General features: G+C 45.5%; 2 protein-coding genes and 1 long non-coding RNA gene across 3 annotated transcripts in view; all 3 read right to left on the bottom strand.

Moving 5' to 3' along the window:
* Positions 1-15,777: 15,777 nt before the first annotated feature.
* On the bottom strand, positions 15,778-19,296 carry LOC149441219 (uncharacterized). Its single transcript, XR_016307422.1, has 2 exons — positions 17,270-19,296; positions 15,778-17,232 (listed from the first exon to the last, which is right to left on the bottom strand). It is a non-coding gene; the product is annotated as an uncharacterized LOC149441219 (long non-coding RNA).
* A 2,324-nt stretch (positions 19,297-21,620) lies between these two features.
* LOC149441220 (uncharacterized) lies at positions 21,621-23,416 on the bottom strand. The gene has a single exon (XM_089657572.1). It carries the CDS (start codon positions 23,404-23,406, stop codon positions 22,006-22,008), a length of 1,401 nt encoding a protein of 466 aa, XP_089513698.1. The 5' UTR covers positions 23,407-23,416; the 3' UTR covers positions 21,621-22,005.
* Positions 23,417-66,420: 43,004 nt separating this feature from the next.
* The window catches only part of LOC149441221 (uncharacterized), a 6,988-nt gene continuing 1,319 nt past the window's right edge, over positions 66,421-72,089 (bottom strand). Inside the window, exons 2-4 of the mRNA XM_089657585.1 lie at positions 71,785-71,991; positions 71,535-71,676; positions 66,421-67,628 (exon numbers count right to left, since the gene is read on the bottom strand). Of these exons, the coding sequence (XP_089513711.1) occupies positions 66,853-67,628; positions 71,535-71,676; positions 71,785-71,919 (1,053 nt within the window). The 5' untranslated portion in view covers positions 71,920-71,991 and the 3' untranslated portion in view covers positions 66,421-66,852. The remainder of the gene's footprint in view (positions 67,629-71,534; positions 71,677-71,784; positions 71,992-72,089) is intronic.

Raw genomic sequence — 72,089 nt, forward strand, 5'->3', positions numbered from 1 at the left:
TAATAAAAGCTCTTTTCTTATTATCTATCGCTTTTGTAACTTTGGCCGTAAGCCACATAGGTTGGATTTGTAGCCTTTTATACTTGTTGCCCATGGGAATATATTTTGCAGTGTGGTCACATACAGTCTTTTTGAAGAACTCCCATTTCTGTGTTGTGTTCATCAATGCCAATATTTCTTCCCAGTCTAAGGTTTGGAGAGCAGCTCTCAGCCTTGAAAAATTAGCTCTCTTGAAATTGAGCATTTTAATTTTTCCCATATGTGCTCGCTGTTTACAGGTAACAATAAATGAAATCATGTTATGGTCACTGCTACCCAGATGTTCTTTTATATGGACATTCATAATAAGATCTGCATGGTTGGAGATGACCAGGTCCAGCAGAACATCATTCCTAGTTGGGGCCTCTATGAACTGGACCATAAAATTGTCCTGTAGTAGGTCTATACTTTTTTTGCTCTTTAACTGTTACTCCAGTCACTTTCCGGGTAGTTACCATCCCCCATTATTATCACTGTCCCAGCCCTTGCAGCCCTTTCCATCTGTGGGAGGAGCGGAGTCTCCACCTCCTCATTAACACTGGGAGGCCTATAACAAACTCCAATGATGACCTTTGTAGTACCGCCCCCCATGTGCAGTTCCACCCATAATACTTCAGCCTCATCACACTCTCCATCAACTAGGTCCTCTTTCACACTCGCTCTGAGATCACTTCTCACATAGAGACAGACACCACCACCTTTCCTATTTCCCCGTCTCTCCGAAAGAGAACCTAGCCAGGAATATGAATGGCCCAGTCATGTGAAGAATGAAGCCAAGATTCAGCAATACCAATTCAATCCTAGTTCTCTTCATGCACCAAACCTTCCAACTCACCTATTGTGCTGGGCACACTTCTGGCATTGGGGAACAAACACTTTCATTCACTGACACCTTGTTCATTCACCGACACCTTGTTCATTCACCGACACCTTGTTCATTCACCGACACCTTGTTCATTCACCGACACCTTGTTCATTCACCGACACCTTGTTCATTCACCGACACCTTGTTCACCCAACATTGGGTTGTTGGATTGGGGAACTTCAGAAAGTACAGAGAAGGGCAACTAAACTGATAAGAGGCATGGAGGAGATCAGCAGAACTGCATTTATTCTCTCTTAAGAAGAGGAGATTAAATGGGATATGATCTCCATGTATAATACATAAGGGGGGATATGATCTCCATGTATAATACATAAGGGGGGATATGATCTCCATGTATAATACATAAGGGGGGATATGATCTCCATGTATAATACATAAGGGGGGATATGATCTCCATGTATAATACATAAGGGGGGATATGATCACCATGTATAATACATAAGGGGGGGATATGATCTCCATGTATAATACATAAGGGGGATATGATCTCCATGTATAATACATAAGGGGGATATGATCTCCATGTAGAATACATAAGGGGGGATATGATCTCCATGTAGAATACATAAGGGGGGATATGATCTCCATGTAGAATACATAAGGGAGGATATGATCTCCATGTAGAATACATAAGGGGGATATGATCTCCATGTATAATACATAAGGGGGATATGATCTCCATGTATAATACATAAGGGGGATATGATCTCCATGTATAATACATAAGGGGGGGATTGCTGTAGGAAAGTCCTGGATTCTTTCTTGGATACACAGAATATAACTGGATATAACATTTATAGGTAAAAGTTGATCCAGTGAATATCCGATTGCCTCTCGGGGGATCAGGAAGGAATCTTTTCACAGCAGGTGCAAATTGGATTATGCTTTGCTGGGGATTTTTTTTGCTTTCCTCTGGATCAACTGTGGATGTAGGATTATAATTTTTTTTCCTATGATTTAACTGGATTGACTTTTGTATTTTTTCAGCCAGACTAACTATGTAACTATGTTATTGACTCCTCCCTCATTATCACTGTTTAAGGGCCCAAAGTTGGAGGATGTTATCACATTATTATCACCATGTAAAAGTCTGTGCTCCAATCACATCATCCGATATAAAATGTCCATCTGGGAGGAAATGGGTGCAAAATAATGAAGGCCAATGTAATGTACAACTTATCATATAGGATACAAACGTTAGGACTAAACAGTATTAGTTTTTTTTTTTAGGATTTCTTCTATATTCAGCTGTTGATCTAGCCAGTAAATCTGTTTTATAAAAACTCTGCAGCAGAATGTATCAGTTCCAGGGATGAGGCAGACCATTTACCACTGACAGGGGGCTTACAATGAGCAGCTTTTATTTATTCATGTAAAACTTTTAACCCAAAAGGAAAACCTGTTTGATGTAACTGATTATGAAGTGTGAGCTGGAGTTTGGCTTCAATAAGTTCCGTTTGGTAAACCTGCTAATACATCTAACACTCCCCTCCCCCAAAGACTGACCATGCTGCTGTCTCCAGAGTTGGGGTGCTCTAATACAGAAGGTGTGTTACTGGCCAGATCACCAGGTGAACACAGAGGGGAAAAAAGCCAAAGAAAAGGAATGCAGCCGCCACACCCAATGATTGGTAAGCTTCAATATGGGACATTTGTGGTCTAATATCCCTTTAGTTTGGTTGGTGAAATCTCATCCTATGTCCAGTGATAGCAGTGACATCTACTGGCCACAGTGAGACATCACAGGACAACCTAAACTTAGGGAGAAACCAAGTGAAGAACTATACAATCAGCCTGAGCCAAGTACAGCCCAGCCACAAACTAACACCCCCTGGGGTGATTGGGTTTTGTATTGTGGTGGAAGTACAGCCCAGCCACAAACTAAACCCACATAGTAGCCTCTAGTTAGGACAAAGGGGGCCACACTAATAAATAGTATAAATTGGTATTTAGTAAATAGAGATCACTTACAGTGGCTGTAAACCTCAGACATGGAATATGAACAAAGCATATCCCTCTACAGTGTGTACTTGTATCAGTCCAGAGCATTAAGTGCAATTTCTTTCTACTGCCTCCTTCCTCTGCAATCAGCATGAATCACATATGGCAATTATTCCTGACACCAGGAGAAAAGGGGGTGTAAAGGGAGTGTGTCCCTTCCCACCTATCATCTCTCAAAGCTCACCTCAATGAGCTCTGAAGAGAGCGACTTCAGCTCTCTGACCCCTTTTTTCTGACTTCTCAGACAAGCTGTATAAAATTCTGGACTTTGAACAAATATAGAGAAAATATTGCTACAGATAAACCGGTTCAACGTATGTAGGAGGATTTGTTGTATCTCTGTGTATCACCTGAGGCCAGTCACTTCTCTGGGTATATGGAGGGTTTACAACCACTTTAAATGTTTACTGTAGACAAGGTGCAGAGGTCCCACACCGCTGCCTCCCATCTCCTGAGACTGCACTCAGTGACTTGGGTCTGAGACACTACAGACATATCCCTCCACCCGGCACAGCCAGCAGACCACAGAGCAAGGAACCCTGGGAGAAATGTTCTGTCAGAGATCCTGTTAGCCCCATGATAAGGGGTAGAAGACCCAAATCACATGTCCCAGGTCAATCAACACCTATTGTGAACACCAACATTTTGCTGCCGGCTGATCCCCAGAACCTCCATAAATCCAGTCTAGATACATAAATTGTATCTGCAGCACAGAGAAGGAAGATTATCCGAGAGAAATCCAGGAATACAGGACGGGGAACAGCTCAGGAAAGTGACCAGGGGATTACAGGCTGGGTGTAAATAGAAAATAACATCTTATTACCTCCTCTGCTGCCACTTCCAACAATGTCTCCTCTCTGCTTCATACCACATGGAACTTCCTGTCTTTATTCCAGATGACTTCCTGTTTTTATTCCAGGTGACTTCCTGTTTGTACCTGACATCACTTCCTGTCTGTACCTGACATCACTTCCTGTCTGTGTTCCAGAACTTCCTGTCTTGGTATAAGTGAGATCGCCATCTTGTGGAGTTCAGAGGAACTGCAGCCCCAAGAAACATCTCATAATAACCATTCCTGCATTGTATCCACCTTACAGGGATACTACAGAAGTTCAAAAATAACTAAAAAAGTAAGAAAAAATAAATATGGCCCTTATGCAATAAGCGGTTTAACAAAGATATTTTATTACATATAGAGAAGTCTTAAAGACACAGAACACAAGATAACAATAAAGGTACACATAATAAAACAGATCTTTTGGGTAAAGAAGATGTAGAAATAAGCCCTAAAGTATAATAATATCTATCAATCCACTGATAATGAAGATGTTAGACATAAATGACAAGGATGTAATGGTCACAGAGGAATGGTGGTGGAGATCTCTCACAGTAAGAACACTTCCTTGAATGGTTCTATAAATAAAGAATGAATCCTGGAGGGAATAAAGCTGTAAAGCAATAAATAATATATAAACTGGGCCATCCACTTCATCCATAAAGACATTGTGATTGAAGATCTTCTAGATCACATAGAAGGAGGACTCATCCATGATTTCATACATTTGTTTGGAAGGATAGAACAATCCTCAGAAGGGAACATGTAGGATGACAGGAAAGGCTCCTGACTGGTGAGATCCTCCAAACATAATGATGACATCCATGAACTGGAGCGAGCTCGTTGGGGTGATAAAGCCAATCTGGAAACACTGTGTAGACGTTCTCCAAGAACTCAGCACACTCCAGGTGTGGAGAAAGTCTCCAGGTGGGTTTAGCCTGTCATTTATCATAGGTAGAAATGTCCACACATGGACTTCCACAAGGACCCCCGAGACTACATATATAACTTGGAGGTACCTGTAATGGAATATATAACTTAATGTAGTGTCCCCAGGTCTCCAGGTGGGTTTAGTCTGTAATTAATAATGCACAAATGCCCATATATATGGATTTCTACAGGGACCACCAAAACCATTCTGCATAGCTTGGATGTCACCAATATTACTAGGAGCCCATAAAGCAGATGACCATATAAAGATATAAAAGTCCAATCACTGCCATGGAACTTTAGATTAAAGGAACTTTGTTCCAGTCACACCATTCATTTTTTACACGTAAGGACCAAGTTGGTGTTGGTGAATAACTAGCAAAAAATAGGAGCATGGAGGAGGGGAGAGGGGGAATAGAAGAAGCAGGAAAACAAAGAGATCTTTGTCAAGGAGGGGGTATAGGAAGGGAACGGGTTGGGGAGGGAGGTTCTCCACAAATGGGGTAGAAAACAATATACTAGAATAAGAGCAGGATGGATAAACAATAGAGGAAAGTGACTATAAAATTGTTAACCTTTCCAAGGTGATTTGTTTTCTTTCTAAGAGCTTGAGGTTTTGCTCTGTTATGAAAGGTTGAGCTTTGAAGCAGTTAAAGATTTATATTTATTTACCATTAAGTTTGTCTTGAAAGCATTACATTCTAGAAACAATAGACAAGATGATCCTTTAACCACTTGCCTACCAGGCACTTATACCCCCTTCCTTACCAGGCCAATTTTCAGCTTTCAGCGCTGCCGCACTTTGATTGACAATTGCGCGGTCATGCAACATTGTACCCAAATGAAATTTTGATCATTTTTTTCTCACAAATAGAGCTTTCTTTTGGTGGTATTTAATCGCCACTGGGCACTTTACTTTTTGCGCTATAAATTAAAAAAAGTGCAAAAAATTTGAAAAAAAAAAAAAGTTTATTTGTTTCTTTTATAAAAATTTTCAAACAGGTATTTTTTCTCCTTCACTGATTTGCGTTGATGAGGCGGCACTGATGGGCACTGATAGGCGGCACTGATGGGCACTGATAGGCAGTACTAATGAGGTGGCACGGATAGGCGGCACTGATAGACAGCACTAATTAGGGGTCACGGATAGGCGGCACTGATATGCAGCACTGATAGGCGGCACTGATAGGTGACACTGATGATGGGTACTGATAGACGGCACTGACTGGCATCACTTCTGGGCACTGACTGGCGGCACTGACTGGCACAACCCCTGAGCACTGACTGGTGGCACTGACTGGCAGCACTGCTGGGCTGCACTGGTGGGCGGCACTGGTGGGCAGCACTGGTGGGTGTGCACAGGTGGGTGGCACTGGTGGGCACAGGTGGGTGGGCACAGGTGGGTGGCACTGGTGGGCACAGGTGGGTGGCACTGCTGGGCACATGTAGGTGGCACTTCTGGGCACAGGTAGGTGGCACTGCAGAGTGGCACAGGTGGGTGCACTGCTGGGCACAGGTGGGGGCACTGCTGGGCACAGGTGGGGGCACTGCTGGGCACGGGTGGGCGGGGCTAGTGGGCGCACTGCTGGGCGGAACTTGCGGGTGTCACTGCTGGGCACCGATCATCAGGGCACTGATCATCAGTGCCCTGATGATCAGTGCCGATCCCCGCTCTGACAACTGCCGGTTCTCGGCAGTACTTTCCTCACGATCTGACAGCGTGAGGAAAGTGCAGCCGAGAACCGGCACTTGCATTTCCCTGTGATCAGCGTGTCATTGGACACCGCTGATCACGTGGTAAAAGGCCGGTATGATCGGCCTTTTACCACATCTCGTGATCAGCTGTGTCCGTAGGACACAGCGATCACGGAGATCGCCAGGTGCGCGCCCCCTGGGGCGCGCAGGAGAGCGCGTTCTGGGGGGACGTCATATGACGTCCACCCAGAACTGGCCGGCCGCAGTGCAGCCGTCATTCGGCTATCTGCGGTCGGCAGGTAGTTAATGGACTGATAAAAGATTGGCCCCAGCTCTCCAGAAAGGAGTACAGAGCTTTAGGAGATGTTGTTGCCCGATGACAGGAAAGTCATGTAGAGGATATTGAAGATGATTTAGCTGACATGGCTTTAGAACTGGAGGAGGAAATTCAGAGATACAAGAATGGTGAGGAACACATGGTCCTGTCCAGAGTAGATGATGAGGGGTTTTATGTTACATCTTTTTCTTTTCCCCCTTGTTGGCAGTAGCTGGAGTTCAGTGTTCTGTGGCTGCAGTTACCAGAGAATTAAAAATGGTGAATTTTGGAAAGCTGGCATATGATAATCTTATGGGAGAAGAATGTGTTGCTTTGGAACAGCTTAAGAACTCCGTGACCAGGGGTTGACTGACAACTCATGGGGCCCCCTGGCAATAGGGGATCATGGGGCATCTGTGTCCTTGCCCACATTCAAAAAAGCCTATGAAAAAGGTACCAGGGGCATCTCATGGGGCCCCCTACTGACCCCGGGCCCTCGGGCAGTGCCCGTTTCCAAATGGTAAGTCCGCCCCTGGCCATGACATTGTGATCAAGCCTACTGACAAGGGTGGAGCCTTGTCATCATAGAGCGAGAAAAATATGTATTGAGGTGTCAAAAGATTTTTAGATATAAGGAATGGTACACTAAGATAACATCCATCAACATGGGTGTCACCCTGGACTCCCACCTCTCCTTCCTACCCCACATCCAACTGCTATCTAGATCTTGCAGGCTCCACCTCCGAAACATCTCCAAGATACGCACATTCCTCACCCCAGACACCACCAAACAACTCGTACACTCCCTCATCATCTCATGCCTGGACTACTGCAATTCCCTTCTCACTGGCCTACCCAAACGAACGCTATCCTCACTCCAGTCGATCCTAAACTCAGCGGCGAGACTCATCCACCTCACCAACCGCTCCACATCTGCCTCCCCCCTCTGCCAATCCTTTCATTGGCTCCCGATTGCCCAACGCATCAAATTCAAACTGCTAACTCTGACCTACAAAGCCATTTACAATGCCGCCCCAAACTACATAACTGACCTGATACCCAAATACTACCCTACCCGTGCCTTCTGCTCCTCACAGGACCTGCTACTCTCTAGCTCCCTGGTCTCCTCCTCCCACGCCAATTGCAGGACTTCTCCCATCCTCTGGAACTCCCTACCCCAATTCATCAGACTGTCACCTACCCTCCTCACCTTCAGGCGCACCCTGAAAACCCTCCTCTTCAGGGAAGCCTACCCCAACCTCACCTAACACCCGACCTCACCTAACAACTAACTTCCTCCACTCCTCCCACCACTCCATCCCCCACAGCCATCTCCTCCTGTACCACCTTCCCCTCCCTCCTAGATTGTAAGCTCAAAAGAGCAGGGCCCTCGAACCCCTCGTGTAGTGTATTGTTACTGTCTTGTCTCATGTTCTGTCCCCCTTGCTACTGTACAGTGCTGAGCATACCCTTTGGCGCTATATACAGTTGTGGCCAAAATTATTCAACCCCCAATGCTGTAAAGGGGTTTAGGGACTATAGTGTACATTTGGAATTGTATTCAGAATCAAATCCTACAAGGACGTTGTAACTACCCAAATGCAACTAAAATGACATCAATTGTTTATGTAATACAGTAGTAAATGGTTCTTATGTGGTTTCTTCATTGCCACAATTATTCAACCCCTTAAAGACTACCACTCTGAAGAACAGAGGTTCATACAGGTGCTTTCCATCAGGTATTGAAAACACCTGTGGATGTCACCGAGCAGCAATCAAGCATAATAAGCACCAATTAGGCAGCTTTAAAATGACTGTGATACTCAGCTCCTTCTAGACATTTACTGGTGTGGTTACAAACATGGTGAAGGCAAGAGAATGGTCCAGGAAGACAAGAGAAGAGGTGATTTCTCTTCACAGGAAGGGCAATGGCTATAAGAAGATTGCAAAGATGTTAAACATACCAAGAGACACCTTAGGAAGCATCATTCGCAAATTCAAGGCAAAGGGCACTGTTGAAACGCTACCTGGTCGTGGCAGAAAGAAGATGCTGACTTCGACTGCTGTGCGCTACCTGAAGCGTAGAGTGGAGAGAAGTCCCCGTGTGACTGCTGAGGAACTGAGAAAAGATTTGTCAGATGTGGGTACAGAAGTTTCAGCCCAGACAATAAGACGCACACTGCGTAATGAAGGCCTCCGTGCCAGAACTCCCAGGCGTACCCCCTTGCTGTCTCCAAAGAATAAGAAGAGTCGACTGCAGTATGCCAAAAGCCATGTGGACAAACCACAAAAGTTGTGGGATAGTGTTCTGTGGACTGATGAAACAAAATTAGAACTGTTTGGGCCCATGGATCAACGCTATGTTTGGAGGAGGAAGAACAAGGCCTATGATGAAAAGAACACCTTGCCTACTGTGAAGCATGGTGGAGGGTCAATCATGCTTTGGGGCTGTTTTGCTTCTGCAGGTACAGGGAAGCTTCAGCGTGTGCAAGGTACCATGAATTCTCTTCAGTACCAGGAGATATTGGATGGAAACGTGATGCAGTCCGTCACACACCTGAGGCTTGGGAGACGTTGGACCTTTCAACAGGACAATGATCCCAAGCATACCTCCAAGTCCACTAGAGCATGGTTGCAGAGGAAAGGCTGGAACATTTTGGAGTGGCCATCGCAGTCACCAGACTTAAATCCGATTGAGAACCTCTGGTGGGACTTAAAGAAAGCAGTTGCAGTGCGCAAGCCTAAGAATGTGACTGAACTGGAGGCCTTTGCCCATGAAGAATGGGCGAAGATACCCGTAGATCGCTGCAAGACACTTGTGTCAAGCTATGCTTCACGTTTAAAAGCTGTTATAACTGTAAAAGGATGCTGTACTAAGTACTAAGATTGAATGTCACTTGGGGGTTGAATAAAACTGATAATGCTGTGAGCACAGAAAAGACATTTGTGGTTATTTCATTATAACTGTTATGTTATATTTGTCTGACCTACAAGTGCCTCTTTAATGTAAATGTAAGCAAGATGACTGAATGATCAAAAGCAATGTCAAACTGGCCAAAACACTCAATTTCAGTGGGGGTTGAATAATTTTGGCCACAACTGTAAATACTGTATAATAATAATAATAACATGGAGAATGGTCAAAAGATCCTCTTTGATGTGATTGAGGAAGCTTTTGAGAAGGGTATCATTGATAAAAAGACCATGACCTTCTTTAAGGTGTTAAATCCAGATACCAGTTTTTTATAGGCTTCCAAAAGTTCATAAATTGGAGGTTGACCCTCCTTCCCGGGAGACCTATTGGGCCTGATTTACTAAGAATTGAGTCTACCAGCAGACGCTGAACATTCAGGCAGACTCCATTCAATCAATCTTGACCTGTCAGTCTTCAGAAAGGCATCTAGCAAACTCATTGAAAAGCATCTACTTTGTAGACTCTTTCCTGTTAGCAAATCCGGAATCACATCTAGCACATTTCTAGATGCAATGCCGGATATGTTCGCTAGATGACACACAACCATGGGCTTTGTACTGTTGGCGTTTTTCTGTTTGCATGTGAGAATACTTATAATTTAAAGTAAAAGTACACCTATTTTTTGGGGGGGTTGCTGTTTCTCCAAAATGATCAGACAACTAATGCATTTCCTAATGAATGTCATACATTCTGTTTTCAAATGTCAAACATTTTCACACTTATATCTCAAATAATTGGGAATGTCTAGTTGTAATTTCCCAATATAATGATATATCTTCCTTCTCTTTAATCATGTAACTATTCTATGTTAAAGTAATAGTGCAGCGCTATAAATGCATGTTATCAATCATGAACGCATGTAAAATCCAAAAAGTACAAATAAGTGCAATACTCATGTAAACTGGTAAATGGTGCTAAAAAAAAGTTAATATAGTCATTCCTGAATAATGGAATGTCCTTGGTGTGAGAGTACCAACTCAGGGAGTGCCTATGAATGGCACGTGTGATTTATCCATGACGGACAGTAGTGCAGACGGTTTATCCGTGATGGACAGTATGGCGGACACTCCTCAATGGCGGTGGCGTGGCGTCAGCAATAGGGCTCCACGCAATGCATTTTGTGTACTAACATGTCCTCAGGGGCACACCAATAGGATGTGTTGGTACACGAAATGCATTGGGTGGATCCCTATTGCTGATGACACGCCGCCGCCATTGAGGAGCGTCTGGCATCTTGGTACTCACTTTGCTATTCATTTTATTACTCCACGTGGATATTTTAAATTGTTACTCGTGACCATTATAATAAAGTACTATTAAGCACCTTTCTGGCTCCTGTGGCTGAGCTAATTCCTCCCCAGGACCATTTTGGAACCCACCTTGATGGATGGAGCTGGATGACTAACCCATAGCTGCCAGCATACCGCTGCACCCCCAGATGTGTGATGTGTATAAACCATGAGCATTAATACTTTTGTTCTGGTGAGTGTAGACCCATCCAAAGGGTGGTTTATCTTTCACAAGTTCATGCACTACTGTCCGTCACGGATAAACCACACGTGCCATTCATAGGCACTCTCTGAGTTGGTACTCTCACACCAAGGACATTCCATTATTCAGGAATGATTACATGAACTTTTTTTAGCACCATTTACCATTTTACATCATTATTGCACTTTTTTGCACTTTGTTGACTTTACATGCGTTTATGATTGATAACATGCATTTATAGTGCTGCACTATTACTTTAACATATTTCTATTTTGCGACTGTTGCCAATACCCTGAGTGCTAGATGCTACCTTCATATCTATACCTAGATTTATATTTATCTTGTGTAATACCATTTTAGTAGTCTATATAATTTGACCAGCGCTCGCTTTATCATTATTTGTAAACAATGTAACTATTCTACATTGCAGCTTAAACTCTGTCTCCTACAGTGGCTAAGTGGTTAGAGCTCAGAACTTACAGCACTTGGGTCATGGGTTCTAATCCCAGTCATGGCTGCATCCCACTTTGCATGCTTTCCCTGTATGGATGTGTTTCTGCCAACACTCCAAAGACATGCTGTTAGGTTCATTGGGCCTAGTATATGGCTGAGTTTCTGCCCTTAGATTATAAGCTCCTTGACATTTATGAATGTTAAAAAAATGGAGATCAATTTTCTGGGTTGTATCAGTGCCAGTAATATTGATCAATCAATTAAGATTTTGGCTAATGACTAAAAAGTGGAAAAGGGGTGAATCTTCCCTGCGTCCTGTTCTTCTGACAAGTTTGAAATGTGCAAGTTTCATGCTGTGTATATTTCATTGTAACTTGTTTTCTCTTCTTTTAAACCTGTCTCCTTATACAACTTGTCCCCCCCTTCCCATCATCATCTGTCCCATATGCAAATCTATGTATCCCCGCCCCACTCTTTTTATTTAACTGTTTATTTACTGATCAAGTTAATGTGTCTCATTTCCTATCAGCTACAGCTCAGATCTCACATTATAAGATTTCTGATTGTATCTCACCACTAGTTTGATTGAATTCACAATTCTTGGTCAGTCCCGTTCCCTGACCTATAATAACCTTTAGGGCCAGTTCACACTACATGTGTTTCAGTTGCTTTTTCGGCATCACAAACGCACAGAAGGAAGGTTATATGGTTGTCAATGTGATAGTTCACATCAGCGCTTGCATTTGAAGTGCATTGCAGGTGCTGTCAAAAAAGTTGACCACACTGCATTGTTTCTGCATAGAACTGTACTGGAACACGTTGAACGCCCTTGAATGAACTAAAATGCACATGTCCCTAATTAAATTGAATAAAAAGAAAGTAGAAAAACTAACTGGAAGGGATACAAAAATGCAATGCAACGTGTCCAAAATGCATCCACATCTAGACTGTTTCTATAGTGTGAACTGGCCCTTAGAACTTGTTCACACCATTGGTGGTGCAGAAACGCATGCAAGAGCACACATTTTCCAGCACAGCAAAGAAATGCAATGCCCTCTGCAGATGTGCACAGGTGCCATGATGAAAATGTAATTGCACATAAACACGTCTATTAAAAACAGACCCATTCACAGCCACAAAAACGCATGGCACCACACTACTGTGCGGTTAGGTGCAACACTTTTTTACAATAATATGCCTGCAGTATTTTTGCATGTTCCCACACATTAGGCAGCCCATTGAAATTAATGAGCTGAGGAAAAAAAAGTAAAAAATGCCCAATTCACACAGGTCCTCTGGCCTGTACAGCATGAATGAGGGGGTTGTTCATGTGGCTGGAGCCACCTGTTACACTATGGGGACACAGCAGCTGTATGAACACAGGTTGTCATCTGACAGGTGTGAAGGCGTGGGAAAGTCTCCCTGAATGCTCACTGTGTTCAGGGCTGTACACCTGCACCCATAACTTGTCAAATTATGACCTGCAGCATTTCCATTGTGTAACATAGGTTGCCTGCAAACGGCGACAGCCACAACAACCAACCACTGATTTCCACTCTACAGGCCACAGCACCCACGTGAATGAGCCCCAAGACCTCCATTACACACACAGCTTTATTTATGAACTCAGTACAGTTTTATCATTTAGATTTTACAGGAATATGGTTGGGATTGTGTCCATTAATAATGTTTTTAGTGTATTTTTACCATAAATATAATTTGGATATTTTCTATGGTGGTGGGGGCTGTCAGGTATGCTGTACGGGGTCCCGTGATATCTAACAGTGGCCCTGGGTGTATGCTTGTGTCTGTGCCACCTGTATAGTTAGGAAGAACAATAACTTCTGTTGCAATTGTACATACAGAGATAGACGTGGTCATCCATCTTGCTAAAGATCCTCCATCTTGTATCATTCTCTCTCCCTCCAATCCCCCTCCCTCAGGAATGTGGTCTGTGTGTATGCTGAGCTCACAAGGCATCAAGCCCAGCTGGATAACTTCATGGTTATTAACCCCAATTAGCCTGGGCCCAGTATGTCTTTGAGACTCTTATTTGGAGGTGATCGGAAAGCTATAAACCAGTCCTTCACTGGACATGAAAGACATTCCGAGATAACAGTAAAAGATACATCCTATTTAAAAGCACGTTTCCCTACAATTTCATATCTTAAGATAGGAAATACTTACAATGAAACCAAGCATATATTCAGAGAGGTCACTTTAATACAAGTCACCTGATACCTTACACCCCTAGTTAAAGTCTACAGGAGAGCAGAAAGTCATATAGTTCTAGCTGAAATAGTAAGATATGGCATATTTGATGTCTGGACGTTCAGGATATCATTCTGCATATTAATCTACTAGTGTCTAGGTTGCTATATGTACCTAGAGAAGGTTATTGACCATGGTATAACTTGGGAGGGATTTTGGTTCTAACTTGGGTCTCCGCCTAGACCCCCCTCCCCAAATGAGGCCATTGGCCCTTGGCTTCAGAGACACCCCCTGCTTGGGGACTAGAAAATAGGCTGTCAGGCCTGAGAGAAGTAAGATGAAGAATTCTCCCTTTTTAACATCAGGAACCAACTTAGTAGAACGGTACCATTTTGTTCTGACACTTGATCTGCTTAAACCAAGGCTGACGGCAAGTATTCTACCTCCCTAAACTTCTTTCTGTTATCTCTCTGTTGTGTTATTGCTCTCTGTATTTATATATATATATACTGGCTACATCATTTTATGTAAATATTTTTATTGCACCATTTTGACCTTTTTATTAATAAATCCAATTTTCTGAAAAGTGTTGAACTGTTTCTAAAGCTCTTTAATGCAAACTAAGAATCCCTGTCTCTGAAGAGTGCTACTGTGTGTTTTAAACTTCTGCATACATTTGCCTGCGGTGACAGTGTGTATACAGACGCTTATTCCAACATCACAGTGTTATTGCTAATATTGGTGATTTTCTTCCTACTCTGTACAAAAGGTGGTGGTGGCAGTGTGAAGGGTTAATTGTGTAATTAACTTGACCCAGTAACAATCACTCTGAGGCTTCAGTACATAGATTGTGGTCCATTGGCTGGAAATCTTTGTGCAGGATGCAGCTGAGCATGGCATTGTTTTGCACGTAACAGTGCGGTTTTAGATTGGCTAGTCCTTTGGTCATGAGCTGGGGAGAAAGACTGGGGGTCTGACGCCACGACCGTCACAACCTCTTCTATGGATTACCTTGAACCTCTGCTATGTACCTCAATGTGTCTAGGAATTGGACATGTTTTCAACTGAAAATACAACAATTATTAGTAATGTTTCCCCAGCAAATGAGGATCAGCTCCTCGGTGGAGAACAGCGATCTCGCCATGTCCAGATGTGGTCTGGAATTCCACAAAAGAACAATTCACAAAGCTAAAAAATAGACTTGCAAATTACCACTAAACTCTCCTAACTACACTCCCATCCACTAACACTCCCCACTACCACTTCCGGGCGTGTGCAAACATCCTTCTGCTAACGTCGTGACGTATTTCCGGTATGACAGCTGCTCTAGTGCCCCCTCCAACAGCCGTCTTGGCGTTTATTTATGCACCATAGCAATTTTCCATGCGGCTCCATTGTGTATATGACATTCGCAAATGTATATTTGCAGCTCTACTGTGTATATGACATTGGAGAATGTTGTATTTGCAGCTCTACTGTGTATAGGACATTGGTGACTGTATGCTTGCAGCTATACTGTGTATATGACATTGGTGAATGTATGCTTGCAGCTATACTGTGTATATGACATTGGTGAATGTATGCTTGCAGCTCTACTGTGTATAGGACATTGGTGAATGTATGCTTGCAGCTCTACTGTGTAAATGACATTGGCGAATATATATTTGCTGGTAAAGGCCCAAAGTCAACATAAATTGGGGACCCAATTTATTACTGTTAAGAGGATTGTAGAAAAAGAATAGCTAGCTGCACATTGAACACGACCTATTCATTGGTACATAACATGGTCTTGTGTTGCAATAGGGGGCTTTTGGTTGGTTAGTTTGGACATACTTGCATATGTGCACTCTAACAAGCTAGATTTGGACATATTATATCACTCACAAAATATAAGTGTTAGGGGTGCTAGTACATTGAACTTGAATATGAAAAAACTCCCCCAAAAATAAACATAGTCCAAATGTTTATTGATCAAATACATATTCCACATTTATTTGGACAGCAACAACAAGCAGGAACATTCAATTTCTTGGTGGGACAAAAAAAAGCAGGATTGATGTTGCTAAAATAGAACGGTCCTGCTCATAAGAGCTTACAATCTAAAAGATTATACTTCTAATGAACTGTGCTTTCACAGGTTACAGCAGGAAACAAATGGTTAATATGAATCACGTAGAAGGCTTATCTATCCCCAAAACAGGCTGAAGATCAAAATATCAATATAAAAACACATATGTGCCGAAATAAAACACCTCCCACCTCCCCAAATCCCCCACACATACATTTCTCACCATGTTTGTCTGAAAACTGCATTTCAGTCTAAATAAAGCAAACTATAGCCAAGTGCAGATTTGGAAGAGCAGAGTAGTTGACATGTGTTAGGATTACAATGCAAAGATAATAAACACAATCATTGTACAATAACACACAAACACACCTTAGAAGGAAAAAAATGCAAAACATTTACAGCCCACATCAAAACACAGCGTGAGTGTGGCCTGGGGCAATTCACCGCAATATCTCTTCCTCCCCAAACCACCACAGAGAAGGACTTGCAGAAAATAACGTGGCCTGTACAAGTCAAACTTTTGCCACTACTGCATCTTTTTATATAACATAGGCCACACCCACCACTGTCATTCATTGGGTCAGAGAAAGTGTTTGCACCTGATGAATCCTCTTCTCACCTGCGGTAACCCTTGGTATACAGGCCCCACAAATCAGAGTCAGAAAGAAAGCCACAGTGACGTGTACCTGTGCAGCATACAACAGAACATTGAACAGGGATGTGAAAGGGAATCCTATTGGCAATATTTCTTGGCCCTATGGGCACAATTCACTCCAGATTATCGCATGAGTTAAGGCAGTCACATGACCACATCTCGCATGCAATACTGAAAAAGACCTTACACCGCGGTCACATCAAAGCCAATTTAGAAATTGTGCGACGTACGGTGAAGATGCCGATTTCCTTGCGATTTGCAAGACATCTGACACAGATATCTATGCAAATCGTCACAAAAGTAGTACATGTACTACTATAGAAATCAGTGTCGGAAACGCATCCATGTGACTGCTCTAATAGTAGACAATAGGGTGCAACTTGGCATACGATTTGCAAGTCGATTTGTCATGCAAATCACATGCCAAGTCACACTCAATGTGACCGCTATTAGAGCGTTCATATTGGTGTGGTTCAAACTTGGCTGGAGCCGCAACAATTTCTAAAGTAATGAATACACTACTTTTTATGCGCCTATCAGTGCCGCCTAACAGTGCCAGTCAGTGCCGCCTAACAGTGCCATATATCAGTGCTACTTTTCAGTACCCATCAGTGATGCCTGTCAATGCCCATCAGTGCCACCTACCAGTGCCTCCTCATCAGTGTCCATCAGTGCCACCTACCAGTGCCTCCTCATCAGTGCCCATCAGTGCCACCTATCAGTGTCCATCAGTGCAGCCTATCAGTGCCCATCAGTGCAGTCTCATTAGTTCACATCAGTGAAGGAGAAAATTCACTTATTTACAAAATTCTATAACAAAAACAAAGAAAAAACTTTTTTTTCCCCAAATTTTCAGTGTTTTTTGGTTTAAGAAAAATAAAAAACCCGAGGTGATTAAATACCACCAAAATAAAGCTCTGTCACAAAAAAAAGATAAAAATTTCATATGGGTACAGTGTTGCATGACCGCGCAATTGTCAAAGTGTGACAGTGCTGAAAGCTGAAAAATTGGCCTGGACAAGAAGGGGGCATATGTGCCTTGTAGGCTTGTGGTTAAAGGACTTGTCAAAGACCCTGTACTGTGGTTTTTTACACTACACTTTTTTTTTGTGAATTAGTAGCGGGACCATGTAGTGCATACTCATTCACGTAGGGGGATGCCGGGATCTGGGGGCTTCCAGATTCTAATAAGCCCCCCACCCGCAGACCCCCACAACTACCGGCCAGGGTTGTGGGGAAGAGGCCCTTGTCCCCATCAACATGGGGACAAGTGCTCTGGGGGGGAGCCCCCCTGCCCCAAAGCACCCCCCCATGTTGAGGGCATGTGGCCTGGTATGGTTCAGGAGGGTGGGGCACTCGCTCATCCCCCCTTTCCCGACCTGCCGGGCTGCATGCTCGGATAAGGGCCTGGTATGGATTTTGGGGGGACCCCACACCATTTTTTTTTTACCCCTTAATATTCATACAGACCCGAAGGGCTTGGTATGGATGGGAGGGGGGACCCTATGCTGTTTTTCTTTTTTTTTTGCAGACGTTTATTTTTAGATTCAGCTGTCAAAATAAAAATTATCTAGACCTTCTAAATAAGTAAAACAATTACAGAAATAATTATAAAGGATAAGAAACAAAAATAGAATCACTAGAACTAAGGAAATCTAATTAGAATACATGAAGATATGCCGAGTGCTGTTTGTCACACACAGGAGACGTGACCGAGTGCCGGTTGTCAGAGGACTCCACACACAGGAGACGTGACTGAGTGCCGGTTGTCAGAGGACTCCACACACAGGAGATGTGACCGAGTGCCGGCTGTCAGAGGACTCCACACACAGGAGACGCCACCGAGTGACGGCTGTCAGAGGAATCCACACACAGGAGACGTGACCGAGTGCCGGCTGTCAGAGGACTCCACACACAGGAGACGTGACCAAGTGCCGGCTGTCAGAGGACTCCACACACAGGAGACACGACCGAGTGTCGGCTGTCAGAGGAATCCACACACAGGAGACGCCACCGAGTGCCAGCTGTCAGAGGACTCCACACACAGGAGACGTGACCGAGTGCCGGCTGTCAGAGGACTCCACACACAGGAGACGCGACCGAGTGCCGGCTGTCAGAGGACTCCACACTGAGATTTACTATTGAACAGGGTCTAAAAAGAAAGCGCCCACAGAGGACGTCTAAAATGTGTTCTGCACATGTGCATTTTTATCAGCCATAGATGTTGGAAAAGCGTCTAGTTCTTCACTGTCACGACTTTCTTTGAAAAACTATTTTTTATACATTTTAACATTTTTTGGAAATGTTAGATATTGTTTAAAGTGAAGTCCTGATATTTGGGAAAGCAAATTTCTAAGTGAACATGTCTCTGCAGTGATTTTTCATGGTGTTAGACGTGCTTCTTAGCAAGTCTGCTTTTTGGGTCTGATTGCTGGTTAGTAAATTTGATTTGGCGTCTACTCGTTGATGCTTCTCTTTAGTAAATGTCTTTGCAGTCTAAAAGTAGACGATCGCTATTAAAAGGTAGATGTTAGCACACGGAAATGTGCCTAGGCACAATAGTAAATCAGGGTCTTGATGTCTCATTAAAGAGAACCCGTCACCACAAAATGCGATCATATGGGGGCTATTGGTTCCTTATATGTTGGCATTACAGTGAAAAAATGAAAGGTGCACCTAAACACCTAAAACCCCGCCCCCTAATCATTGAGTTCCCACATACAGTTGCAAGAAAAAGTATGTGAACCCCTTGGGATTACGTGGAGTTTTGCATGAATTGGGCATAAAATGTGCTCTGAACGTCATCTAAGTCACAACAATAGAAGAACACAGTCTGCTGAACATAATACTACACAAACATTAGATGTTGCCATGGTTTAATTGCACATAACATGTAAACATTCACAGTGCAGGGAGGAAAAAGTATGTGAGGCCCTAGCTTAATGACTTCTCCTAGAGCTAATTGGAGCCAGGAGTGAGCCAACCTTGACTCCAATCAGTGTGATGATACTGGATGTGTTGCTGACAGCTGTCCTGCCTTTAAAAAACACACACCTGTTTTGGGTTTACTGGTTTCAAGAAGCACTGTCTGATGTGAACCATGCCTCGCAGAAAAGAGCTCTCAGAAGACCTACCATCAAGAATTGTTGACTTGCATGAAATTGGAAAGGGTTACAAAAGTATCTCCAAAAGCCTTGATGTTCATGTGTCCATGGTAAGACAGACTGTCTACAAATGGAGAAAGTTTAGCACTGTTGCTACTCTCCCTAGGCATGGTCGTCCTGTAAAAATGACTGCAAGAGCACAGCGCAGAATGCTGCATGAGGTAAAGAAGAATCCCAGAGTGTCAGCTAAAGACCTACAGAAATCTCTAGCACATGCTAACATTTTTGTTGACACATCTACAATAAGGAAAGAAGAATGGAGTACATGGGAGGACACCACGGAGGAAGCCATTGCTGTCCAAAAAGAATATTGCAGCACGTTTGAAGTTTGCAAAAGAGCACCTGGATGTTCCACAGCACTACTGGCAGAATATACTGTGGACAGATGAAACCAAGATTGAGTTGTTTGGGAACAACACACAACACTATGTGTGGAGAAAAAAAGGCCCAGCACACCAACATCAAAACCTCATCCCCACTGTAAAACATGGCGGAGGGAGCATCATGGTTTGGGGCTGCTTTGCTGCCTCAGGGCCTGGACGGATTGTTGTCATTGATGGGAAAATGAATTCCAGAGTTTATCAAGACATTTTTCAGGAAAACGTACGACCATCTGTCCGCCAACTGAAGCTCCGCAGAGGATGGGTGATGCAACAGGACAATGACCCAAAGCATACAAGTAATTCAACAAAACAATGGCTGCAACAGCACAGAATACGCCTTCTGGAGTGGCCCAGTCAGAGTCCTGACCTCAACCCCATTGAAATGCTGTGGCATGACCTTAAGAGAGCGATTCACACCAGACATCCCAAGAATATTGCTACACTGAAACAGTTTTGTGAAGAGGAGTGGTCCAAAATTACTCCAGATCGTTGTGCAGGTCCGATCTGCAACTACAGGAAACGTTTGGTTGAGGTTATTGCTGCCAAAGGAGGGTCAACCAGTTATTAAGTCCAAAGGTTCACATACTTTTTCCTCCCTGCACTGTGAATGTTTACGTGTTATGTGCAATTAAACCATGGCAACATCTAATGTTTGTGTAGTATTATGTTCAGCAGACTGTGTTCTTCTATTGTTGTGACTTAGATGACGTTCAGAGCACATTTTATGCCCAATTCATGCAAAACTCCACGTAATCCCAAAGGGTTCACATACTTTTTCTTGCAACTGTACATACTAACCAATATTCCACCTGTGCCTACATACAAGATCATGGATTGCCCCACACATTACATCACGCCATGCATGCCGGAGTGAGAGCAATCATTCTCCATCCATGATTCAGGGTCACCTCTACACTGAGGACCTGGAAAGGCTTTTATAGCGCCCCCTAGGGACCATTTCTGAGGACAAAGTTTGTCATGGTTTCATCATCACACCATTGTAGGGCTGGGCGTGTTGGGTATATAGTTACTCAGCACAACCTCCTTTGTTTCCTGTTTTTGGGTAAAATATTACATTTGTTCACTAGATGACACTAATTCCAATAAAACGTTGTGCCATCTAATGGCGGAATGCACATTTTCAGCTGTAAATGAATGGTTGGTTTATTATTGCTGCTTGGATGACCTTCTATCCTTCAGTGTGTTCTGTACTCACAAGTGATGAGGATGACCTCAGTGATGGAGATGAATCCATGCCTGATGAAGGGAACTAAGGGCTCCACTTATAGAACATTCATTGGACGGAAGAGACAAGTGTCCATCCAGACATTACAAATTCTGGACCTATGTGATTTAACACAGTGATTTCCTTTGTCAGCCCCATCTAGTGGTCATAATGCAGTATTTTCCTGAAATACCTCCATCAGTAAAAGTCGCAGAATATGAAATGATGGTCCCTATTTGGAGCCAATGATCACATGAAATAAAATGTGGCCAAAATATATCACAGCCGGGTGAATGCCGATCATATTTATTAAACTTTTATTTAATAGATCTATAAGTGTTTGTGAAATCTCCCACCACAAAATGTACTCAGCCAATCACAGGGCAGGACTCCATTTTTATTCCTCTCCTGCTATCAATGGCCGACCCAGTCCCACACTTCATCCATGTCTTTGGGGACCTCTGGTCTCCTTATGAACTGTTTCTTCCATGATGAAGATCAGCCATGGAGTATATCTGAGGTGTATATCAGGGGGTGCTTCTTCCCCACATGAGAGCTGGGATGTCCAGCAACATTCATCTAGAAGACATTTCCCGCACTCAAGGCACTAATACACCTCCAGCGTTGTGTGGGACCCCTGATGTACAGGAAGACAGGACTTCAGTGAGGAATAATTCCATCACTCAGTACAGGAAAGTGGCTTCTTCACTGTGTGAGATCTCTGATGTCTGGAATGACTGGACTTGTCTGAAAAACATTTCCCACATTCGGGACAGGTATAAAGCTTCTCCTCCATGTGAGATCTCTGATGTTTGTAAAGATGGGCCTTCTGTGAAAAACATTTCCCACACTCAGGACAAGAATATGGCCTCTCCCCCGTGTGAGATCGCTGATGTCTGGAAAGGTTTGACTTGTCTGAAAAACATTTCCCACACTCAGGACAGGAATACGGCTTCTCCCCCATGTGAGATCTTTGATGTGTGTAAAGAATGGACTTCTGTGAAAAACATTTCCCACACTCAGGACAAGAATATGGCCTCTCCCCCGTGTGAGATCGCTGATGTGTTTCAAGCTTTGATTTTTGTACAAAACATTTCCCACACTCAGGACAGGAAAAAGGCTTCTCCCCCATGTGATATCTCTGATGTTTATGAAGACTGGACTTGTCTGAAAAACAGTTCTTGCACTCAGGACAAGAATAAGGCTTCTCCCCCGTGTGACATCTCTGATGGCTGGAAATATGGGACTTCTGTGAAAAACATTTTCCGCACTCAGGACAGGAATACGGCTTCTCCCCTGTGTGAGATCTCTGATGTTTGTGAAGATCGGACTTCTCTGAAAAATATTTCCCGCACTCAGGACAGGAATACGGCTTCTCCCCCGTGTGAGTTCTCTGATGTCTGTAAAAATTGGACTTCAGTGAAAAACATTTCCCACACTCAAGACAGGAATACGGCTTCTCCCCTGTGTGACATCTCTGATGTTTGTGAAGACTGGACTTCTGTGAAAAACAGTTCCCACACCCAGGACATGAATACGGCTTCTCCCCTGTGTGACATCTCTGATGTATGTAAAGATCGAACTTCTGTGAAAAACATTTCCCGCACTCAGGACATGAATATGACTTCTCCCCTGTGTGAGATCTTTGATGTATGTAAAGAGTGGACTTGACTGAAAAGCATTTCCCGCACTCAGAACAGGAATATGGCATCTCCCCCGTGTGAGTTCTTTTATGCACATTCAGTTTGGATTTACAATGGTAACATTTCCCGCACTCAGGACAGGAATACGGCTTTTCTCCCGTGTGAGATCTTTGATGCCTATTAAGATAGGATTTATACTGGAAACCCTTCCCACACTCAGTACAGGAGAAGCTCTTCCCTGTTGGAAGACCGGCCCGGTCCCGCACAGTGTCAGGTTCCTCAGGATACGAGGAATCCGATGGTCCATCTACACTGGGTGGTGCCGGATGGACATTGGAGGGAGCCGGGTTTTCTCCTGGACTATACTGTGTCATGTCCTCATCTTCTACTTTCCAGTCTGGAGACAAAGTGAGACAATCCTTGGAGGTTTTCCTCATCTCCCGGCCATGGACTAAAATACAAAGACAAAGAGGATTACTAGACAGGAGCTGATTGGTTCCCCCAAATCAGGACTCCGCCCACATCAGGCAGCTTGGTCTCTGAGGAGCTTACAATTCCACCCTCAAGGGAACTAGGAAATGGCTCCTCTGATCTCCTACCAGGTCATTTCTTTATTCATGGACCTTAGTCAGAGCGTGAGGAAACAACCAGAACTGTCTTTTATAGGAGGGACAGTGATGAGGGGATTATAGGACGAGGGTCCCCACCCCCTCTATCACTCATCACCATCTTCTCAACACAAGAAGTACTGCACTTCCTTATTTAGTCCATGATTTAGTCATGAAGAACAGCGGGGCTGAGCCCCACCAGAGGTCAGAGAGTGAGGATGGGGGGAGAACAACCAAGATGAAGACTGGACTGATCCTGAAGACCACCATCATTGGGGTATTGACTCCTCCCTCATTATCACTTTCTGTTTAAGGGTCCAAAGTTGGAGGATGTGATCACATTATTATCACCATGTAAAAGTCTGTGCTCCAATCACATCATCCGATATAAAATGTCCAGCTGGGAGGAAATGTAGGGAACAAAAGAGAATCCATATTATGTGTATATATAGCAGTGGGGGGAGGGGGGAGAGCAGAAGAGAGGACTATGGAATGTACAACATAGAGTATATAGTGCAGGGGTCAGGAGTATGTAATGTACAACATAGAGTATATAGTGCAGGGGTCAGGAGTATGTAATGTACAACATAGAGTATATAGTGCAGGGGTCAGGAGTATGTAATGTACAACATAGAGTATATAGTGCAGGGGTCAGGAGTATGTAATGTACAACATAGAGTATATAGTGCAGGGGTCAGGAGTATGTAATGTACAATATAAATTATACAGTGTAAGGGTCAGGACTCATATTATTGGTATTCAGTAATCAGTGGAAGCTTAAATGTTTACTGTAGACAAGTTGCAGAGATCCCACACCGCTGCCTCCCATCTCCTGAGACTGCACTCAGTGACTTGCGTCTGAGACTATACAGACATATCCCTCCACCCGGCACAGCCAGCAGACCACAGAGCAAGGAACCCTGGGAGAAATGTTCTGTCAGAGATCTTACTAGACCCAGACATGGGACAGAAGACCCAAGACACACCCCAGGTGCCTAGGTCACATAATGTCTATGGTGAAAATGAACATTTTGCTGCCAGTTGAACCCCAGAACCTCCATAAATCCAGTCTAGAGACATAAATTGTGTCTGCAGCACAGAGAAGGAAGATTATCCGAGAGAAATCCAGGAATACAGGACGGGGAACACAGCTCAGGAAAGTGACCAGGGGATTACAGGCTGATATCACCCAGTCCCCGCCCTACTCTGGACCAATCAGTGAGCAGTATGGGTGGAGGAATGGATTTAGTGTTCATGACCCACCTGTGCTGATCTCTGTAGGAGTGTCCTCCTCTATAAATGTCCCCGTTATTCCATCCTCCTCCATAGACTGCTGATCATCCCTCACATACGCCTCTTCTTCTTCTGCTTTCACCTCAAATTCTATATCGATTGGATCTCCACTCTAAATCAAGGAAATGAGAGAATATCATCTGTAAAATGTAAGGTCAGATAAACAATCCACACATTGTCTCTATGAATCCATGTTCTAGATTCTCCATCCACCAACCTTGTAACAGTGAGGGATGGTGTGACCTTCCTGTGTGGAATCCCGGGAATACAGAGGACGGGGACATCTCTCTGGTGGGTTCCTGGTATCAGGTGGCTCCATCATATCCTTGTGTCCTTCTGAAAACTCCTCCATCACTCCATACTCCTCATCCTCCTCTTTATACTCTTCTTTAACATCAATATTATCATCCCCGAGGATTCCACTCTGAAAGATATAATAAAACATTCATTGTAACAAACATGCTGTGTATAAATCACAACTACCAATAATTGTCATCATCTACCTGATGATGGTGAGGGATGGTGTGACCTTCCTGTGTGGAATCCCGGGAATACAGAGGACGGGGACATCTCTCTGGTGGGTTCTATGTGTTTATCAGATGATGGGGGATCTAGGTGGATCCTCCGTACTGCTCTCTCCTTTACAATAAAGTCTCCTCTTACCCGGTGATGTGAGGGGCGGCTGATTGTCCATCATGACGTCCTTGTAGAGGTCCTTGTGTCCTTCTAAATACTCCCACTCCTCCATGGAGAAATAGACAGTGACACCCTGACACCTTATAGGAACCTGACACACACAATGATACAGTCACCATCCAGACACATCCCTTGTCTGTTACTGGAGAATGTCCCAGAATTCCCGGCACCGCTCACCTCTCCTGTCAGCAGCTCAGTGATCTCTCTGGTGACTTCTAGAATCTTCTTCTTCTTTCTCTCTTCTATCAGGGAGGGAGGTGGAGGCAATGTGATGTCATATGATCTCCAGACTTCACAGGAGGAAAACTCTACATCTGAACACAAAGAGTCACATCAAATGATATTCCCAGAATCCTCCTCACCTCTCCATTCAGGTCTCCATTTTATTAAAGCCCCACTTCAGGCTGAGGTATAATTTCCCCCCACAGGACCCCCACACTACGCAGGGTATAGGCTTGTTGCAGCATTCTGATGTCATTACATACAACGCAGGACCAACAGTCCCACTTTACATGTGAAGATACCAAGGGACCCCACATCCTAAGAGCATCAGAAAAAAGTCAGATGGAGGGACATTGGGAGGAGGAGTTCTGAGGTCAGTGTGATGTCATAGGATTCTCTGACTCTGGATGGAGGGACATTGGGAGGAGGAGTTCTGAGGTCAGTGTGATGTCATAGGATTCTCTGACTCTGGATGGAGGGACATTGGGAGGAGGAGCTGTGAGGTCAGTGTGATGTCATAGGATTCTCTGACTCTGGATGGAGGGACAATGGGAGGAGGAGCTGTGAGGTCATTGTGATGTCATAGGACATATAGACTCTGGATGGAGGGACATTTGGATGGGGAGATTTGAGGGGTCCTCTATATGAGGCTCCCCTATAAACCAAATCCTTGTTCCTGGGTGCGTCCTACCTCTCCTAAACTGAAGAGTGAACTTTGACCTTTACCATCCAGAAATCTGTCCGGAATCTGTGGAAGTAAGCTGTCATGTGATCAGGTGACGTGCGGAGGAACGGAGTGTAAATAGCAGACAGTCTCCAGAGTCAATTGTCTCCAGAGCCCCTAATGGTGGGGATGGATTTGGCGGCGTGCTGGTGCCAAGTTTCATCCCCCCAGGGTCACTGCAGGTGTGGAGAAAAGCTGTGTAAGAGGATATGGAGGAGAGATGAGGAGGAGATCCAGGAATCAGGAGAAAGGTCAGGGCAAGCAACAGACGAGCGCATCCAAGAGACCAAGCCGGGGTCACTACACAGAAAATCAATCCAAGGAAACAACAGGCAGGACGAGGAATAGCAAGAAGGAGCTGAGAGACAAATGAGAATATTGCTCAGCCAATGGGAGATGATCTCAGCATGACTTCCATCATGAAGGAGATGAGGGGGAGGGGAGGAAGTCACTGAAGGTGACCATAGATCCATGGAAATTCAGCTGGTTCAGCAGGGATCGCTCACATTTCCATCCATGTGTGGCCACTGCCGTATAAAAGCCACTCCCCCAGCGGCTGCAGCCAATAGCTTCAGTGCTGATCTGTGTATTCTGAGAGCGGAGGAGTCCCCCCATTGTCAGAATACAAGAGTGCAGCGGGGAGGATTCCCCATCCACCTCCAATGTGTGGATGGGGGAATCACTTCAGTTTTTATGGTCATCCCACTGGCTGAACGATAAAACTGAACCATGTAGGCCAGCTTTGGGGGCAAATATATTATCATCAACTCCTCCCCCTGAAGGAGTTCATCTACGTATTACCTCCTCTGCTGCCAGATCCAGGAATGTCTTCTCTTTACTTCCTCATTCATAGAACTTCCTGTCTGTACCTGACATCACTTCCTGTCTGTACCTGACCTCAGTTCCTGTGTTTACCTGACATCACTTCCTGTCTGTCTTCCATATAGACTTCCTGTCTGGGTAGAGATGAGATCCCCACCTTGTGGAGCTCAGAGGAACTGCAGCCCAGGGAATCCTCTGGTAGTGTGACCCCGGAGTAGCGGCAAGATGAGTTCCCCCAGGAAGATGTGTGTTGCTGATGTATCTGCACATGTTACGGTTTTTGGCAGCAGCAGATGATCGCCGATCACCATCCATAGCACAGAACTGCCACATCTAAGAAATGTATTATTATTAATTATTATGATTATTATAATTTTGAATTAACTAGTTAACAAATGTAAGAAATTGCCACGAAGGGGTTAATCCAAGAAGGTCGGATGCAGCAGTTTAGTAATCGATTGATCGTGACTGAAACTGTGACATGTGCAGATGTGTCAGGGACATACATCTTCATGGGGGAACTCATCTTATGTGTATGTATGAATGTGAGTTAGGTACCTTAGATTGTACACCCCTTGAGGGTTAGGGAGTGATGTGAATGTACAATATATATATAAAGTGCTGTGCAAATTGACAGCGATATATAAGTACCTGAAATAAATAAATAAATCTTGCCGCTACACCGGCCTTGTGCTGGGTGTGTATGGACTGTTGATCCTTATAGAGGGGTCACCTCCACTCCCACCAAGGGGAACAGAAATATATGACTCCTCGGGGGAGGGATTTTGGCCCCTTTGATTTTGCAGTAACATTGATTGCAGATTTAGTCCTGTAGAACATCTGGTATATGGATACAAAGCCCCCCAGCTGGGAGTAAAGGGTGGAAATGGCTGGTGACCCCCAGATTTGGGCAATGATGTCATCACTATAAATGGATAAAACCTGCGCTATGTGTAACAACTCCAAACCTACAAAAACCTTCTAGCGGACTGCTGCTGTAACAAAGGGAAGGATTCCCTGTCATCTAGAAGAGCATTATGTGTCACAGCGCTGTCCTATTGTGTGTGCACAGAAATCATCACAAATACACTACAAATATGTGGAGACATTCAGAGATAAAGAGCTCGGGGCTCCAAATCCTATTCTCTGCACATCCACTGCTTCCACTTTACACCCACTTCATTGGTCTTATGGGGTTTATCAATAAATGAAGGAAACTGAACCGTGTGCAAATCCATCCACAACATAAAGTGCTTTGTGCTCAAGATGCTGCTCCCTGCACATCCACTGCTTCCACTTTACACCCACTTCATTCATCTCATCAGATTTGCTGCTATAGGAAATCATTTAAAATGATCATAAAAACAATTCTGCAGCTAATTGGCCACTAGGATTACTTTTACATGAAAGCCGCCCACCAGCTAATAAACCAGCACTAGAATGATGCCTGTAGCTGCAAGCATCCTCCCGGTATAACCACTCCAAGTCCAGCGACGTTCCAGTACATTGCTGGTCCATGTTGGACATATATGTACCAGCAGAGAACACGGACATACGATGAATCGGGTCTGCGGACCAATATGACTGCAATTCATTCTTTTCTGTAATGTCCATGTTGGGGGTTCGGCCCAAAAAAGTTTTAATTTCATAAACGGTGATAGAGTTCCATGTGAATTGTGTGACAAGAGCTGAATTTGGGGGGCGCCATGTATTGTGGTGTATAAATTGCCTTGGCCCACAATTGGTACAAATCTTCTGTGAAGAACAGTGGAGGGGCTGAACACTAGTGCTGGCAGTGACCGGGCCGATCCGGCTAACACTGAGTATTGGGGACACTATACAAAGCCGGCACTAGTATAGTTCTGTTCATGATCAATATATTGATCCGTACAAACACTATACTAGTAATGGCGGTGATCAGCGACCTATAGCGTGAGTGCGACAGTGTGCGGCCAATCTAACGCCAGCTGACCCTGGCTGGGAGGGGCTTACTGACCCTGACACTATGTGATGTCACTAGTGGCAGGAATACAGAGATCAGTGAAACATTCTATATACTGACACTGTACTAATGGCACTGGCTGGGTGACGGGGCCATCAAAGGGTTAAATGTGCGAATCTAACGTGTGTGTACAATGTAGTGGTGCTTTTACTCGGTGCCGTGTTCTCTCTTCTCTCCCTGGACCGGGGGGTGCAGTGGGGGGGAGCAGGCACATTGACACCCCAAAACAGGAAGCAATGCAGATTACTCCACTTTGCCAAGAGCTGCTGCTCGCCCACAAAATGCAGGTAAGTGGTTGGCAAGTAGTTAAAAAACAAAAACCTTAAAAAAATTTTAAAACAAAATTCTCAATATGGTATTTAACTTTTTTTTAAAAATACTTTTATCAGAATAGTAGGATGTTACCATAGTAACCATTGTACTACTGTGGGGGGAGGGGGGTGATCAGGGATTTTTTTTTCACATTTTTCTTTGCTGTAGAAATAATGGTGATTTCTCCTGCAATGCAAAGCTTGCTGTCAGAACCGAACTCATTCATCAACTGTCATCAGTGAGTTATGTTTTTGACAGCTCAAGATAATGATCTGTGATTGGTTGGAGCTGGTCACATGGTACAGGGTGCTGTGATTGGCCCCATGTATCATTTGACAGCTGTGGGCCAATCACAGCTCACTAGGAGGAGAAGCAGAGCTGTTATGAATGAGATTGATTCGTAATAACTGCTTACATTGGGATCACCTAGAGATCACATGATCACCGGGTCACAATCACTGGGATCTTCATTCCGCTGTATCTGCCAGACACAGCAGTCGGGGGAGGGGAGCGCTGTGTGCCGGCTCGGGTGTGCAGTGTTCCTCCTGTGTTAGTACAGCCAGAGTGACGTACAAGTACATTGCTTTGCCTGTAGCTGCCGCCTGGCCACAGTACATTGCGGGTGGGAAGCGGGTAATCTAGGACTAAGGATTCCAAGCTCACTCCTTGGGCCATGATATCATCCAGGCAAGAAATGTAAGTTCTGTGTTCCAATTATGAGGTGACAACAGCATAGAGTGCTTTCAGGATAATGGACAAAGGTAGACAAGTATTGCATGCTGTTGTTGTGTGAAGCAAGTCTGTCTCCTTTTTTATTACAGATAATACATTTTGTTTGGCTTTTTCTACATTGTTCCCCGATCCTGACATTCGTGGCCTCCTGGGCTGGATGTGCCGCTGGATCCAGGCCCTGGAGCAAGCCCTGGAGGTGGAACCAGACGAGGACCAGCCCAGCCTTGGAGCCTATTTCAGGCAGCAATTTTAGTTCAGTTACAATTTTTTATGATGTTTTATAGTTTTCTATTGATTGTTGGTAATTAGAGATGAGCGAATCGAAGTATCCGAAGTGGAATTCGAGTCGAATATCGGAAAAATTTCGATTCGTGCCGAATCCGAAAAATAGCCTAATTCGGACGCGCGAATCGAAATTTTTCAGAAAATGGCGGCTGACATGTGCGGCGACGGAGCGGGGATGCCTGGGAAGGCGCGCAGACAAGGCGCGCTGACCCATAATGCATTCCTCAACGACATGTGATCGCATCAGCCAATCAGCAGCCAGCCAGCCAGCACTGTGTAATGGTCGAGCTATAAATAGCGGCCATTTTGGAATTCTTCATTTGCCTGCAGTCATTGAACAGAGGCAGACCGCTCTGTACTAGGGACAGGGACAGAGTTAGGGCCACAGAAACGATACTTGGGGACAGAGAAAAGTTACTTAGGGACAGAGAACCATTACTCAGGGACACAGACTTGTTAATGAGGGCCACAGAATCGTTATTTAGGGACAAAGAAACGCTAGTTAGGGCCACAGAATTCATACTCAGGGACAGACAGAATTGTTACTCAGTGCCAGAGAATTGTTACTTAGGGCCACAGAAACGTTATTAGGGCCACAGAATTTTTACTCAGGGACAGACAGAATTGTTACTGAGTGCCAGAGAATTGTTACTCAGGGACAGACAGAATTGTTACTGAGTGCCAGAGAATTGTTACTTAGGGCCACAGAAACTTTACTTAGGGCCACAGAATTTTTACTCAGGGACAGACAGAATTGTTACTGAGTGCCAGAGAATTGTTACTCAGGGACAGACAGAATTGTTACTGAGTGCCAGAGAATTGTTACTTAGGGCCACAGAAACTTTACTTAGGGCCACAGAATTGTTACTCGCACAGACACAGAATTGTTACTCGCACAGACACAGAATTGTTACTGAGGGCCACAGAACTGTTACTTAGGGCCACAGAATTGTTACTCGCACAGACACAGAATTGTTACTCAGGGCCACAGAACTGTTACTGAGGGCCACAGAACTGTTACTTAGGGCCACAGAACTGTTACTCGCACAGACACAGAATTGTTACTCGCACAGACACAGAACTGTTACTGAGGGCCACAGAACTGTTACTTAGGGCCACAGAATTGTTACTCGCACAGACACAGAATTGTTACTCGCACAGACACAGAATTGTTACTCGCACAGACACAGAATTGTTACTGAGGGCCACAAAACTGTTACTTAGGGCCACAGAATTGTTACTCGCACAGACACAGAATTGTTACACAGGGACACAGAACTGTTACTGAGGGCCACAGAACCGTTACTTAGGGCCACAGAATTGTTACTCGCACAGACACAGAATTGTTACTCGCACAGACACAGAATTGTTACTCAGGGACACAGAACTGTTACTGAGGGCCACAGAACTGTTACTTAGGGCCACAGAATTGTTACTCGCACAGACACAGAATTGTTACTCGCACAGACACAGAATTGTTACTCAGGGACACAGAACTGTTACTGAGGGCCACAGAACTGTTACTTAGGGCCACAGAATTGTTACTCGCACAGACACAGAATTGTTACTCGCACAGACACAGAATTGTTACTGAGGGCCACAGAACTGTTACTTGGGGCCACAGAAACGTTAATCAGGGACACAGAATTGTTACTGAGGGCCACAGAACTGTTACTTAGGGCCACAGAATTGTTACTCGCACAGACACAGAATTGTTACTCGCACAGACACAGAATTGTTACTGAGGGCCACAGAACTGTTACTTGGGGCCACAGAAACGTTAATCAGGGCCACAGAATTGTTACTGAGGGCCACAGAACTGTTACTTAGGGCCACAGAATTGTTACTCGCACAGACACAGAATTGTTACTCAGGGACACATAATCGTTTAATTAAAGAGTATGTCAGACAACATGCAGAGGAGTGGCAGAGGAGGCAATGTTTTAGGAGCGAGCAGACGTGGCAGCAGAGGAAGGGGTCGAGGCAGCACTATTCGCAGCCAGAGGCTAGTGCTCCCGGTGTCATCCAGTACAGTGAGGAAGAGCTAACAGAGGGCGGTCAGGAACGGGGGGAGACATCCGCCTCTTCAGCAGCCAGGCGAAGAAGTAGTGGCGAGGAGAGTGGCTCGGTAGCCGGTCTAGAGACAGGTCTGTCTCCTGACCCACACGCAGCCGAGGGGGCTAGTAGTGAGGCGGAGACCCTAATTGATGATGATGAGGCTGATCGCACTTGGCAGCCTCGTCGTCATCAGGCTATTGCTTCCGCATCATCAGGAGAAGAGGGTGGCAGCTTGGCAGCGAGCAAAACAGTCGGTGGGTTGTCTCCATCGCCACACTCTGCCATGTGCCACTTTCAGGTCTCCTCACACTGCTGGTGTGTTGAATTTTTTGACATAGGGTGCTGGCAGATTACGGGCCTCCCATAGCTGCTGCCAGGCCCCTAATCTGCCATGGGCCCCTATACCGCCTCCTCATGCTGCTGCCAGGTCCACAGTCTCTCATGGGTCCCTGTACGGCCTCCCATTGCTGCTGTCTCCATCGCCACACTCTGTCATGTGCCACTTTCAGGTCTCCTCACACACTGCTGGTGTGTTGAATTTTTTGACATAGGGTGCTGGCAGATTACGGGCCTCCCATAGCTGCTGCCAGGCCCCTAATCTGCCATGGGCCCCTATATACCGCCTCCTCATGCTGCTGCCAGGTCCAGAGTCTCTCATGGGTCCCTGTACGGCTTCCCATTGCTGCTGTCTCCATCGCCACACTCTGCCATGTGCCACTTTCAGGTCTCCTCACACACTGCTGGTGTGTTGAATTTTTTGACATAGGGTGCTGGCAGATTACGGGCCTCCTATAGCTGCTGCCAGGCCCCTAATCTGCCATAGGCCCCTATATACCGCCTCCTCATGCTGCTGCCAGGTCCAGAGTCTCTCATGGGTCCCTGTACGGCCTCCCATTGCTGCTGTCTCCATCGCCACACTCTGCCATGTGCCACTTTCAGGTCTCCTCACACACTGCTGGTGTGTTCAATTTTTTGACATAGGGTGCTGGCAGATTACGGGCCTCCCATAGCTGCTGCCAGGCCCCTAATCTGCCATGGGCCCCTATACCGCCTCCTCATGCTGCTGCCAGGTCCACAGTCTCTCATGCCATGTGCCACTTTCAGGTCTCCTCACACTGCTGGTGTGTTGAATTTTTTGATATAGGGTGCTGGCAGATTACGGGCCTCCTATAGCTGCTGCCAGGCCCCTAATCTGCCATGGGCCCCTATACCGCCTCCTCATGCTGCTGCCAGGTCCAGAGTCTCTCATGGGTCCCTGTACGGCCTCCCATTGCTGCTGTCTCCATCGCCACACTCTGTCATGTGCCACTTTCAGGTCTCCTCACACACTGCTGGTGTGTTGAATTTTTTGACATAGGGTGCTGGCAGATTACGGGCCTCCCATTGCTGCTGCCAGGCACGTAATCTGCCATGGGCCCCCGTACCGACTCCTCATGCTGTGACGTTGCAACAAGGTGGAATTCAACCCTACATATGTTAGACCGCCTTTACGAACAGCAAAAGGCCATCACAGATTTCCTGATGTTAAGAGCGGATAAAGGTACTCCCTGTGTAACTTAGATGTCAGCCATTGGCAGCTCATGCGTGACACCTGCGCTTGCTCAGGCCCTTTGAGGAGGCCACGCTATTCGTGAGTCGGCAGGACTATGGGATGAACGACGTCATTCCTCTGTTGCACGTCCTGGAACAAATGCTGTTAATAATGGCTGGTCAGGGTGCGGTAGACGTGGCGCACAGATCTCAACGCCACATGACCCCTGTGGGGGCAGGACAGGAAGAAGAGGAGGAGGTAGAGGAGGACATTGGTGCTCAGGAATTATTGAGTGAAATGGGTGGTTTTTCCACTCAGCGGACAGGAGTGGAGGAGCAGGAGCATCTGGTAGAGGAGGAGGAAGAGGAGACAGAGGACCCAGATGCACCGTGGCAGCATGCTGTGGAGATGGAGGCAGGGAGTCCCTCGCATTCCTTGGCACAAATGGCCCATAGCATGCTAGGTTGCTTGCGTAGCGACAGCCGAATAATAACCATCAGACAGAGGGATGACTTTTGGCTGTCCACCTTGTTGGACCCTCGCTACCGTTCAAAAATGGTGGCCTTTTTCACACCTGCTGAGAGGGAGGCCAAAATAACGTACTATAAAAACCACCTATGTAGTCAGTTGGTCTCTGCCTTTGTGCGCCAACGTCCATCCTCAGACACTGTGGGCCCTGTGCGCTCGCGTTCCGCTGCCATGGCAGCAAAGGAGGGGTGGGGTGGTAGGAGCAGTGGCAGCTCCACCAGCAGCGGCTGCCTCAGTCTGCAGTCGATGATGAGTAGCTTTCTTCACCAGCGCAGTGAGGAAACTACTAACCAGCCGCAGCAGCAGCAGCAGCAGCATCAGGTGGACCTGGAGCAGGACCTCAAACAACAGGCTTGGGCCTACTTGGACAGCACCCTGCCAACCGAGGTAGACAATCCCCTTGACTACTGGGCAACGAAACTTGACCTTTGGCCCCAACTAGCTGAATTTGCCCTTGAAAGGCTGTCATGCCCGGCCAGTAGCGTGGCATCGGAGCGCGTGTTTAGTGCGGCAGGAGGTATTGTAACTCCGCGGAGGACACGACTGTCCACCCAAAGTGTGGAGAGACTCACGTTTGTGAAAATGAATCAGGCGTGGATTAGTCTGGATTTCAAACCACCAGTTCCTGACACAACTGACTAAATCCGCCATGAATCATATCCCAAACATGTGCCACTTTCAGGTCTCCTCACACTGCTGGTGTGTTGAATTTTTTGACATAGGGTGCTGGCAGATTACGGTCCTCCCATAGCTGCTGCCAGGCCCCTAATCTGCCATGGGCCCCTATACCGCCTCCTCATGCTGCTGCCAGGTCCAGAGTCTCTCATGGGTCCCTGTACGGCCTCCCATTGCTGCTGTCTCCATCGCCACACTCTGCCATGTGCCACTTTCAGGTCTCCTCACACACTGCTGGTGTGTTGAATTTTTTGACATAGGGTGCTGGCAGATTACGGGCCTCCCATAGATGCTGCCAGGCCCCTAATCTGCCATGGGCCCCTATATACCGCCTCCTCATGCTGCTGCCAGGTCCAGAGTCTCTCATGGGTCCCTGTACGGCCTCCCATTGCTGCTGTCTCCATCGCCACACTCTGCCATGTGCCACTTTCAGGTCTCCTCACACTGCTGGTGTGTTGAATTTTTTGACATAGGGTGCTGGCAGATTACGGGCCTCCCATAGCTGCTGCCAGGCCCCTAATCTGCCATGGGTCCCTATATACCGCCTCCTCATGCTGCTGCCAGGTCCAGAGTCTCTCATGGGTCCCTGTACGGCCTCCCATTGCTGCTGTCTCCATCGCCACACTCTGCCATGTGCCACTTTCAGGTCTCCTCACACACTGCTGTTGTGTTGAATTTTTTGACATAGGGTGCTGGCAGATTACGGGCCTCCCATAGCTGCTGCCAGGCCCCTAATCTGCCATGGGCCCCTATATACCGCCTCCTCATGCTGCTGCCAGGTCCAGAGTCTCTCATGGGTCCCTGTACGGCCTCCCATTGCTGCTGTCTCCATCGCCACACTCTGCCATGTGCCACTTTCAGGTCTCCTCACACACTGCTGGTGTGTTGAATTTTTTGACATAGGGTGCTGGCAGATTACGGGCCTCCCATAGCTGCTGCCAGGCCCCTAATCTGCCATGGGCCCCTATATACCGCCTCCTCATGCTGCTGCCAGGTCCAGAGTCTCTCATGGGTCCCTGTACGGCCTCCCATTGCTGCTGTCTCCATCGCCACACTCTGCCATGTGCCACTTTCAGGTCTCCTCACACTGCTGGTGTATTGAATTTTTTGACATAGGGTGCTGGCAGATTACGGGCCTCCCATTGCTGCTGCCAGGCACGTAATCTGCCATGGGCCCCCGTACCGACTCCTCATGCTGTGACGTTGCAACAAGGTGTAATTCAACCCTACATATGTTAGACCGCCTTTACGAACAGCTAAAGGCCATCACAGATTTCCTGATGTTAAAAGCGGATAAAGGTACTCCCTGTGTAACTTAGATGTCAGCCATTGTCAGCTCATGCGTGACACCTGCGCTTGCTCAGGCCCTTTGAGGAGGCCACGCTATTCGTGAGTCGGCAGGACTATGGGATGAACGAGGTCAAATCGGCCATGGGCCCCCGTACCGCCTGTTCACGCTGATGCTGGTCCCACAGTGTGACCTGGGTCCCTGTACGGCCTCCCATTGCTCCCACTCTGCCATGTGCCACTTTGAGGTCTCCTTACACTCCTGCGGTTTTCCATTTTGTCATAGGTTGCTGGCAGATTAGCGGCCTTCCATAGGTGCCGCCAGGCCCCATATCGGCCATGGGCCCCCGTACCGCCTGGTCACGCTGCTGCTGGGCCCACAGTGTGACCTGGGTCCCTGTACCGCCTCCCATTGCTCCCACTCTGCCATGTGCCACTTTCAGGTCTCCTCACACTCCTGCTGGGTTCCATTTTGTCATAGGTTGCTGTATGGCCTCCCATTGCTGCTGCCTCCACCGCCACACTGTGGCTCCAAACACTGGTTTTGGCCCCGTGACTGGCCAAATGAGTGAAGTGTGCGGTGATTCTTAGATCGACGGCACTCATCTGCATGTCATACTGACAGACAGTATTATTTCTCTTCCCCAGCAGACTCCAAGGGCATTGAAATTAAAGGTACAGTGTTCTGCACTAATATTAAGTCTCTCTGAAGCCTAGAAACACCCTTTTTTAAGTTAAATTCACAGCGAATTTATTCGACTCGAATCGAATATTGTCCACGAATTCGCCGAATCAGTCGAATCGAATTTTTCATTTCTTCGCTCATCTCTATTGGTAATAAATGTTCTATTTCTCTTGGACAGTGCCCTGTGTTGTGGCCTTCTTCAGCCTTTGCAGGTCGGCAATCTTCTTCATTGCAGTTGGAGCTGATCTGCATGTCCCTAAAGCATTGCAGGACTCTGCTAGCTCCAGCTGCACTGGACAATCTTGCTTACCTGGAATTTCTGGTAATGTCCAAACGAAGTGTTTTCTGGCAAGTCCAGCTTTAGGACTGTAGCAGATAGGATTGCATGTTTCCGAGAGGTAAACCAGCTCCTTCAATCCTAAGCTGGGATACATAAAGATTGAAGTTGTCTGCTTGCTGTCTGCAGCTACTCCCAATCTTGGTTTGCTTCCTCTTGTGAAATGCTGCAACACTTTACACAGAACACTCCATTCACGTTACATTGTTCACGTTTGGAGTAGCTCTTCATTCCATCCAGGGACTTCTACATAGCTTGGTGGAGTGGAGTTGTGCAGACTGCCAAAAGGGGGGTGCAGCCAAGTAGACCATGTGGGGGGGATCCTGTGGCCCAACTCTGTCAAGATGTCTCCCATCACCTCATCTCTAGTTGGGATTGGCATTACACAGAAGTCACATGACTTGAAAGCTGCTCTTGGAAGGACTATCAGTTATGGATGAGACCAGTTACATGCAATGTCCCCCAGAAAAGAAGGGGTCCTAATGGGCAAATTGTCTATCTGCTCCACACATACCACTTGGATCCAACTTGTTCCTCATTCACATGTCAGTGTTTTGTCAACAAGAGGTGGGGAGGGAATGAAGTGAGGAACAAGTGTCCACTGGGCACATAAATTCCATAGGCACACACGTCTAGAATCAGGCAGCTAAAGATCCTATGCTCCCCAACCAATCTCGGGGAAAGATGTTACACGGGGTGTAAAGCAAACTTAGTCTGGGTCCAGTTAGTCCAGCATAATGATAGTCCAAACAACAGAAGGCCTTCTTCTTATTCTCCCAACTTTTCTGTGTCTCCAGCATTCCTTGGCAGGCTTACTGTGTGTAAGTTGTGTCCTGGTGTCACGCCTGGTGTCCTGGATATTACACACTTCTTGTATAGTGTGTGTCAATGAAGTAGCACAGGGAACATATTTGGACAGCAGTGTCAGTCTCTGGGGAGGTGAGTGTTCCATGCAGGAGTCTTGGCCAAAATCAGCACCCCAAAAAGACAAAAGCTAGCCGACACTTAGAAAACAAGCTGCAATATTGTGTGTTCCCATATTGGGGAACGTTAGCCTTGCCCACAGAGTCCACTGATAATTCTAAGCTCCCTTGGGGCAGACAAATGGTTAGCAGATAATGGCCAACCGCTACATGTGCCAGAGAACTTGTGTGATGGGGAACAGCTAAAACTATTTGCAGGACAGACCACCAGGTGAAAACAGCAGAAAGGCCAAAGAGTCTAACCACCAATGCCTCTGGAAGGGTCACCTTTTAGTTTTCTTTCTGAAGTGCTGCTTTTTTAGTGTTCGCTATTTGGAATTATTGGCAGCCATACTCAGAAAAGCACCTGTGTTGGATTCCCGACATGACCAAGCCACCATTATTACCCCAAATGCATTTCTGACAATTTGAAAGACACGTTCTGCTACTTTCCAAATAATGTTTATTACAAAAAATACATACAAAATTAATGGGGAGGAGGAGGCTGCTGCTGCAGAGGGGGTGGGTGTGAGGGTTGGGGGGTACAGTGTGTGGGGGGGCTGGGAAAGAGTGGTGGGGATAGAGGACTGGTGGAGGGGTTGAACGGGGGGGTGAAGGAAAGGTGGGAATGGAAGGCAGGGAGGATGCGGGAAGGGGCTAGGAAAGAGTGATTTGGAGGGAGTGCTGGGGAAGGGGTTTGGGAGGGATTATGTGGGGAGGGGCATTTGAGGGCTGAGGAGAGTGGGCAGGACGTGGAAGGTAAGGGTGGAAATGGGATTGAGAGGAGGGGAAAAAAGAGGAGGGGGTGTGAAAGTGGGGGTGTGGTCAAGGGGCAAAGTGGAGTGTGAGGAAGGTGCAGAAGAGGGATCCATGGGGAAGGAGGCATACTGGTCTTCAGGTGGGGTTTCTTGAGGGGGCTGCTCCAGAGTGGGTAGTTCCAGAATCGGCACCTCCAAGGCTTGTTCCCCTGCTGCTTTCCTGGCAATTTCAGCAGGGGAAATCTGTGGCAACCTTGGCATTGACCCCAAACTACTGCACAGGGGTTGGGATCCTCTGGCCGAAGGTGCATTTTGTTCAGCCCCTGCTTGACATAAGGCCCGGATATCATGACTAAGGTCCTGCAACACTGTAGTCTGCTACCTGACCGCGGTGACAAGTCCAAGCAGGGCTTCATGTTGGAGCCCCAGTAACCTTTCTATATTATTGGATGCATTAGAAAGCCTCCTTTGCTCCCATAATCACTTATGATTATTATTTGATGGCTTTTTCACCTTAGCTTGTTATTTATAATTTTTATTACCTAAAGGGGTTTGTACCTTTCCATCTCCTGCAGGACAGCGTGTTACCTCCCTTTACCCTCATCTCAGCCGGGACAGCGTATTACCTCCTTTCACCCTCATCTCAGCCGGGACGGCGTATTACCTCCCTTTACATCTCAGCCGGGACAGTGTATTACCTTCCTTTACATCTCGGCCAGGACAGCGTATTACCTTCCTTTACCCTCATCTCAGCCGGGACAGCGTATTACCTCCCTTTGCCCTCATCTCAGCCAGGACAGAGTATTACCTCCCTTTGCCCTCATCTCAGCCGGGACAGTGTATTACCTTCCTTTACCCTCATCTCAGCCGGGACAGCGTATTACCTTCCTTTACCCTCATCTCAGCCGGGACAGCGTATTACCTTCCTTTACCCTCATCTCAGCCGGGACAGCGTATTACCTCCCTTTACCTTCATCTCAGCCGGGACAGCGTATTACCTCCCTTTACCCTCATCTCAGCCAGGACAGTGTATTACCTCCCTTTACCCTCATCTCAGCCGGGACAGCGTATTACCTTCCTTTACCCTCATCTCAGCCAGGACAGCGTATTACCTCCCTTTACCCTCATCTCAGCCGGGACGGCGTATTACCTCCCTTTACCCTCATCTCAGCCGGGACGGCGTATTACCTTCCTTTACCATCATCTCACCCGGGACAGCGTATTACCTTCTTTTACCCTCATCTCAGCCGGGACGGCGTATTACCTCCCTTTACCCTCATCTCAGCCGGGACAGCGTATTACCTCCCTTTGCCCTCATCTCAGCCGGGACAGCGTATTACCTCCCTTTGCCCTCATCTCAGCCGGGACAGCGTATTACCTTCCTTTACCCTCATCTCAGCCAGGACAGTGTATTACCTCCCTTTACCCTCATCTCAGCCGGGACAGCGTATTACCTTCCTTTACCCTCATCTCAGCCAGGACAGCGTATTACCTCCCTTTACCCTCATCTCAGCCGGGACGGCGTATTACCTCCCTTTACCCTCATCTCAGCCGGGACGGCGTATTACCTTCCTTTACCATCATCTCACCCGGGACAGCGTATTACCTTCCTTTACCCTCATCTCAGCCGGGACAGCGTATTACCTCCCTTTACCCTCATCTCAGCCGGGACAGCGTATTACCTTCCTTTACCCTCATCTCAGCCGGGACAGCGTATTACCTCCCTTTACCCTCATCTCAGCCGGGACAGCGTATTACCTTCCTTTACCCTCATCTCAGCCGGGACGGCGTATTACCTCCCTTTACCCTCATCTCAGCCGGGACAGCGTATTACCTTCTTTTACCCTCATCTCAGCCGGGACGGCGTATTACCTCCCTTTACCCTCATCTCAGCCGGGACGGCGTATTACCTCCCTTTACCCTCATCTCAGCCGGGACAGCGTATTACCTTCTTTTACCCTCATCTCAGCCGGGACAGCGTATTACCTTCCTTTACCCTCATCTCAGCCAGGACAGTGTATTACCTTCCTTTACCCTCATCTCAGCCGGGACAGCGTATTACCTCCCTTTGCCCTCATCTCAGCCGGGACAGCGTATTACCTCCCTTTACCCTCATCTCAGCCGGGACAGCGTATTACCTTCCTTTGTCCTCATCTCAGCCGGGACAGCGTATTACCTCCCTTTGCCCTCATCTCAGCCGGGACAGCGTATTACCTTCCTTTGTCCTCATCTCAGCCGGGACAGCGTATTACCTTCCTTTGTCCTCATCTCAGCCGGGACAGCGTATTACCTCCCTTTACCCTCATCTCAGCCGGGACAGTGTATTACCTCCCTTTGCCCTCAGGCTCAGTAACTGGGGGAATAGGTTTTTATCACGTTGGGTATTTGTTTGTCTATCAGGTTACCTGTAGTTGACAGCCGCAATTTGGCAACAGGATTTCTCTTTGTGGCTCCTGAGGACCGAATAGAAGGATCCCGCAGCTTCCATGTCTACGTTTATTCCCTGAATTTGTCGGCTTGTTGCTCCAGTTTCCAGTATGAAAGGACAGGTTCCCCTTTATAAGGGATGACACTACCTACCTTCAGTGTATCATGTTGGTGAAGCCTCTACCTGGTCTTCGGTGCACTCTTTATGATGTTACCAGGTGGATGTTGGAGTCACTAAGGACTCTTCCCTTTGGACACATTGGTTTTTGCAGGCTGCTGCATGAGGTTCTTTCCTATTTCTGGTTGTTTTTGGGACCTGTTGGCTTGTTGTCCTCCCCTCATGTTCTAGGTGGGACATCCCTGTTAGTAAGGAATGTAAAAGATGTTCTGTGTCCTGTGATGTGTGACAAAGAAAATGATCATTTTTGGTTTACCTGTAAAATCCATTTCTTGGAGTCCCTCAGGAATCCCAGAGATCCGTCCCCTCCTGTTATGGGCTATGGCTTGCTACAAACCTTTCCTATGTCGGAGATATGCTCTACAAGGGGATGTCCTGTCTATTGTTGGCCAATGTCCGATCACCTGTAGGTGGGCATAACAGTGTTAGGAAGGATTTATAAAGATGCTTCGTGTCCTGTGATGTATTCCAAGAAATGGATTTTACAGATCATTGATGCCATTTGTTACTAAGAGACAGGAATTGTTCATTGCTGAAGGAGCCCCTAGAAACCTTTGGAGGACCCCTGGCTGAGAAAGGCTGGGCTAGGCAGTCATATATTTCTGTCCCCCTTGGTGGGAGTGGAGGTGACCCCTCTATAAGGATCCACAGTCCGGACACACCCAGCACAAGGCCGGGGTCACACTACCAGATGCTTCTTGGGGCTGCAGTTCCTCTGAGCTCCACAAGGTGGGGATCTCACTTCTACCCAGACAGGAAGTCTCTATGGAAGACAGACAGGAAGTGATGTCAGGTACAGACAGGAAGTGATGTCAGGTACAGGCAGGAAGTAGAGAGGAGACGTTGCTGGAAGTGGCAGCAGAGGAGGTAATAAGATATTATGTTCTATTTACACCCAGTAACCCCCGTCATGTCCGTCCTCTTCCTCCATAGTCACATCCGTCCTCTTCCTCCATAGTCACATCCGTCCTCTTCCTCCATAGTCAAGTCCGTCCTCTTCCTCCATAGTCATGTCCGTCCTCTTTCTCCATAGTCACGTCTGTCATCTTCCTTCATAGTCATGTCCGTCCTCTTCCTCCATAGTCACTGTGACATCTTTTATCTCCAGCAGATGATGATACACACATATATAGTGTGGGAACCCAGATTAACCCCTTCAGGGGCAGAACATTCCCCCACTTCCGGGGCCGGAACATTCTCCTCATTGTGGAGAGGTGTCACCTTCTCACCTAATCAGTCTATACTAATGGATTTTATTACTTTAGTTAGTGGCGGGGGATGGGGGGATATTTAGGGGGATTGGAATATCTATGTCTTTGTTTCATAAGATTCAAATAGGAAGAAAGAGAGAAAAATGTAATTTGCAGTAAATGTGATGAAAGCATATTTCTCCATAATGATCCCAGTCTCAGATATTCATCCTACAATGTGATCAGTAAAGTCTCCGGAGTACACGGAGATCTGAGAAATATGATGTGTCCTGGGAAAGCCCAAAGACAAAGTTCATCTTTGATGTTTGGAGAGGTGGGACACACCCAGGAGAGATGTACAGAAACCTCACAGAGCGCCCCCACAGCTCCTCCTCCCAATGTCCTTCTAACAAGAGTCAGAGTATCCAATGACATCACACTGACCTCACAGCTCCTCCTCCCAATGTCCCTCCATCCAGAGTCAGAGAATCCTATGACATCACACTGACCTCACAGCTCCCCCCCCCCAATGTCCCTTCAACCAGAGTCAGAGTATCCTATGACATCACACTGATCTCACAGCTCCTCCTCCCAATGTCCTTTCATCCAGATTCAGAGAATGCTATGACATCACACTGACCTCACAGCTCCTCCTCCCAATGTCCCTCTATCCAGATTCAGAGAATGCTATGACATCACACTGACCTCACAGCTCCTCCTCCCAATGTCCCTCTATCCAGCTTTTTTTTATCCAGTACTCTTAGGATGTGGGCGGACCCTTTACATCCTCACAACTAAAGCAGAACTGTTGATCCTTCATTTTATGTAATGATGTCAGAATTCCTTATACCTCAGCCCGAAGTGGGGCTTTAATAAAATGGAGACCTGAATGGAGAGGTGAGGAGGATTCTGGGAATATCATTTGATGTGACTCTTTGTGTTCAGATGTAGAGTTTTCCTCCTGTGAAGTCTGGAGATCATATGACATCACATTGCCTCCACCTCCCTCCCTGATAGAAGAGAGAAAGAAGAAGAAGATTCTAGAAGTCACCAGAGAGATCACTGAGCTGCTGACAGGAGAGGTGAGCGGTGCCGGGAATTCTGGGACATTCTCCAGTAACAGACAAGGGATGTGTCTGGATGGTGACTGTATCATTGTGTGTGTCAGGTTCCTATAAGGTGTCAGGGTGTCACTGTCTATTTCTCCATGGAGGAGTGGGAGTATTTAGAAGGACACAAGGATCTCTACAAGGACGTCATGATGGACAATCAGCCGCCCCTCACATCACCGGGTAAGAGGAGACTTTATTGTAAAGGAGAGAGCAGTACGGAGGATCCACCTAGATCCCCCATCATCTGATAAACACATAGAAACAATGGATTCAGTCAGTGTGTGTGTTTCCTACAGATGGATCCAGTCATGGGAACCCACCAGAGAGATGTCCCCGTCCTCTGTATTCCCGGGATTCCACACAGGAAGGTCACACCATCCCTCACCATCATCAGGTAGATGATGACAATTATTGGTAGTTGTGATTTATACACAGCATGTTTGTTACAATGAATGTTTTATTATATCTTTCAGAGTGGAATCCTCGGGGATGAAAATATTGATGTTAAAGAAGAGTATAAAGAGGAGGATGAGGAGTATGGAGTGATGGAGGAGTTTTCAGAAGGACACAAAGATATGATGGAGCCACCTAATACCAGGAACCCACCAGAGAGATGTCCCCGTTCTCTGTATTCCCGGGATTCCACACAGGAAGATCACACCATCCCTCACCATTACAAGGTTGGTGGGATGGAGAATCTAGAACATGGACCCATGAAGACAATGTGTGGATTTTTTAATGTGAGCTTATAAAATACAGATGACATTCTTTCTTGTTTCCTTGATTTAGAGTGGAGATCCAATCGATATAGAATTTGAGGTGAAAGCAGAAGAAGAAGAGGCGTATGTGAGGGATGATCAGCAGTCTATGGAGGAGGATGGAATAACGGGGACATTTATAGAGGAGGACACTCCTACAGAGATCAGCACAGGTGGGTCATGAACACTAAATCCATTCCTCCACCCATACTGCTCACTGATTGGTCCAGAGTAGGGCGGGGACTGGGTGATATCAGCCTGTAATCCCCTGGTCACTTTCCTGAGCTGTGTTCCCCGTCCTGTATTCCTGGATTTCTCTCGGATAATCTTCCTTCTCTGTGCTGCAGACACAATTTATGTATCTAGACTGGATTTATGGAGGTTCTGGGGTTCAGCTGGCAGCAAAAATGTTGATGTTCACCATAGGTGTTGGATGACCTGGGACATGTGTATTGGGTCTTCTGCCACGTATCAGATCTAGTAAAATCTCAAACAAAGCAACTCTCCCAGGGTTCCTTGCTCTGTTATCTGCTGGCTGTGCCGGGTGGAGGGATATGTCTGTATAGTCTCAGACCCAAGTCACTGAGTGCAGTCTCAGGAGATGGGAGGCAGCGGTGTGGGATCTCTGCAACTTGTCTACAGTAAACATTTAATCTTCCACTGATTACTGAATACCAATATTATGAGTCCTGACCCTTATACTGTATAATTTATATTGTACATTCCATACTCCTGACCCCTGCACTATATACTCTATGTTGTACATTACATACTCCTGACCCATGCACTATATACTCCATGTTGTACATTACATACTCCTGACCCCTGCACTATATACTCTATGTTGTACATTACATACTCCTGACCCCTGTACTATATACTCTATGTTGTACATTACATACTCCTGACCCCTGTACTATATACTCTATGTTGTACATTACATACTCCTGACCCTGCACTATATACTCTATGTTGTACATTACATACTCCTGACCCCTGTACTATATACTCTATGTTGTACATTACATACTCCTGACCCTGCACTATATACTCTATGTTGTACATTACATACTCCTGACCCCTGTACTATATACTCTATATGTTGTACATTACATACTCCTGACCCCTGCACTATATACTCTATGTTGTACATTACATACTCCTGACCCCTGCACTATATACTCTATGTTGTACATTACATACTCCTGACCCTGCACTATATACTCTATGTTGTACATTACATACTCCTGACCCCTGTACTATATACTCTATGTTGTACATTACATACTCCTGACCCCTGCACTATATACTCTATGTTGTACATTACATACTCCTGACCCTGCACTATATACTCTATGCTGTACGTTACATCCTCCTGACCCCTGCACTATATACTCTATGTTGTACATTACATACTCCTGACCCCTGCACTATATACTCTATGTTGTACATTACATACTCCTGACCCCTGCACTATATACTCTATGTTGTACATTACATCCTCCTGACCCCTGCACTATATACTTTATGTTGTACATTACATAGTCCTGATTTCTGCACCCCCCCTCCCCCCACTGCTATATATACACATAATATGGATTCTCTTTTGTTACACCCATTTCCTCCCAGCTGGACATTTCATATCGGGTGATGTGATTGGAGCACAGACTTTTACATGGTGATAATAATGTGATAACATCCTCCAACTTTGGACCCTTAAACAGAAAGTGATAATGAGGGAGGAGTCAATACCCCAATGATGGTGGTCTTCAGGATCAGTCCAGTCTTCATCTTGGTTGTTCTCCCCCCATCCTCACTCTCTGACCTCTGGTGGGGCTCAGCCCCGCTGTTCTTCATGACTAAATCATGGACTAAATAAGGAAGTGCATTACTTCTTGTGTTGGGAAGATGGCGATGAGTGATAGAGGGGGTGGGGACCCTCGTCCTATAATCCCCTCATCACTGTCCCTCCTATAAAAGACAGTTTTGGTTGTTTCCTCACTCTCTGACTAAGGTCTATGAATAAAGAAATGACCTGGTAGGAGATCAGAGGAGCCATTTCCTAGTTCCCTTGAGGGTGGAATTGTAAGCTCCTCAGAGACCAAGCTGCCTGATGTGGGCGGAGTCCTGGTTTGGGGGAACCAATCAGCTCCTGTCTAGTAATCCTCTTTTTCTTTGTATTTTAGTCCATGGCCGGGAGATGAGGAAAACCTCCGAGGATTGTCTCACTTTGTCTCCAGACTGGAAAGTAGAAGATGAGGACATCACACAGTATAGTCCAGGAGAAAACCCGGCTCCCTCCAATGTCCATCTGGCACCACCCAGTGTAGATAGACCATCGGATTCCTTGTATCCTGAGGAACCTCAGACTGTGCGGGACCGGGCCGGCCTTCCAACAGGGAAGAGCTTCTCCTGTGCTGAGTGTGGGAAATGGTATGCAGTCAAGTCCAGTCTTTACGCACATCAGAGATTGCACAGGGGGGAGAAGCCGTATTCCTGTCCTGAGTGCGGGAAATGTTTTTCAGTCAAGTCCATTCTTTACAAACATCAGAAATCTCACACGGGGGAGAAGCCATATTCCTGTACTGAGTGCGGGAAATGTTTCAGTTCTAAAAACAGTCTTAATAGGCATAAAAGAACTCACACGGGGGAGAAGCCGTATTCCTGTCTTGAGTGTGGGAAATGTTTTTCAGACAAGTCCAGTCTGCACACACATCAGAGATCTCACACGGGGGAGAAGCCATATTCCTGTCCTGAGTGCGGGAAATGTTTTTCAGACAGGTCTATTCTTTACACACATAAGAAATCTCACACGGGGGAGAAGTCGTATTCTTGTCCTGAGTGCAGGAAATGTTTCAGTTCTAAAAACAATCTTAATAGGCATAAAAGAACTCATACGGGGGAGAAACCATATTCTTGTCCTGAGTGCGGGAAATGTTTTTCAGTCAAGTCCACACTTTACACACATCAAAGATCTCACATGGGGGAGAAGTCACATTCCTGTCCTGAGTGCGGGAAATGTTTTTTAGACAAGTCCTATCTTTACACACATCAGAGAACTCACACGGGAGAGAAGCTGTATTTCTGTCCTGAGTGCGGGAAATGTTTTTCAGGAAAGTTCAGTCTTCACAGACATCAGAGATCTCACACGGGGGAGAAGCCATATTCCTGTTCTGTGTGCGGGAAATGTTTTTCCCAGAAGTCTGATCTTTACACACATCAGAGATCTCACACAGGGGAGAAGCCGTTTTCCTGTCCTGAGTGCGGGAAATGTTTTTCCCAGAAGTCCCATCTTTCCAGACATCAGAGAACTCACACGGGGCAGAATCCACTTTCCTGTCCTGAGTGAGGGAAATGTTCCCCACTGATGTCCTGTCTTCCTGTACATCAGGGGTCCCACACAATCCTGGAGGTGTATTAGTGCCTTGAGTGCAGGAAATGTCTTCTAGATGAATGTTGCTGGACATCCCAGCTCTCATGTGAGGAAGAAGCACCCCCTGATATACACCTCAGATATACTCCATGGCTGATCTTCATCATGGAAGAAACAGTTCATAAGGAGATCAGAGGTCCCCAAAGACATAGATGAAGTGTGGGACCGGGTTGGCCATTGATATCAGGAGAAGAATAAAAATGGAGTCCTGCCCTGTGATTGGCTGAGTACATTTTGTGGTGTGAGATTTCACAAACACTTGGAGGTCTGTTTTAAGAAAAAGATAGTTGAATAAATGTGACCAACGGTCGCCCAGCCATGATGACTATTGTCCTTACTTTTTCATACATCAATTTTTTAGCTCCATCTAGTGGTCATAATGTGGTATTGCATTAGTTTTTGCTGATTGAGAAATTTCAGAAAAAATCCCCATTATGGTCACTAGATGGAGCCGGCGATCATAGGAAATCACTGCGTTACTTAACATAGGGCCGGATGTTGTCACAGCTGGAGGAATGATTGTCTCATTGGTCCAATGAATGTTCTATAAATAGAGCCTTGGTTTCCTTAGTCAGACACAGCTCCATACTAATTCCTGAGACAGGGGTGGACTGACAACTCATGGGGCCCCTGGGCAATAGGGGATCATGGGGCCCCTGTGTCCTTGCCCAAATTCAAAAAAGCCTATGAAAAAGGTACCAGGGGCATCTCATGGGGCCCCCTACTGACCCCGGGCCCTCGGGCAGTGCCCGAGTTTCCAAATGGTCAGTCCGCCCCTGACCTGAGGTCATACTCCGGCACTCTGAGGTCACACTCCGCCACTCTGAGGTCATACTCCGCCACTCTGAGGTCACACTCCGCCACTCTGAGGTCATACTTCGGCACTCTGAGGTCACACTCCCGCACTGTGAGACCCATAAAACTTTATTTTGGTGGTATTTATTCACTGCTGGAATTTTATTTTTTTGATATATAAATGAAAATGTCCAAAAAAATGTTTTCTAAAATTTTGCAATTAAATAATCTTTCTTCAAAAATCTTGGCCAGAATGTATTCAGATATCTTTTTAGTAAAAAAAAAAACAAATTTATAACCAAAAATTATAATTTTTCAAATTTTTTTTACATTTTTATGTTTTTTCATATTATTAATGTTTTTTATACTGATAAAGGCTGTAAAAGCAAGAATTTCTCCTTCTCTGGCTGCATTCCTGCAGCCATTGAGAAATACTGTGAGAGCTTTGATTGGTCACAGCTTGTCACATGGTACAAGTCTGTTGGGAATAGCCCTGTACCATGTGACCTCGGTGATCATTCACAGATTTCACTAGTAGTAAACAATGATATCAGGAAGTGACATTCTCCTTACTACTATTCATGTGATCACTTGTCTTCTGTTCACTGGTCTTCCCAGTGAATGGCTGTGCAGGGAGGGGGATGTCAGGACAAGTCTGATGATTGGAGGAGAGCAGACTGAGCTCCCAGCACAGCTAGAGAACTGACCACGCTGAGTTTTAATAGGAAATCAGAGGGACTGGCAGGATCACCGGGGATCTCACACAAAGGAGGCAATACAGAGAGAAGAGGAGACGTCTTCATACCAGGACATGGGACAGCCGGCACAGATCAGGAATAGGACATGTTGGAGGAACATATTCTTTGAAGGAGAAGTTCAGGCAAAGCTCTTTTGTCTGTACTTCTGTGGATCAGAGGAGTGCAGTTCATTCTGATCTCCTGTGACCCGTTTTCAGGTGAAGCCCGCTGTCAGCTGATGTCACTGAGCTGGTCCAGTCTGGGGGAAGATCCCGACATCAGAGTCTGGACCAGCCGCACCCTCCCCCTTGTAGAACAATTAATTCAGCTATAACAGACGTCTGTATTCTTTCATATCTCTGTCTCCCCTACATGACAAGGAAAGTCACTCAGCTAGTGAAAGTTTAACTTTGTGTGTGTGAAAGGCTTTGAAAAACAGGTGTTCAAGATGAACCATGAAATGTCCATGTCTAAGAGGCAGCAGGTCATATGAACCATGGTATGTCCATGTCTAAGAGGCAGCAGGTCATATGAACCATGGTATGTCCATGTCTAAGAGGCAGCAGGTCATATGAACCATGGCATGTCCATGTCTAAGAGGCAGCAGGTCATATGAACCATGGCATGTCCATGTCTAAGAGGCAGCAGGTCATATGAACCATGGCATGTCCATGTCTAAGAGGCAGCAGGTCATATGAACCATGGCATGTCCATGTCTAAGAGGCAGCAGGTCATATGAACCATGGCATGTCCATGTCTAAGAGGCAGCAGGTCATATGAACCATGGCATGTCCATGTCTAAGAGGCAGCAGGTCATATGAACCATGGCATGTCCATGTCTAAGAGGCAGCAGGTCATATGAACCATGGCATGTCCATGTCTAAGAGGCAGCAGGTCATATGAACTATGGCATGTCCATGTCTAAGAGGCAGCAGGTCATATGAACCATGGTATGTCCATGTCTAAGAGGCAGCAGGTCATATGAACCATGGTATGTCCATGTCTAAGAGGCAGCAGGTCATATGAACCATGGCATGTCCATGTCTAAGAGGCAGCAGGTCATATGAACCATGGCATGTCCATGTCTAAGAGGCAGCAGGTCATATGAACCATGGCATGTCCATGTCTAAGAGGCAGCAGGTCATATGAACCATGGTATGTCCATGTCTAAGAGGCAGCAGGTCATATGAACCATGGCATGTCCATGTCTAAGAGGCAGCAGGTCATATGAACCATGGCATGTCCATGTCTAAGAGGCAGCAGGTCATATGAACCATGGCATGTCCATGTCTAAGAGGCAGCAGGTCATATGAACCATGGTATGTCCATGTCTAAGAGGCAGCAGGTCATATGAACCATGGCATGTCCATGTCTAAGAGGCAGCAGGTCATATGAACCATGGCATGTCCATGTCTAAGAGGCAGCAGGTCATATGAACCATGGCATGTCCATGTCTAAGAGGCAGCAGGTCATATGAACCATGGCATGTCCATGTCTAAGAGGCAGCAGGTCATATGAACCATGGTATGTCCATGTCTAAGAGGCAGCAGGTCATAAGCTGCTCTTAGGAATAGATACCGGAATGTAATAAGATATTGGAATGCAGTAGAAGCAAAGAGAGAATATGTCTTTATAAAGAAAATCATGTCTGATCCATAATATAGATAGATAATTATTTCATATAGTTCATTAATCAGTTAACAATCGTGTGTGATACGTATAGTGGGTGATTATTGTCTTTATGTTGAAAGTTGTAAAAGAGTAAGTTATATGTAGCTCATGCATGTGTAGCTCATGTATGTGTAGCTCATGTATGTGTAGCTCATGTAGGTGTAGCTCATGTAGGTGTAGCTCATGTAGGTGTAGCTCATGTAGGTGTAGCTCATGTTTGTGTAGCTCATGTATGTGTAGCTCATGTATGTGTAGGTTTAGCTCATGTAGGTGTAGCTCATGTAGGTGTAGCTCATGTAGGTGTAGCTCATGTATGTGTAGCTCATGTAGGTGTAGCTCATGTATGTGTAGCTCATGTAGGTGTAGCCCATGTATGTGTAGCTCATGTAGGTGTAGCTCATGCATGTGTAGGTCATGCATGTGTAGGTCATGCATGTGTAGGTCATGCATGTGTAGCTCACATAACAGTCCATTGTAACAGTATCATGTATTCTGTCATCTAAGAGGTTTGAAGATAACGTCACAGTAAGAGTTACAAGTAAAGAAGATTTACAAAAAAGGCTTTTACTTATTTAGCTCACACTGAATTAGGAAGTAACTGTTTAGTGGGTTGGCTCTTTTTAAACATATATAAGAAGTGCCTTGGACAGAGAGGCCGTGATTTACTAAGAATTGAGTCTACCAGCAGACGCTGAACATTCAGGCAGACTCAATTCAAACACTCTAGACCTGTCAGTCTTCTGAAAGGCGTCTCGCAATCTCATTGAAAAGCATCTACTTTGTAGACTCTTTCCTGTTAGTAAATGTGGAATCGTGTCTGGCACATTTTTAGGTGCAAATATGTTTGTTAGGTGGCGCACAACCGCAGGCTTTGTCCCGTTCGCGTTTTTGTTTTTGCATATGAGAATACTTATAATTTAACGTAAAAGTACACCTATATACGGTATATATATATATTTTTTTTTTTGCTGTTTCTCCAAAATGATGAGACAACTAATGCATTTACTAATGAATGTCATACAATCTATTTTCAAACGTCAAACATTTTCACACTTATATCTCAAATAATTGGGAATGTCTAGTTCTAATTTCCCAATATAATGGTATATCTTCCTTCTCTTTAATCATGTAACTGTTCTATGTTAAAGTAATAGTGCAGCGCTATAAATGCATGTTATCAATCATAAACGCATGTAAAATCCAAAACATGCAAATAAGTACCACACGTGCCATTCATAGGCACTCTCTGAGTTGGTACTCTCACACCAAGGACATTCCATTATTCAGGAATGATTAGATGAACGTTTTTAGCACCATTTACCAGTTTACATCATTATTGCATTTTTTTGATTTTCCATGCGTTGATGATTGATAACATGCATTTATAGCAATACACCATTACTTTAACATATTTCTATTCTGGGACTGTTGCCAATACCCTGAGTGCTAGCTGCTACCTTCATATCTATACCTAGATTTATATTTATCCTGTGTAATACCATTTTAGTAGTCTACAGGTGAAACTCACTGCAAGATGCTTGAAGTCCAGTGTGAAGTTTCCACAGTCTGTGTTGATTTGGGGAGCCATGTCATCTGCTGGTGTTGGTCCACTGTGCTTCATTAAGTCCAGGGTCAACGCAGCCGTCTACCAGGAGATTTTGGAGCACTTCATGCTTCCTTCCGCAGACGAGCTTTATGGGGATGCTGACTTCATTTTCCAGCAGGACTTGGCTCCGCCCACACTGCCAAAAGCACCAAAACCTGGTTCAATGACCGTGGGATTACTGTGCTTGATTGGCCAGCAAACTTGCCTGACCTGAACCCCATAGAGAATCTATGGGGCATTGCCAAGAGAAAGATGAGAGACATGAGACCGAACAATGCAGAAGAGCTGAAGGCCGCTATTGAAGCATCCTGGTCTTCCATAACACCTCAGCAGTGCCACAGGCTGATAGCTTCCATGCCACGCCGCATTGAGGCAGTAATTGCTGCAAAAGGGGCCCAAACCAAGTACTGAGTACATATGCATGCTTCTACTTTTCAGAGGTCCGATATTGTTCTATGTACAATCCGTGTTTTATTGATTGCATGGAATATTCTCATTTTCTGAGATTGTGGATTTAGGGTTTTCATGAGCTGTAAGCCATAATCATCACAATGATGACAAATCACGGCTTGAACTATCTTGCTTTGCATGGAATGAGTCTCATATATTAGTTTCACCTTTTAAGTTGCTGCACTGAAATAAATCAACCTTTGCACCTTATTCTAATTTTTTAAGTTTCACCTGTAGATAATGTTACCAGCGCTCGCTTTATCATTATTTTTAAACAATGTAACTATTCTACATTGCAGCTCAAACTGTCTCCTCCAGTGGCTGAGTGGTTAGAACTCAGAACTTACAGCACTTGGGTCATGGGTTCTAATCCCAGTCATGGCTGCATCCCAGTTTGCATGCTTTCTCTGCACGGGTGTGTTTCTGCCAACACTCCAAAGACATGCTGTTAGGTTAATTGGGCCTAGTATATGTCAGAGTTTCTGGTCTTATGCAGGCCATAGATGGGTCAAAAACCAGCTGTTTTTTTAAAACAAAAAACGAAAAATCGATCGTTCAATAGGCCAACATTAGCACCAATGGTAAAAAAATTGGCCGATCTTCGTCCCGTCTACGGCCGGCATTTTTACTTCTGTCTCTTGCAGAGAGCTCCGCTATTATATTTTACATGAAAAGTCTTGCAATTGCAACAATGTATCCATTTGTATCCATTTCGGATAAAGATGTTTTTATTCGGATACAAATAGATACATTGTTTCAACAGCAAGACTTTTCATATAAAATACAATAGCGGACTAGAATTCTTCTTCTTCTTTTTCTTCCTCTTGCAGGTCACGGCTCATGCGCATATTTTTTTTATCAGTAAAACGATTGGCCGATTTGCCCATCATTGCCGGGAAAATCGGCCGATCGTCAAAATCGTCTGTATCCTGTTCTTCTGACAAGTTTGAAACTTTCAATTTTCCTTCTGTTTATATTTCATTACAACTTTATCTTCTCTAAGGCTGAGTTCACACTGGCTTTGTCAGCAGGCATCAGACAGGTGTTTGGGAAGCATTTTTTACGCTTCTCAAACGCCTATGAAAATTCTGCACATGGCAGCACACAGCGCTGTTCACACTGAAGCATTAGCATTGCATCGCGGCAAAACTGGCGCCTCATGTCGAGTCACGAGGAGTTGAAGCCTCGCATTCAAGTCTATGGTGCCGCTCCTCAAATGCCTGGCAGACGTTTGTGGTGCGGTTGCAAGGCATTTTCGGAGCATTAATACCATTTAACTTCATTACAGTCATTTGTGGCGCAGTTTTAACGCTTGGTAAATGCTTATCACATGCCTCAAAACCGCACATAGGGCATTTGGGGAGCATTTGAGGGGCGTAAAAAACGCTTCCCAAACACCTGTCCAATGCTATAGGGGCGTATGGCAAGAGTTAGAAATAAAGTCACGTGTGAACAAGCCCTTAAACCTCTCTCCTTATACAACTTGTCCCCTCCCCCCCATCATCACCTGCCCCCCTCCCCCACCATCACCTGTTCCATCTGCCAGTGTATGTATCACCGCCCCACTCTTTTTATTTAACTATTTATTTCCTGATCTTGTTAATGTGTCTCATTTCCTATCACCTCCAGCTCAGATCTCACATTATTATACGATTCCTGATTGTATATCACCACTAGTCTGATTGAATTCACAATTCCTGGTCAGTCCCGTTCCCTGACCTATAATAACCTTTAGGACCAGTTCACACTACATGTGTTTCAGTTGCTTTTTCTGCATCCAAAACGCACAAAAAGAAGGCGATATGGTTGTCAATGTCATAGTTCACATCAGCGCTTGCAGTGCCAGTGCGTTGCAGGTGCTGCCAAAAAAGTCAAGCAGGCTGCATTGTTTATGCATAGAACTGTACTGGAACGCGATAAAACGCCATGGAACGCACTAAAACACACATGTCCCTAATTAAATTTTAGAAAAAGAGAGGGGAAAAAAATTAACTGGAATGCATAAAAAAATGCACTGGAACACGTCAAAAATACATCCAAAAGGCAGTGGAACACACCAAAAACGCATCCAAAATGCTCTGGAACACGCTAAACATGCATCAAAAAAGTGCATGCAAACATGCATCTGGAACACATCTAAACTGTTTCTATAGTGTGAACTGGCCCTTAGGACTTGTTCACACCATTGGTGGTGCAGAAACGCATGCAAGAACACACATTGTCCAGCACAGCAAAGAAATGCAATGCCCTCTGCAAATGTGCGCAGGTACCATGATGAAAAAATAATTGCACCTCCACACGTCTAGTAAACTCAGATGCACTCACAGCCACCAAAACGCATGGCACCACACTACTGTGCGGTTAGGTGCAACACACTTTTACAATAACATGCCTGCAGTATTCCTGCATGTTCCCACACGTTAGGCAGCCCATTGAAATTAATGAGCTGAGGAAAAAAAAGTAAAAAATGCCCCATTCACACAGGTCCTCTGGCCTGTACAGCATGAATGAGGGGGTTGTTCATGTGGCTGGAGCCACCTGTTACACTATGGGGACACAGCAGCTGTATGAACACAGGTTGTCATCTGACAGGTGTGAAGGCGTGGGGAAGTGGCCCTGAATGCTCACTGTGTTCAGGGCTGTACACCTGCACCCATAACTTGTCAAATTATGACCTGCAGCATTTCCATAGTGTAACATAGGTTACCTGCAAACGGCGACAGCCACAAAAACCAACCACTGATTCCCACTCTACAGGCCACAGCACCCATGTGAATGAGCCCCAAGACCTCCATTACACACACAGCTTTATTTATGAACTCAGTACAGTTTTATCATTTAGATTTCACAGGAATATGGTTGGGATTATGTCCATTAATAATGTTTTTAGTGTATTTTTACCATATATATAATTTGAATATTTTCTCTGGCGGTGGGGGGCTGTCAGGTATGCTGTACGGGGCCCCATGATATCTAACAGTGGCCCTGGGTGTATGCTTGTGTCTGTGCCACCTGTATAGTTAGGAAGAACCTTGAACCTCTGCTATGTACCTCAATGGATCTAGGAATTGGACATGTTTTCAACTGAAAATACAACAATTATTAGTAATGTTTCCCCAGCAAATGAGGATCAGCTCCTCGGTGGAGAACAGCGATCTCGCCATGTCCAGATGTGGTCTGGAATTCCACAAAAGAACAATTCACAAAACTAAAAAATAGACTTGTAAATGACCACTAAACTCTCCTAACTACACTCCCATCCACTCACACTCCCCACTTCCACTTCCGGGTGTGTGCAAATGTCCTGCCGCCAACGTCATGATGTATTTCCGGTATGACAGCTGCTCTAGCGCCTCCTCCAACAGCCGTCTTGGCATTTATTTGTGCACCATAGCAATTTTACATGCGGCTCCATTGTGTATATGACATTCACAAATATATGTTTGCAGTTCTATTGTGGATTTGGCATTGGTGAATGTATGTTTGCAGCTATACTGTGTATATGACATTGGTGAATGTATGCTTGCAGCTATACTGTGTATATGACATTGGTGAATGTATGCTTGCAACTCTACTGTGTATATGACATTGGTGAATGTATGCTTGCAGCTATGCTGTGTATATGACATTGGTGAATGTATGCTTGCAGCTATACTGTGTATATGACATTGGTGAATATATATTTGGCAGTAAAGGCCCAAAGTCAACATAAATTGGGGGCCCAATTTATTACTGTTATGAGGATTGTAAAAAAAGAATAGCTAGCTGCACATTGAACATGACCTATTCATTGGGACATAACATGGTCTTGTGGTGCAATAGGGGGCTTTTGGTTTTTTAGTTTGGACATACTTGCACATGTGCGCTCTAACAAGGAAGATTTGGGCATATTATATAGCTAGCAAAAATAAGTGTTAGGGGTGCTAGTACATTTATTTATTTCAGATACTTATATAGCGCTGTCAATTTACGCAGCACTTTACATATAGATTGTAACAGAACCGGTACCCGACCGCACTTGGGTATATTCCGTTATCCTGCAGCTTCCCCTGTCCGAACACCATCCACGGACCACACCCTTGAAACCCCTCAGGAAACAGACAATACCCAGCTCTTCATAATACAGGAAACCAACAACTTTTATTGTACACAAACAACATGTTTTATACAGAGGGCGGGGAAAGACAACCAGGGACAGGAAACACATCATCAGCCCACCCTATCAGTGGGAAGGGCTACAGTATAGGCAGGAAACACCTCATCACCCCTCCCCATCCAACCAGACACAGAACAATGGGATGCAGCCATGCAGCAAAGGATATTGACCAACCCCCACACCAATACACAAACAGTACATCCCATAATAGTTGGCTGGACAGGAAGACACAGCACCATGGGGGGTAGCACATGGCAAACAGACAATGGACAGCCATGTGGCCTAGACAAAGGAACACACACTATACACAAGACTCAGACATTCACATACACACCCTGTACCCCTAACAGGCACAGGGTGGGTTAAACATAATGAGGGGGACATGAGCTGACCAAGCGGTCCCCCCACCCCCAAAAGTCACTCCCGTCACATATCTCCCCTTTCGGCAGGAGTAGATCCCAGACGGATGTACTCTGAAGTTACTCTGCACCTCCAGTCTCTCAATGCCAGCACCGGCACAGTACCCCATGCAAATTGTCCCACACCAAGCGTTACTCACCCAGCCAACCTCTGCCTCTCCCGTAGAACATACCCGCTGCTGGGGAGAAGTACGGACTGGTCCTTCTCCCGGAAATCCTCTCAGCCGCTGGAGAGAAGACAGGGTGGCTGGGCCGCCTTCATCCTTCTGTGGGGGATCTGGGCCGACTGCCCAGCATCCCTGGGGTATCCAGGTGGTGGCTGTAGTTGCTAGGCAGAGGCCAGCGGCGCTCTGCCCTGTTGCCAGCACTTCTGCTGGGGACCCCACATCTGCTCCGGCTAACCGTGGGGGAGGGAGGCTGGCTTCCTCCCCTCCCAGACTGTGGATCTGCTGCTGGGATGGAATTCCTCTGTCACTGTCCCCCTGGTGCACAGATCCTGGCTTGGGAGGGAAAACAGTTTCCTCCACTCTGGCTGACTGTGGGGGAGAGAGGACAACAACCTCCTCTCCCTTCTCACCCTGGGCCTCTGAAACTACCACAGGTGTGGGGCAGAGGTCCTGGACCCTCTGTCCGGTTGTCAGCGCTTCAGCTGGCGGCTCCCCGGCTGGTTCCTCTTCAGTAAAAAAGTCAATCAAATCCCCAGCCTCTGGAACTGGGGTTTGGGGATCGGGGCTCACCATCTCCTGTCCGTGGAACTCAGGAGACATTACCAGTGCTGGGCAGAGTTCAGTACTGTTTGGCCCTGTTGCCAGGTCTACTGCTGGTTCCTCCTCAGCTGAGAGGTCTATCAGATCCCCAGTCTCTGGAATTTCCACTGCTGATTCTTGGGCATGCTGCCGAACATGTCCTAGCAGCTGCCTGTATGCCCTTTCTAGATCCAGTTCTTTCTTCAGCAGGTATTCCAGATCTGGTTTAAGTTCTGAGACCCCTGTGAGACCGAACATAGCCTCTCTGCCTTCTCGTAACTCCTTCAGAGTAGGTTCTCCTCTATCGCCAAACACAAAAAGGTCTATAAGGCTCTCCCACAGCAATCCAGGCCCACCAAAGTCAAGTCCCTCAGGTGAGCTCTCTGTTGACACCCCTAAATATTCCTGCTCTGCGTACCACCGCAGAGCCCGATATCGATTGTCCAGTTCTATCTCCTGCTGGACCAATCTGTCCAACTCAGCCAACAAATGCTCCTGAGGTTGCTTTCCCAGGAATGGCATCTGTAACTTCCGATGGTCCCTGACCCGTTCCCCTGGGGTTGGATAGCATTTGCCTTTGTCCATACCAGCAGCCTGGACCGCTCCTCTCCAAAGCACCTCCCAAATCCGCTGCCTGAGCTCCAGGTACTGATCCGTAGACACAGTCCTGGGGTATGTTGCAAGGATGATCTGCAGCAGCCCTGGGAACTCTGATGCCAGGTCCATATCTCCACTGGGGTGACTGACGTCTCCTTTCCTGATCTTGAATCCTGGTGGTGGTTTGGATGTGTTTACAGCTGGAAGCACAATCCCACCGCTTGCCACCAATGTAACGGAACCGGTACCGACCGCACTTGGGTATATTCCGTTATCCTGCAGCTTCCCCTGTCCGAACACCATCCACGGACCACACCCTTGAAACCCCTCAGGAAACAGACAATACCCAGCTCTTCATAATACAGGAAGCCAACAACTTTTATTGTACACAAACAACATGTTTTATACAAAGGGCGGGGAAAGACAACCAGGGACAGGAAACACATCATCAGCCCACCCTATCAGTGGGAAGGGCTACAGTATAGGCAGGAAACACCTCATCACCCCTCCCCATCCAACCAGACACAGAACAATGGGATGCAGCCATGCGGCAAAGGATATTGACCAACCCCCACACCAATACACAAACAGTACATCCCATAATAGTTGGCTGGACAGGAAGACACAGCACCATGGGGGGTAGCACATGGCAAAAAGACAATGGACAGCCATGTGGCCTAGACAAAGGAACACACACTATACACAAGACTCAGACATTCACATACACACCCTGTACCCTTAACAGGCACAGGGTGGGTTAAACATAGGGGGACATGAGCTGACCAAGCGGTCCCCCCACCCCCAAAAGTCACTCCCGTCACATAGATGTGGTAAATTCACATCAGTCCCTAACCCTCAAGGGGCGTACTAAGAGCCCTAACTTACATTCATACATATACTAGGGCCAATTTTGACAGGATCCAATTAACCTACCAGCATGTCTTTAGAGTGTGGGAGGAAACCAGAGTACCTGGAGGAAACACAGGCACAGGGAGAACATGCAAACTCCAGGCAGGAGGTGCCATGGCTGGGATTCAAACCAACAACCCTTGTACTGCCAGGTGGAAATGCTAACCATTTAGCCACTGTGCTACATTCAACTAGAACATGAAATAATCCCCCCAAAAAAATACATAGTCCAAATGTTTTTTGATCAAATACACATTTCACATTTATTTGGACAGCAACAAGTAGCTACATTGAATATCTTGGTGAAAATTAAAAAAAAAAAAAAAAGCAGGATTGATGTTGCTAAAAGAGAACGGTCCTGCTCATAAGAGCTTACAATCTAAAAGATTATACTTCTAATGAACTGTGCTTTCACAGGTTACAGCAGGAAACAGTTAATATGAATCACTTGGGCTTATTCACAAAACAAGCTGCAGATCAAAATATCAACATAAAAAATACATACGTGCCAAAATAAAACACCTCCCACCTCCCCAAATCCCCCACACATACATTTCTCATCAGGTTTGTCTGAAAACTGCATTTCAGTCTAAATAAAGGAAACTTGGAAGAGCAGAGCAATGGACATGTGTTAGGATTACAATGCAAAGATAATAAACACACAATCATTGTACAATAACACACAAACACACCTTAGAAGGAAGAACATGCAAAACATTTACAGCCCACATCAAAACACAGCGTGAGTGTGGCCTGGGGCAATTCACCACAATATCTCTTCTTCCTCAAACCACCACAGACAAGGACTTGCAGAAATAATGTGCCTGTACAAGGCAAAAATCACCCACTACTGCATCTCCTTATATAAGGTAGGCCACACCCACCACTGTCATTCATTGGGTCAGAGAAAGTGTTTGCACCTGATGAATCCTCTTCCCACCTGCGGTAACCCTTGGTATACAGGCCCCACAAATCAGAGTCAGAAAGAAAGCCACAGTGACGTGTACCTGTGCAGCATACAACAGAACATTGAACAGGGATGTGAAAGGGAACCCTATTGGCAATATTTCTTGGCCCTATGGGCACAATTCACTGCAGATTATCGCATGAGTTAAGGCAGTCACATGACCACATCTCGCATGCAATACTGAAAATGTCAATTCACTTTTGCTAGTATGCGGCATTTCCCATAAATCGGAAAAACACTCAGGAAATCAAACATAAAAAGGCCTTACACCCCGGTCACATCAAAGCTAATTTAGAAATTATATGACGTACAGTGAAGATGCCGATTTCCTTGCGACATCTGACACAGATATCTATGAAAATCATCACAAAAGTAGTACATGTACTACTATAAAAATCAGTCAGAAATGCACCCATGTGACTGCTCTAATAGCAGACAATAGGGTGCGACTTGGCATACGACTCACATGCCACGACACACTCAATGTGACCGCTATTAGAGCATTCATATTGGTGTGGTTCAAACTTGGTAGGAGCCACAACAATTTCTAAAGTAATGAGTATGCCGTATCGCATCCTCCCGCACATGCGCAGTTTTTGCGCTTGCAGAGCCATGCAGCGGTGCGATCTGTCACCGGCCGTGTACCTTGGACACGGCTGATGACAGATCTGAGTACCGGCCCCTGTTGCCGGTACCATATGATCTGCTGTGACCAATCACAACAGGTCACATGACAGTTGTATACAATGGATGGCTTCATTCATGCCATCCATTGTATACTAGTGTCCAGCTGTGAATGGTCACAGCAATCACATGTACATGTCATGTGATTAGCTGTGGCCAAATCACAGCTAAGCACAAAAAAACCCCTGAATGAATCGATGTCATTCAGGTAAATGCTTGCTTATAGCAAAGTAATTCTTTGCTATAAGCAAATTGTGTAAAAAGAGAAAAAAAAATACTGATCACTTCCCCAAAGTAGTACAATGTTACTATTGTAACATTGTACTACTTTGGACATAGTGAAATATGAAAATAAAATCTTAAAAAAAGAAAACAATTTAATAAAAAATTTCAAATAATAAAAAAATGTAAAAAAATTTAAAAAAATATATATTTTTTTCATACTGTCACCAGTGTCCCTGATCACCGCCATGCCAGTTATATGATGACGCTGTACTGCACTGGTGACAGTATGAAAAAAAAATTGTGAAAATAATTTTTTGCATTTTTTCATTTTCCAAAAAATTATGACAAAAAAAATACAACTTCAAAAACTCGCCATTCCTCTTATGAAGTATGTCGGACTGTCTACTCTGCAAAAAGGGGTCATTTGGGGGATATCTGTACCGTCCTGACATTTGGGGGATATCTGTACTGTCCTGACATTTGGGGGATATCTGTACCATCCCGACATTTGGGGGATATCTGTACCGTCCTGACATTTGGGGGATATCTGTACTGTCCTGACATTTAGGGGATATCTGTACCGTCCTGACATTTGGGGGATATCTGTACTGTCCTGACATTTGGGGGATATCTGTACCGTCCTGACATTTAGGGGATATCTGTACCGTCCTGACATTTGGGGGATATCTGTACTGTCCTGATATTTGGGGGATATCTGTACCGTCCTGACATTTGGGGGATATCTGTACTATTCTGACATTCTTGGACCTCAAGAAATTAGATTGGCCGTCAGTAGTTCAGGATTGATCAATATTCAGATCTATACCATAGTTTGTGAACTCTATAACTTTCCTACAAACTAAATAATACATCCTAATTTGGGTTATTTTCACCAAAGACATGTAGCAGAATACATCTCGGCCTAAATTTATGAAGAACAATTATTTATTTGCAAACTTTTATAACGGAAACAAAGAAAAACATGTTTTTTTTTCAAAATTTTTGGTCTTTTTTTGTTAATTTAGCAAAAAATAAAAACCCCAGTGGTGATTAAATACCCCCAAAAGAAAGCTGTAGTTGTGTGTAGAAAATGATAAAATTTTAGTTTGGGTACAGTGTTGTATGACCGCACAATTGTCATTCGAAGTGTGAGAGTGCTGAAATGTGAAAAATGGCCTGGGCAGGAAGGAGGAAAATTGCCCGGTATTGAAATGGTTAATATTGATATTAAGCTTCTCACCAAAATCCTTTCTACCCGCTTGAATCCGATGATTGGCTCACTAATTCATAATGACCAGATGAATTTCATCCCATCCCGGCAAGCAGTTGATAATATACGTCGTGTGACCCCTCTCCCACATTGCCCATACTCGCAAAATTCCCACATTTCCTCTCCTTAGATATTAGAAAAGCTTTTGACACTGTTTCCTGGTCCTTTCTTGACTTTATTTTGCGTCGTTGGGGATTTGGTCCTCACTTCCTGACTTGGATTTCTTCCTTATATAGTATTCCCTCTGCCCAAATCCGTTACTTGGGACACAAATCAACATCCTTCCCGATTGCTTGGGATATTCGACAGGGATGCCCACTCCTGCCGATACTCTTCATCCTTGTAATTGAACCTTTAGCCCTTTTTGATTAGAGCAGATCCAGATATACGAGGCCTAGAGGTAGGTGGGGTTCAACACAAACTCTGTCTCTTTGCTGACGACATTTCCCTTTTTATGACCTCTCTGCTTACCTCCGCCCCACCCCTACTTTGGCTTCTTCATGATTTTGGTCTTATCTCGGGTCTTCAAATCAATTCCCAAAAATCTACAATTCTGAATATCTCCCTTTCTCCCCAGGAGGCCCTACATCTACAGTAAGTTCTCCCCTTTTCTTGGTCCCAGCATGCTATCCCTTATCTAGGTATTAAATTGACAGCCTCCTTATCTGACTTATACTCCGCTAACTTTTTTCCAATGCTTTCTCACCTTATTGGTCTTATACGCATTTGGTCTTCTCTTCCTCTGGCGTGGATGGGAAGAATCACAGTGGTCAAGATGTCCATTTTACCTAAGATCCTCTATCTCTTCAGAGTTCTCCCCATTCCCGTCCCAGCTCACTATCTTCGCACGTTGCAACGTCGGGCCCATGCTTATACCTGGGGTTCTGTCCGTCCTCATGTTTCTCGTACTACCATCCATATGCCCAAGTTAAAAGGTGGTTTGGGTCTACCAGATTTCACAAAATATTATCAAGCAGCCCAACTAGCGCAGCTTCCTAAATATCATGCTTCCTACAAGATCCCTTTATGGGTCGCCTTAGAATCAGTTGACATTGATCCCCTCTCATTAGCCAACCTTCTATGGCTTCATCCCTCAGATCGTCACGCGATCCGGAACCCAATCGCCTCACACTTTATTGCCCTTTGGGATAGGCTCAAAACTCATTACCCTCTCCAATCGCCCCACAATCCCCTTCTTTCCTATCTCCACAACCCAGCCTTCCCCCCTGCCTGGTCTTCCCCGAAATCTTTCTTCCATTGGTCCTCCGCAAATCTCCTTAGAGATCACCATTTTTTTGCCCAATACAGGTATCAAATCCTTCTCATCCCTCCAGGAATCTTACTCCCTACCCGCATCTGAAGTTTTTCGCTACCTCCAACTTAAGCACTTCTATTCCCCCCTTTCCTCTACCCCTGGCTCCATTAGAACCATGACTGTTATTGTAAGCACTTGTAAGAAAGACCCACATAGGCGGGGCATCATCTCCACTCTTTACAACTTACTCACAACTCCTGAATCCTTCTCAGGCTCTTTATATGTCGCCAAGTGGGAAAGGGACCTAGGCTCCAAGTTGACCCCTGATGATTGGGACCGTATCTGGCAAGAGACCAAATCTTCCTCACAGAATGTGGTAGCAGTGTAAACTAATTATGGGGTTCTATCCTGACGGTATTTAGTCCCGGCTAGGATAGCAAAATATACCCCTGGTTACTCCCCAGAGTGCTTCCTAGGCTGTGCGATGACTGGTACATTTTTTCACATTTGGTGGTCCTGTCCAGTTGTCCATACTTTCTAGGATGGTATCTTTCACGTTTTATACTCTCTTTCAAAAGCCATTGTCACCTACTCCGAACTCCACTCTATTCAATCTGCGACCTTCTTCGATCTCTAAACTCCAATTTAAGCTTTTTCTACAGATCACAACCACAGCCAAGCAAATTATAGCAAAATCTTGGAAATCCCCGTCACATTGGCAGTCAGAACAAGGTGACACAGGCCATGATACACACCAAAGTGGAAGCTGCCGTCACAGACACCGTTCCTAAATTCCTGTTAATTTGATCCCCCCTGGATTGATCACTTTCTTCCTCCGGGGTTTGATGAATGTTTGCTTCTTCCCTAATACTTTTCTCTCCTAGAAAGTTACCCGGCACCTTGGTTTGGTCCCATGTCCCCTTTTTCTTTCTTGGAAGTCACACACTCTGCTTCTTCCCTCCCCCCTCTTTTGCTCCCTTTTCCCCCCTTTTTTCTTTTCCTTACCTTTTCTTGAGGTTTTTTTACCTACATTTGCAATGTTTGAATTACCCCGATGGGCCTTAGTCCATAAATGCTATTTGTGATCTGTATTGTGAAGGACTTTAGCACTCTGCTGGCTTTTCTATACCCTTAAATCCTAATAAAGTGCTTGAACAAAAAAAAAAGTTCAAGTCTAGACCTACTAGCCAGGCAAAAACCTTACTCTGCATCAGTTGTCCCACCAAACCTTGCCCAAATCCACCTCCAACCACACCCCAGGCCCATCCCCCAACCTTGCCCCCCAGCCCTGCCCCCAAACACATGCCTTATGAAATTACATTTTTCTTTAGAATAAAGAGTCCAAAATATAAAAAACAGGAATTATAACATAGCTTTATTATGTCAATTTAAACATCACAGCAATAGCTTAATAGAGTCCAGAGAACAAGTGGTTAACATAAACCAATGTAAACATAACATGAAAATAAGTGTCCCCATCAGAGTCCTCCTTTACATCAGGTGTCCCCATCAGAGTCTCCCTTTACATAAGGTTTTCCAATCACAGCCTCCCTTTATATAAGGTGTCCCCATCAGAGTCCTCCTTTATATAAGGTGTCCCCATCAGAGTTACCCTTTACAAAAGGTGTCCCCATCAGAGTCCCCCTTTACATAAGGTGTTCCAATCACAGCCCCCCTTTACATCAGGTGTCCCCATAAGTGTAACCTCACCCTTCCCCCTATACTCACAGATCTTTTTGTAATTGCAGCTTCTTCTTTTCCTCCTTCAGTCATGTGATAAGTCACATGACAAGGGGAGAGAGGAAAGACACTCTGCCTTCACTCCTTATTGCTGGCTGCTCCCCTGTGTGAGATCTCTGATGTCTGTAAAGATGGGACTTATCTGAAAAACATTTCCCACACTCAGGACAGGAATACGGCTTCTCCCCCGTGTGAGATCTTTGATGTGTGTAAAGATGGGACTTCTGTGAAAAACATTTCCCACACACAGGACAGGAAAATGGTTTCTCCCCCGTGTGACATCTTCGATGTGTGTAAAGATTGGAATTATTAGAAAAAGATTTCCCACACTCAAGACAGGAATATGGCCTCTCCCCCGTGTGACATCTCTGATGTGTGTAAAGATTGTACTTGTCTGAAAAACATTTTCCGCACTCAGGACAGGAATATGGCTTCTCCCCCGTGTGAGACCTCTGATGTATGGAAAGATGAGACTTGCATGAAAAACATTTCCCGCACTCAGGACAGGAAAACAGCTTCTCCCCCGTGTGAGATCTTTTATGCACATTAAGATGGGATTTATAACGGAAACATTTCCCACAATCAGTACAGGAGAACCTCTTCCCTGTTGGAAGGCCGGCCCTGTCCCGCACAGTATGAGGTTCCTCAGGATACGAGGAATCTGATGGTCCATCTACACTGGGTGGTGCCGGATGGACATTGGAAGGAGCCGGGTTTTCTCCTGGACTATACTGTGTGATGTCCTCATCTTCTACTTTCCAGTCTGGAGACAAAGTGAGACAATCCTCGGAGGTTTTCCTCATCTCCCAGCCATGGACTAAAATACAAAGACAAAGAGGATTACTAGACAGGAGCTGATTGGTTCCCCCAAACCAGGACTCCACCCACAACAGTCAGCTTGGTCTCTGAGGAGCTTACAATTTCACCCTCAATGGAACTAGGAAATGGCTCCTTTGATCTCCTACCAGGTCATGTCGTTATTCATGGCGGTGGCAGTGGACAAGGTATACTTCGACAGAGGGGTGGCGGTGGACGTGGTATACTTGGACAGAGGGGTGGCGGTGGACGTGGTATACTTAGACAGAGGGGTGGCGGTGGACGTGGTATACTTTGACAGAGGGGTGGTGGTGGACGGAGTATACTTGGAAAGAGGGGTGGCTGAGGATGGGGTATACTTCAACAGAGGGGTGGCTGTGGACATGGTATACTTGGACTGAGGGGTGGCGGTGGAAGTGGTATACTTGGACAGAGGGGTGGCGGTGGACATGGTATACTTGGACAAAGGGGGGGCTGTGGACGTGGTATACTTGGACAGAGGGGTGGTGGTGGACGTGGTATACTTGGACAGAGGGGTGGCAGTGGACATGGTATACTTGCACAGAGGGGTGGCGGTGGATGTGGTATACTTGGACAGAGAGGTGGAGGTGGACGTGGTATACTTGGACAGAGGGGTGGTGGTTGACGTGGTATACTTGGACAGAAGGGTGGCGGTGGACGTGGTATACTTGGACACAGTTCCCCACACATGGCTAATGTATAAGGTAAAGTCTACAGGCTGGGAAAATCTGAATGTAAATGGATAGAAAACTGGCTGAAAGGTGGTATTCAGAGAGTAGTGGTTAATGATTCATACTCTGAATGGTCTGGGGGTTTCAGTGGTGTACCCCAAGGTTCAGTGTTATTAATGGGGTACCCCAAGGCTCAGTGTTATTAGTGGGGTACCCCAAGGTTCAGTGTTATTAGTGGGGTACCCCAAGGTTCATTGTGATTAGCGGTGTACCCCAAGATTCAATGTTATTAGTGGTGTACCCCAAGGTTCAGTGTCATCAGTGGTGTACCCCAAGGTTCAGTATTATTAGTGGTGTACCCCAAGGTTCAGTGTTATTAGTGGGGTACCCCAAGGTTCAGTATTATTAGTGGTGTACCCCAAGGTTAAGTGTTATTAGTGGGGTACCCCAAGGTTAAGTGTTATTAGTGGGGTACCCCAAGGTTCAGTGTTATTAGTGCGGTACCCCAAGGTTCAGTATTATTAGTGGTGTACCCCAAGGTTAAGTGTTATTAGTGGGGTACCCCAAGGCTCAGTGTTATTAGTGGGGTACCCCAAGGTTCAGTGTTATTAGTGGGGTACCCCAAGGTTCAGTGTTATTAGCTGGTTCCCGCCCGGCCTATGGCCAGATAGTGGCCAGGCGAGCACCTCGTCCCCCCAGGTGGAAGCCATATGGCGTCCTTCCAGGCATGCGCAGTTTTCATGCCCACAGAGCCACGCAGCAGCGTGATCTGTCACCGGCCATGTACCTCGAACACGGCCAATGACAGATCTGTGTACCGGCTCCATTGTCAGTACCATGTGACCTGCTGTGACCAATCACTGCAGGTCACATGACAGTTGTATACAATGGATGGCTTCATTTTCTTCCCAAAAAAAGAACAAAAATTTTGAAATAAAAACTTGTTTTTCTTTGTTTCTGTTATAAAAGTTTGCAATTAAATAATTGTTCTTCATAAATTTAGGCCGAGATGTATTCTGCTACATGTCTTTGGTGAAAATAACCCAAATTAGGATTTATGATTTAGTCTGAAGGGAAGTTATAGAGTTCACAAAGTATGGGAGATATCTGAAAACTGATCAATCCTGAAGTACTGACAGCCAATCTAATTTCTTGAGGTCCAAGAATGTCAGAACAGTACAGATATCCCCCAAATGTCAGGACAGTACAGATATCCCCCAAATGTCAGGACGGTACAGATATCCCCCAAATGTCAGGACGGTACAGATATCCCCCAAATGTCAGAACAGTACAGATATCCCCCAAATGTCAGGACGGTACAGATATCCCCCAAATGTCAGGACACTACAGATATCCCCCAAATGTCAGGACGGTACAGATATCCCCCAAATGTCAGGACGGTACAGATATCCCCCAAATGTCAGGACGGTACAGATATCCCCCAAATGTCAGGACGGTACAGATGTCCCCCAAATGTCAGGACAGTACAGATATCCCCCAAATGTCAGGACAGTACAGATATCCCCCAAATGTCAGGATAGTTTTAGTTTGGGAACAATGTTGTATGACCGCGCAATTGTCATTCCAAGTGTGAGAGCGCTGAAACCTGAAAATCGGCCAGGGCAGGAAGGGGGTAGAAGTGCCAGATATGGAAGGGGTTAGTGGGGTACCCCAAGGTTCAGTGTTGTTAGTGAGGTACCGCAGGGTTCAGTGATATTAGTAGGGTTCTCCAAGGTTCAGTGTTGGGACCCCAACTTATTAATATATTTATAAACAATATCAGGTCTGATATTAAAACTCCCAAGGGGGATATGATCTCCATGTATAATACGTAAGGGGGGATATGATCTCCGTGTATAATACATAAGGGGGGATATGATCTCCGTGTATAATACATAAGGGGGGATATGATCTCCATGTATAATACATAAGGGGGGATATGATCTCCATGTATAATACATAAGGGGGGATATGATCTCCATGTATAATACATAAGGGGGGATATGATCTCCATGTATAATACATAAGGGGGGATATGATCTCCATGTATAATACATAAGGGGGGGATATGATCTCCATGTATAATACATAAGGGGGGATATGATCTCCATGTATAATACATAAGGGGGGGATATGATCTCCATGTATAATACATAAGGGGGATATGATCTCCATGTATAATACATAAGGGGGGATATGATCTCCATGTATAATACATAAGGGGGGATATGATCTCCATGTATAATACATAAGGGGGGGATATGATCTCCATGTATAATACATAAGGGGGATATGATCTCCATGTATAATACATAAGGGGGATATGATCTCCATGTATAATACATAAGGGGGGGATATGATCTCCATGTATAATACATAAGGGGGGATATGATCTCCATGTATAATACATAAGGGGGGATATGATCTCCATGTATAATACATAAGGGGGGATATGATCTCCATGTATAATACATAAGGGGGGATATGATCTCCATGTATAATACATAAGGGGGGATTGCTGTAGGAAAGTCCTGGATCCTTTCTTGGATATACAGAATATAACTGGATATAAGATTTATAGGGAAAGTTGATCCAGGGAATATCCGATTGCCTCTCGGGGGGTCAGGAAGGAATTTTTTCCCCTGCAGGAGCAGATTGGATCGTGCTTTGCTGGGTTTTGCCTTCTGGTGGATCAGCTGTGGGTGTCGGATTATAACTTTTATTATTAATGGTTCAACTAGATGGATGTCTTTTTTCAGCCAGACTAACTATGTAACTATGTAGGTCCCACACCGCTGCCTCCCATCTCCTGAGACTGCACTCAGTGACTTGGGTCTGAGACACTACAGACATATCCCTCCACCCGGCACAGCCAGCAGATAACAGAGAAGGTCCCCTGGAGGAGTCAGGCACAAGGCAGGAGACCCCAGTCACATGTCCTGGGTGCCTACATTATGCAATGCTTAGAGTAAAAATCAACATTTTGCTGCCAGCTGAACCCCAGAACCTCCATAAATCCAGTCTAGAGACATAAATTGTGTCTGCAGCACAGAGAAGGAAGATTATCCGAGAGAAATCCAGGAATACAGGACGGGGAACACAGCTCAGGAAAGTGACCAGGGGATTACAGGCTGATATCACCCAGTCCCCGCCCTACTCTGGACCAATCAGTGAGCAGTATGGGTGGAGGAATGGATTTAGTGTTCATGACCCACCTGTGCTGATCTCTGTAGGAGTGTCCTCCTCTATAAATGTCCCCATTATTCCATCCTCCTCCATAGACTGCTGATCATCCCTCACATACGCCTCTTCTTCTTCTGCTTTCACCTCAAATTCTATATCGATTGGATCTCCACTCTAAATAAAAAAATGATAAAGAATATCATCTGTAATTTATAAGTTCACATTAAAAAATCCACAAATTGTCTCCATGAGTCCATGTTCTAGATACTCTGTCCCACTGACCTTGTAATACTGAGGGATGGTGTGACCTTCCTGTGTGGAATCCCGGGAATACAGAGTACGGGGACATCTCTCTGGTGGGTTCCTGGTATTAGGTGGCTCCATCATATCCTTGTGTCCTTCTGAAAACTCCTCCATCACTCCATACTCCTCATCCTCCTCTTTATACTCTTCTTTAACATCAATATTATCATCCCCGAGGATTCCACTCTGAAAGATATAATAAAACATTCATTGTAACAAACATGCTGTGTATAAATCACAACTACCAATAATTTTGGTTAATATATATGTCCTATGACATCACA

The sequence above is a fragment of the Staurois parvus genome, unplaced genomic scaffold (assembly GCF_062004578.1).
Source record: "Staurois parvus isolate SC_StPar_1 unplaced genomic scaffold, SC_StPar_1.0 ptg001011l, whole genome shotgun sequence".
NCBI lineage: Eukaryota > Metazoa > Chordata > Amphibia > Anura > Ranidae > Staurois > Staurois parvus.

What these genes read in the sequence shown, in the direction of transcription:
- LOC149441220 (XM_089657572.1), bottom strand. Translation starts at nt 23,406, where the DNA reads ATGAGGAAAACCTCCAAGGATTGTCTCACTTTGTCTCCAGACTGGAAA.